This window comes from Natrix helvetica, assembly GCF_964273705.1.
Source record: "Natrix helvetica genome assembly, chromosome: 9".
Classification (NCBI taxonomy): domain Eukaryota; kingdom Metazoa; phylum Chordata; class Lepidosauria; order Squamata; family Natricidae; genus Natrix; species Natrix helvetica.
In genome coordinates this window covers 6,890,351-6,960,332 of record NC_138560.1, presented here as the reverse complement: position 1 = coordinate 6,960,332, position 69,982 = coordinate 6,890,351, and the positions used below count along the sequence as shown (strand labels likewise).

General features: G+C 44.6%; 4 protein-coding genes across 8 annotated transcripts in view; all 4 read left to right on the top strand.

The window, feature by feature from the left end:
* The window catches only part of LOC309396475 (uncharacterized protein), a gene marked incomplete at both ends in the record, with an annotated part of 10,058 nt that extends 1,589 nt beyond the window's left edge, over positions 1-8,469 (top strand). The window contains 4 exons of the mRNA XM_081961635.1: positions 450-596; positions 1,839-1,973; positions 5,415-5,551; positions 8,461-8,469. Of these exons, the coding sequence (XP_081817761.1) occupies positions 450-596; positions 1,839-1,973; positions 5,415-5,551; positions 8,461-8,469 (428 nt within the window). The remainder of the gene's footprint in view (positions 1-449; positions 597-1,838; positions 1,974-5,414; positions 5,552-8,460) is intronic.
* LOC309397122 (protein NKG7-like) lies at positions 5,322-13,440 on the top strand. The gene is made up of 5 exons (XM_081962873.1): positions 5,322-5,371; positions 8,461-8,712; positions 10,242-10,388; positions 11,933-12,067; positions 13,255-13,440. Exons 2-5 carry the CDS (start codon positions 8,523-8,525, stop codon positions 13,311-13,313), a joined length of 531 nt encoding a protein of 176 aa, XP_081818999.1. The 5' UTR covers positions 5,322-5,371; positions 8,461-8,522; the 3' UTR covers positions 13,314-13,440.
* Positions 13,441-21,222: 7,782 nt separating this feature from the next.
* Positions 21,223-38,620, top strand: ETFB (electron transfer flavoprotein subunit beta). 2 transcript variants are annotated; one of them, XM_081961810.1, is made up of 7 exons: positions 21,223-21,367; positions 23,814-23,972; positions 29,226-29,384; positions 31,042-31,104; positions 33,432-33,590; positions 34,705-34,884; positions 38,380-38,620. In XM_081961810.1, exons 1-6 carry the CDS (start codon positions 21,305-21,307, stop codon positions 34,873-34,875), a joined length of 774 nt encoding a protein of 257 aa, XP_081817936.1. In that variant the 5' UTR covers positions 21,223-21,304; the 3' UTR covers positions 34,876-34,884; positions 38,380-38,620. The 2 variants fall into 2 exon arrangements, with proteins under 2 accessions (XP_081817936.1, XP_081817935.1); XM_081961809.1 differs by having other exon boundaries at positions 21,247-21,367; positions 34,705-34,893.
* A 3,388-nt stretch (positions 38,621-42,008) lies between these two features.
* On the top strand, positions 42,009-69,661 carry VSIG10L (V-set and immunoglobulin domain containing 10 like). Of its 4 annotated transcripts, none has more exons than XM_081962247.1 (11): positions 42,009-42,249; positions 50,620-50,949; positions 51,789-52,052; positions 53,974-54,261; positions 56,852-57,109; positions 57,347-57,622; positions 59,219-59,506; positions 60,743-60,856; positions 61,373-61,431; positions 62,413-62,541; positions 66,128-69,661. In XM_081962247.1, the coding sequence occupies exons 1-11, from the start codon at positions 42,183-42,185 to the stop codon at positions 66,212-66,214; spliced, it is 2,160 nt and encodes a 719-aa protein (XP_081818373.1). In that variant the 5' UTR covers positions 42,009-42,182; the 3' UTR covers positions 66,215-69,661. The 4 variants fall into 4 exon arrangements, with proteins under 4 accessions (XP_081818373.1, XP_081818374.1, XP_081818372.1 ...); XM_081962248.1 differs by lacking the exon at positions 42,009-42,249 and adding an exon at positions 42,459-42,510; XM_081962246.1 differs by lacking the exon at positions 42,009-42,249 and adding an exon at positions 47,497-47,640 and having other exon boundaries at positions 66,131-69,661.
* The last annotated feature ends 321 nt before the right edge of the window (positions 69,662-69,982 follow it).

Below are 69,982 nucleotides of genomic sequence, written 5' to 3'. Positions count from 1 at the left end.
TCATGATGGCACTTTCCCCCCCTCAGCTGCCATATAGTACATTGAATTCTACAGGATTGTTTTGTGATTGTTCGCCACTCAGAGTCACATGATTTGAGGGTGGCTACAAGAATTGAATAAATAAATCTCCACTAGGTTTTCCAGAGCATTCTAGCAGTTTGGGTACCTCAAAATGCACATCTGCATGCATTCCTTGGTGAGTGCATAAAAGGGTGACTAATTTTGAAAGAGCCTGATATATGTCAATAGTTGCTCCTGATACTTTAGAGATGGGATCTCGGAAGGCTAGAGAAGGTTTCAGGTATGGACATAAAATGATCTGTTACAGTGTCCAGCCGATTTTGATTGATGTATAATTCGGATTTGGAAAGAGGTGTATAAACCTGTGGTGCACACACAGAACAGCTTCTAACAAGCAATCTTCTGTTTTGTTGTCATGACTATCACAGCCAATGTCAATGGTGCCAAGACTCTCCTGATTATGGCCCTTTTCTGTGGATTAGTTGGAGCATCATTTATGAGCATCACTTATCGCTATACCGCCACTTCTGCCACGTACCGGTATCTGGTGCCTGCGGTGGGATCTTTCATCGCAGGTAAAAACCTATGGAATTGGGGGGGGCATTCAATTACTAAAAATATATTTACTTACTTACTTACATCAGGGTTCCAAGTAATAACTCCATAGAAAGAATAACTCTGAGGCAGACAAGTTCTTCAAAGGACAGTTTTATTGGCAATATCATATTGGCACAAGCTGGTGAAAAACCGACTCTGAAAGTTCCTGTGGCTTTCACCTGATTGAAAGTTTTCCCAAACAGCCACATTATCCAATCTAAGTGCTGGCTGGTTGCCTGGATACGGTGCTCCTCCTCCTTCCAGCCACCTGTTGGAATGACCTTGGTTCTCACAGGAAACTATTTTGTTTTGGCTACAAACCTCCATCTAACTGTGTCCCTCCCTCCCTATCCCTTCTTCACACTGTGGCAACCCTGAAACCTCCAAAATGGCACCAGCCAGGTTCGCTTCAGAGTTGACTACTTACTTACTGACTTATGGACTTACTTAATCATAAACCCTATATTCATTTCACCTAGAGGCAATTCTGGGAGGCTTACAGCTCTAATGTTTTAAAGATAAAACATTAAAACAATGAACATTAGGACTAAAATTGTCTTAAAAGTGAGCAAAGATGACAAGAAAATGAGGAAACTGCCCACAGGGGAAGATGGGGTCTTACCTCAATTTGTTAACCTCCATCAGGAACCCAGGCCAACTGGCAGAGCCAGGTCTTCAGGGTCCTTCAGAAGGCCAAGAAGGTCAGGGTAGATATCACCCAGGAGGAGGTTCCAGAGGACAGGAGAAAAGATTCTAGAGGACAGGAGAGCCATGGCAGAAAATGCTATTCTCCTTGATTCCCCCAAATGGAATTCCTGGACCTATGTCCACAGTGTGCCCTTTCTGTTAGAACAATTAATCAGTGGAACAGCTTGCCTCCAGAAGTTGTGAATGCCCCAACACTGGAAGTCTTTAAGAAGATGTTGGATAGCCATTTGCCTGAAACGGTATAGGGTTTCCTGCCTAGGCAGGGGGTTGGACTAGAAGGCCTCCAAGGTCCCTTCCAACTCTACTATTGTATTGTATTGTATTGTATTGTATTGTATTGTATTGTATTGTATTGTATTGTATTGCCTGGGCGGGTGGGATGGGTCAATCCCATCAAGGTCAGACGGTTACTCAGCTAACCTTGTTTTAAAATATAAAAACAAGAAAGTCTTTAAAAGTCTTTAAAAGAGTCTCGAAGAAATCTAGTTGATCATCTTCCTGTGCTTCCACAGCTGCCTTGGTGTTTCTCGGCCTAAGCATTTACACCATCCGGATCTCCACACACGGCATCAGCAGAACATCTGTCACCACCTATCAGGGGACTTTCTATCTGGCCTGGACCACTTGTCCCTTCTTTATTTTAAGTGGTGAGACGGAAGAAGGTCATGGGTCGTTTGTGTGTTTCAAGAGGGTGTTTTTTTTTGGTGAGGTGGTGGTGCGATTTTAGGATCAATTTCCTAATTGGGGAATATAGGATTCCCTCAGAGGAAGGCGGGCAGCCATCTTTTGGGATGCTCCAAAACATCATGTTATGTTTTCCAATGAGCGAAGAGTGGATTAGGTAGCTTACAAACCTCATCTGACATTGAGAGTCTATAAAGATGGCTTCTATTAGTTTATTTGGGGGAGAGGGGATGGTTGTTAACAATGGCACCAGTCAGTGGTGGGTTTTAGGTGGTACACCATGGTACGGGAGTACCGGTTCCTGTCCGGAGCACTGGGTACTGTTCCATTCTGGTGCTCCGGAGGGCCCACCTGCCCGCCCATCGTCCTTACCTGTCTTTAAACTCTATGGCGCTACCGCACACAGTGCGTACAGCACCTGCGCTCCGCCCCACTGACCAGCTGGAGCATCACGGAGGCTTGCAAAAGCTTTGCTGGAACATAGGATGCGCTGTGCGCATTCATGTGGAGGACGCCGGACCCCGTTGCAACCGGTATCCGGAACCCACCACTGGCACTGGTCCATCGGTATCCTCAGATGAGAAAAGCAGAAGGGGGATGCTACTGAGATAATGAGATCAAAGCATGTGCATGAACCTAAATAAGTCGGGCCATTTATTTAGAGAATTGACTATTCTTACAGATCAGCCTAATCCGTAGGGACCTTGAGTGTCAAACAATTCCAAACTACAAAAAGTTACAACAATTAATAGAGATGATGATGATGATAAAAAAAAAAATACAAGGAGCCAACTGTAACATCCATGCAAACCCAGAAATCTGAAAGTACCCCTCTCCTTCCCACAACCAGGGAGAAGTCCTGAGTTGTTTTCTGAGACTTCTGAGACGTTGTTAAGTGAGTCACTGCAGCGGTTTTAAGTTAGTCACACGGTTGTTAAGTGAATCTGGTTTGCCCAATGACTTGGCTTGTCAGAAGGTCACTAAAAGGGGATCACCTGACCCCGGGGGACATTGCAATGGTCACAAATGTGAGTCGGTCGCCAAGGGTCTGAATTTTGATCACGTGACTAATGGGCAGATCACAACGGTCCTAGGTGCGAAAATCTGTGACTTTTTTTCAGAGCTGTTGTAACTTTGAATGGCCCCAGTGACCTGTTGTAAGTGAAGAACTACCTGTAAACATAACCCGTTGGGAAGGTCCAGAAAATGACTTAGTGGATGTTCGAATTGTTTAGCGTACTTTTTCTCACGGCCTTCTGCTCTGCCCTCTCTATCCGCCATGCAGGTTTTCTAGGGCTTGTGGCCCACCAACATATGCTGATGCATGGAGCTGTTTTGTCTGACAAGGAAAGCAAAGAGTCTACCAGCTCCTCCATGTGGAGTTCCTCTGCCTCCTCTTCTCTGTTTTGGGAGGCTGAAGAGAAGGAAAGCAAATTGTACATAGCAAGAGCGTGAGGTGGATTGCTTCGAAGAAATCCCGTGAGATTCTGAAATCACAAAATGGCCGACCTGAAATTTGTTGTCTCTCTCTCTCTCTCTCTTTCTCTCTTAAGGATTGCAAAGACTCTGGGGGAAAAAAACCCCTTAATTTTCCTGTTTATTAATGACCTATGTTGAATTGCTTGTAGTCAGTATTCTGTTTTCCCAATATAAAATATTTCTTTCCAAATGTTCTGTTTGTCTGTCTGCCTGATAGAACAACCTCTCTCTCTCTCTCTCTCTCTCTCTCTCTCTCTCTCTCTCTATATATATATATATATATATATATATATATGTGTGTGTGTGTGTGTGTGTGTGTGTGTGTGTGTGTGTGTGTGTGTGTGTGTGTATCCATCTCACCATCTTTCTATATCTATCTATCGTAGGAAGTTAGCACCCACCCCTCTCCTAGAAAAATGAAATATTTTAGGAAATATTAAAAGGGCAGAATATTTTCCCTAAAAGGGAGGCAAAAACTCAGCCCCCACCTTTGTTAATGGGCCATTAAGGGCTGGGCCAGTCTATTCCACATAACAAAGATCTACCTCCTTCAGGCAGAGCCATAGGTGGAATTGCCCAAAGCCCTTTCATTACAACATCACCCAGGAAGACTCAACCAAGTCTGGGACTCAGAACAGCCCTTGCATGGCTCCATGGGAGTCTGACAACCAATCAGAATACAAGCTCAAATTCAAAAGCCCAGAGAGGGCATAAAACCAGGGTACTCTCAGCCTCTCTTCCCTTTTTCCCCCCAGGACCTCAAACCATGTGATCCTGTCCACCATTAAACCATCTTTTCAAGCAGTCTCCATGATTCCAGTGTCTTTCTCCCCACTTGGAACTGAACCCAGATGGACATTTCTTCCAACTCTATCTATCTATCTATCTATCTATCTATCTATCTATCTATCATCTATCTATCCATCCATCCATCCATCCATCCATCCATCCATCCATCCATCTATCTATCCATCCATCCATCTATCTATCATCTATCTATCTATCTATCTATCTATCTATCTATCTATCTATCTATCTATCTATCTATCATCTATCTATCATCTATCTATCTATCTATCTATCTATCTATCTATCATCTATCTATCTATCTATCATCTATCTATCTATCATCTATCTATCATCTATCTATCATCTATCTATCTATCTATCATCTATCTATCTATCTATCTATCTATCTATCATCTATCATCTATCATCGTCTGTTTGTCTGTCTGTCTATCTATCTATCATCTATCTATCTATCTATCTATCTATCTATCTATCTATCTATCTATCATCTATCTATCATCTATCATCATCTGTCTGTCTGTCTGTCTGTCTGTCTGTCTATCTATCTATCTATCTATCTATCTATCTATCTATCTATCTATCTATCTATCTATCTATCTGGGGAATTCTGGGAATTGAAATCCAGTCATCTTCAAGTTGACAAAGCTGAGAAACGTTGGCCTTGAGGAAAAAACAATTAGCCAAGTTGCTCCTGACTTCAGAAGTTGGCCAGGGCCTCAAGAGGCAATTCTTGCAAAGATAGTTTCAGATTAAAAGAGAGATAGGAATGAAAATCTGCAGCCGCAAACATATAACTAATTCAGAAGCGAAGGGTGAAGAAGAGAAACAGACCCCAACAGAAGCGTGAACGAGGGAAAGGAAGTGGGTGGGTGAAGATCAAAAAAAGATAGAGGTGAGCTTTAATAGCGCCGAGACATCAAAGCATCCAGTCGGCTTTGCTGGCTCTTCAGTCTTTACACCTACAGCATTTGGAAGTCCTCTTTCTAAAGCTCCTTCCTTCAGCCTTTACTCTCCATTGGGTCCTTCAGATCACCTTTGTCTCAGGAAAGAACCATTCTACCAGAAGATTCAGGTAAGGATGACAATACCCCTGGTTTCCTCTCACTTTTTTTCAGAGGAGGCCCATAAAAAAAAGAAAACGTGGGCACAAGGGAATAATCTGAAGGTTAAGGGCAATGCCCCAAAGGGAAAGGGCCCCAGGAAGCCAACTCTAATGCCTTCATCTCAACTGCAGAGGGCAAGTAGCAGTCAGGTGAAAACCTCTCTTCCACAGTATTGCAAGCTCTAAGAAGATTTAATATTCTAGCTTTGCAGCACACATGGTTAAACCGTGAGATCTTTTTCAGCGGGTTTATATTTTTGGAGGGTGAGTTTCCCCTTGGAAACAGCAGCTTATTCTGGCCCCTAAGTGATGCTGCGGTGATCCCAGGAACAAGCCACACGAAAGCCAACTCCCGTTGAGTTTTCATTTAAATTCCTTACAAATGAGGAAATCAGCTTTTCTTTGGGGATTCTTCAAGTTAGCTTTTCTCACACTTTCAATCGTTCCTTAACTCTGCATCTCGGTCTTGCTGAGGGTTAACGAACTGCTGTTTGTGGGAGAAAAGACCTCAAAAAGCTGTTGCTACCATCTTTCCTGTTTCTTCTCTTTCCTCCCTGGGAGGATTTAAGATATAAATCGATTAATGCTACCCAAGAAGGCTCTTGAGACCCTCATGCCTGAGACCTCCTCCAGATTATTGCTCCACTTCCTTAGCTCACATTGCAGAGAAATAATAGGCTGAATTAATTAAAATCCATGGCAAGATGATTTCTCTCATTCCAAAGTTAATGAGAACATGAAGTTTGCTGTAGATCATCCTAAGTCTTGAAAAAAATAATAATGAAGGGTTTTGGAAGAAAGCCCCTCCCTCCCCTTCTTCTAAACCCACTCATTCAAATTCCGGGCTTTTGCTGAAGTCACCGAGACATTCAAGTGTGTAAAAAGGATGCAGGAAGTGGCTTGAAGTGAAGTCCATGGTTGACTCTGCAAAAGGCTTCAGGTAACCACTAAACCAACCCGCATCTCACCACCTTTCAGAGTGAGAATGTTAATGGTTGCATTTACGCTTCGCTCTGCTGCAGATCTTTTTAAACCCTCCCCTGGAAGGTGGCGCCTCTATAATATGCTCCCCAGGGAAGTGAATTCTCAAATCTATCATGTTATTGAGGTTTTAACCTTTTTCAGTTTTGTAATTATTTATTTATTTTTTATCTCCTCTGTATGACACTGTGTTGACTGTTGCTTGTGTACGTCGCCCCGAGTCCCTGTGGGGAGAGGGGGCGACTAATAAGTTTAAATAAATAAAATCATAAATCATAAATCATTGTTACAAACACTGCGCTGTGAAAGAAAAGAGGAATTATGATTAGGGTTGGACTAGAACAGGGGTCTACAACCTTGGCAACTTTAACACTTGTGAACTTCAACTCCCAGAATTCCTCAGCCAGCAGAATTCTGATCCACAAGTCTTAAAATTTGCCAAGGTTGGAGACCTTTCAACTCGAAGACTTCCAAAGGTCCCTTCCAACTCTCTGTTATTCTGGTTATAAATTAAGAGGGAAATGGTTGTTTCCAAGGATCTTTTTCATGTCCTATCTGGAAAAAACACAACGGGACATCCAAGGAAGGAAAAAAGAGATACTGTAGCATGGCACGGAAATGGAAGAAAGCTATCAACCGGCTTATTGCTCTCTGAATTTCCTCCTCATTCCCATTTCATGCAATCTTCAAATGCAGTGTGGTTATATGCTCTCACGTGCTACAGTTTTGCAGATCCCAAAACAGTATTGGCTCAAGCATTTGGATTTGCAAGCAAAATAGTGATTTTTCAGCAGTGCGACATCTCTCTCTCTCTCTCTCTCCCTCCTCCCTCCCTCCCTCCCTCCTTGCCCCCCTCCCCCAATAATGACTCAGCTTGCCCAACATTCCAGTGATGTGATCAGAAATGATGCCACCATAATCAGAATTTGAAAGGTTTCACCCACTCAAACCTTTTCTGCTACTTTTGGAGGAAGGCTGTCTTTTTTTTTTTTTTTTTGCTTTATAGGGATTTGTTCCTGTTTCTACCTTGCAGGGGGAAGGGGGCAATCAACTATAGACCCAACCAATCCTGGGGACTATCTGAGGGTTATAGCTAACCTCCTCTGGATCTTAGTAGAAGTTGTGTGAATTTGTCCTTAAAATCAAACAACAATTACAATAGCATTTTAGGTGTATGTATCACCCCATTAGTGCTTTAGAGCATATCCTGGGCAGTTTAGAATTGCATACTGCCCCCAACAATCTGGGTCCTCATTTTATCGACCTGAAAAGGATAGAACGCTGAGTCAACCTTGAGCCGGTCAGGATCAAACTCCAGCCTTTGGGCAGAGTTCGCCTGCTATACTGCATTTTAACCGTTGTGCCACCAGGGCATCTTTAAAGCGCTCCATGGCACAGGACCTAGTTACCTGCGGGATCGCATCCTGCCCCATACATCCCTACGACCAATTCGCTCTCACAGAAAGGGACTCCTCCAGGTGCCGTCCACTAAGCAATGCCAGCGGGCAGCGCCCAGGAGTAGGGCCTTCTCTGTGATGGGCCCAACCCTCTGGAATGACCTCCCCTCCAATATTAGAATCACCACTGACCTCCGCTCCTTCCGCAAGAAACTCAAGACCCACCTGTTCCAGTTAGCTGGCCTGGCCCAATCATAGTTTTAATCTTCAACCCTCCTGGCCGGCATTTTAAATTCCTGGGGTAGATTTTTAAGTTGTTTTAATTTTTATTACTATTATACAGATTTTTATTTAATTTGTTTTTACGGGGTTCTGATGTCTTTCTATGTATATGGTATTTTTAACCTTTGTCTGTACACCGCCCCGAGTCCCTTCGGGGAGAGGGAGCGGTTTATAAATTTAATAATAATAATAATAATAATAATAATAATAATAATAATAATAATCCCTCAAGAATTCTCTTGTTCCACTCCAGTGACTTCGCCACACTCTTCTGCACCAAAGAACAATAAATAGTGAAACACACACACAAATACACTCACATACAGTCCTTCTAATGCTGTTCCATGTTCGTTTCCTGGGGTTAAGTTGTCTCCATTTAATCTTTTTTTCCCCCTCTAGGATTTCTAAAAGTTAGATACCCAGCAAAGTGACTGTTGAAAGACCTTTGTCTTCGCATCAGGATGTTGTGTTGCCGTATCGTCAGCGTATTGATGGCATCCATGAGCATCAGCTTACTTTTGATGGCGCTCAGCACCGATTACTGGAAAGTAGCTTTTGGTCCTGGTGGGACATCCCACAGTGGGCTATGGCAGTACTGCATGAACCCTGGATTAATCCAAAGCCAATGCTTTGCTGTAAAGGATGCCTTTGGTAAGTTCTATGGAAGGAAGGCTTTCAATTTTTTCTCTTAAGAATTTCCAATAAGGAGCATCAGCATTTGTGTGTATTGTGTCTTTGTTAGGTGCCAGGGATATCAGGAGATATAGACAGTTCAAATAGCAATAGCAATAGCACTTAGACTTATATACCACTTCACAGTGCTCTTACAGCCCTCTCTAAGCGGTTTACAGAGTCAGCCTATTGCCCCCAACAATCTGGCTCTTCGTTTTATCCACCTCGGAAAGATGGAAGGCTGCGTCAACCTTGAGCCTGGTGAGATTTAATCTGCCAAATTGCAGGCAGCCAGCAGTCAGCAGAAGTAGCCTGCAGTACTGCACTCTAACCACTGCACCACCACAGCTCAAATGGATATAAAGATTTATTGCAAGCTTTATTACAAGAATCTGAACTACTAACAGCCAGAGGAAATTGGTGGTAGGTAAGGTAGAAGGAATTCAAGGTGGGCTGGACTTAGATCTCTTGTGGTGGTGGTGGGGGGGAAGATTCAAGACTGATGACACATTTGATCCCTCCCTCAGGCTCAGCCGGGTCATCTCCTACATTATTGTGTGCATAAATCTTATACAGTATTAATCTCCTAGTAACACAAAAAGATAAAGGTTTCCTTTGTCCAGTCGTATCTGACTATAGGACACGGCATTCATCTCTGTTTCATAGCTAAGCAAGCCATGTTGTCCAAAGACATTGCCATGGTCATGTGACAGCATGACTACACTGGGTTATCAAGTATACCTTGCAATCCAGGTAAGGCATAAAGCACAGGTGTAATGTCTCTCAGTGGGCAATAACCACCAGTACTGGGGCTACTACGTTTTGTAACAGCTGTTATGTCTGGGTAGTCTTCAAAGTCAGGCCCACCTAGAACGAATTGCAGTACTCTAGTGGCAAAATGATGAGGCCATGAGCCCCTCTTGGTGGCTCCCTTTCTGGAAGGTAGTTAGAATGTTTTCTGAACAAGCTATCTCAAATCAAATCAAATTTTATTTGATTAGCCGCACCCTCTCCAGAAGAACTCGGGGCGGCGTACAATTAAAACACATAAAAATATACAATTATAAACAATACATAAACATATACATATGCATGTCTATCTATTGAAGACGAGGATGCTCTGATATATTGAGAGCCAGTTTGGCACAGTAGTTAAGATGTTGGCCTAGAAACCAGGGGAACATGAGTTCTAGTCTCAGCTTCGGCAAGTAAGCCAGCTGGGTGACTTTGGGCCAATTGCTGGGAGATGGTGAGTTCTAGTCCCACTTTAGGCATAAAAGCTGGCAGGGTGACTTTGGGCCAATCATGCTCTGTGTCTCTCAGCCAAACCCACCTCATGGAGTAGTTGTTGCAGGGAAAGCGGGAGGGGGAAGTTATGTATGTTCACCACCCCGAGTTACTTATAAAATAATAAAGGCATAATCTAATAAATAAACAAAACAAACGAACATTACTTTTATTGAATTGAAAACAGACATAACCTTTTGCATCTATAACTTTGCTTGCAGGCTACATCATAGCTGCCCGTGTGTTTCTCATTATGGCTTCTTTGGTGGCGCTGGCATTACACTTCTTCCTGATTGCCACCTTCATGCCTTCCATGTGTGGCATCCTAGGCAAACCCTTGATTGCTTCCGTGGCTGCCTACGTGGCTGGTAGGTGTTACCAAAGGTGAAGAGGAGATGTCTCTAGTCACGGGGAGGGTGATCTCAAAGAGAATGCAAGATATTCTCTCCTGGAGGTGGATCTGGGGAGGGTCAAAGTTTTTTTCAATAAGGCTTCAACTGACTTCTCAAACAATCAACACTCAGTTGAAGCCTTTGGTAACTGAGCGGATATCATGGCCTCAAATACTAAAGAGCCAGAAGAAATTCTGTACAACTGAAGAGGAAACTTTCCAAAACAAGAGTATTACTAGGAAATTCCTAGAGGAGGTTAGTAAAAGACTTCACCTGATAAGGTTTTCCAGAGAATGAGCATTCTGGAAAATGTCTTGCATTAAGGGAAGACATCCCTTCCTTTAATCCATGAGACCAAACTGCTGCCCAAAGTGAGCAAACAAAGGGTATCTTTTGCAGAAGCCGCAAAGGGAAAGGGCCACAGGAACCCAAGAGCCTTTGCCACCAAAGCTAGTAATAAAGGCTGCTATACATAGCCCTTAACGTATTTAGCAATAGCACTTAGACTTATATACCGCTTCAGCCTCTTGCCTCCAACAATCTGTGTCCCCATTTAACCCACCTCGGAAGGATGGAAGGCTGAGTCAACCTTGAGCCTGGTGAGATTTGAACTGCCAAATCGCAGGCAGCTGGCAGGCAGCAGAAGTAGCCTGCAGTACTGCACTCTGACCACTGCGTCACCGCACACCACATTTGGGACTAACTGATATAGTGATTGAGTCACAGCATTTTTTGCCATGATTGTCAATCAAATCGCATGGTTGTTAAGTGGATTTGGCTTCCCCCATTGACTTTGCTTGTTGGACGCTGGCTGGGGAGGTCTCAGAGGGTGACCCCAGGATGTTGCAACCATTGTAAATAGATGCCCGTTGCCAAGGGCCTGAATCGTGATCATGTGACAATGGGGACACTGCAATAGTTGTACGTGTGAAGACGGAAGCCACTTTTTTCCTAAGCCGCTGTAACTTTGAACAGTCACTAAATGAATGGTCATAAATCAAGGCCTACTTGTATCTTCTTTGGGATATCTACCTGGTGAAGGTGAAACTGGTTTCACAAATATGATTTATCGCTTTCAAAAATCTTCTGAAAATGAAAGCAGACACACTAAAGAGCTTTCAGAGAATGGTGACCATAATCCCATGGCTACGTTGATATAATACATTGAGTCAGGGATCGGCTAGAAATGCATTTGCACAACCTTCTAGGCTTACTTAGTTGAAAATTCAGTTTTATGTGGCTTAGTACTTTGTGTAAACTCAGCAGCAGTTACATTCGCCGCCCTTTGGGTTAGTCCATGATTCAGTGGAGCATGCGAACTCAGGAAATGGGTTGAGTCAGGCTAAGGGGGACGTGCGAATGCAGCTAAGGTGTGAATTCAGAGTCATAAACACTTGGTGTCCACAAACATTTCTTGCACAGTGTATGTGCAAACCAAAGAGGGGAATAAAAACCTCAAGGGTGAATCAGCAGAGAGCCGTGTTAACCAGCACTGATCTTCTCTCTGCTTTTTTTGAAAGGACTCTTCACTCTAATTGCCCTAGCTGTGTATACAGCTGAAACATGGAAGGAGGAGACATCACCTCAACTTCAAGTCTCCTTTGCATGGTCTTTCTACGCTGGATGGATCACTTTCCCATTGTTTCTCTTGGCTGGTGAGTCTACAGCAGTGTTTTCCGAAACTCCACCATTTTAATCCATAGTCCAGTTCTTCTCAAATGTGGCCACGATGTGTGGGCTTCCATTCCCAGCAAGCTGGGTGGGTGGGGAATTCTGGTTGTTGAAGCCTGCACAACTTAAAAACAGCCACATTTGAGAAGCACTGGTCTGTTATTATACTGCCCAACCTCCTCCTCCTCCTCCTCCTCCTCCTCCTCCTCCTCCTCCTCCTCCTCCTCCTCCTCCTCCTCCTCCTCCTCCTCCTCCTCTTCTTTCTTCTTCTGCCATATCGTTCACCGGACATTGGCAATCATGTTGGCGATCCTATGGTTCACATATGAAAATATTCCGAGTCATAAAATAATCCAATTTTTTCTTTTTCACACTAGGGACCAGTTTCTGGAAGACAATTACTCAACCAACTTAGTGAGGGTGGAAAGGGATAGTTTCGTGTGCTACATCTTGTACATGTGAAGATGCAGCTTTCCTCACTTCTGTCAACCACTTCTGCGGACCAGTATCGGTCCGCAACCTGAGAGTTGGGAACCTCTGTGTTATAGGACAAACGGTTATAACCTTGGAAACAGAGGATATTTTTAAACATTTAGTTGGTTTGAGCTCCCATAAAAAATGTCCCTTTTCCACTAACCCAATGGATTCCCGCCTTAGAAAAGTACATTATCAAGAGACCAGAATATTTGCATAAAACAGAAACATTTCTCTTCAAAGGAATTGCATTTCCTGCCATTAAAAAAAAAACACAAAAAAAGGTGGCACAGTGGTTAGAATGCAGTACTGCAGCTAATTCTGCTGCCTGCTGGCTGCTGCCATTTGGCAGTTTGGATCTCATCAGGCTCAAGATTGACTCAGCCTCCATCCTTCCGAGATCGGTAAAATAAGGACCCAGATTGTTGGGGCAATATGCTGACTCTGTAAACTGCTTAGAGAGGGCTATATAAAGCGCTGTGAAGCAGTATATGTCTAAATGCTATTGCTATTTTGCATTCAGTGGAAAGAACAATATATTTATAAGATAGCAGGTTATTATGTTTACACACGCAACTCAACACAACCTTAAAACAGTTGTTCAAAAACAATATTGCCTGGGTGATCAAAGGTTGGTTTGAGCGTCTCAAGCTGGCCTTCTTGGTCCTTTATTTGCTCTTGTTTTCTCACTTTGCAGGCATTTTCAACCACGTTGCCTCCTTGAACGCTCCATCTACTTCCTATGAAAGAATATGAACCTCTTGGTCAACAAGAGACCAAGCCCAATTATACAGAAGCTTTCTCTCAACAAAGAGGTTGCCTCATCCCTGCTTCTCCTGTAACAATGCATCTTAGCATCTCCAGGGCATTGCTCAGTTATACTTATTTTTGCTCACTTTTCAAAACTATTGTCTTGTATTTTATAGAGATTTCGGTAACTAGGAGTAATTTTGATAATTAGCTTGCTTGCCAAGTAAGGCTTTGAGTATCACTTATGGCAGTGTTTCCCAACCTTAGTCACATTGAAATGTGTGGACTTCAACATGTAGATGCTGCCTGGGGAACCCTGGGATTTGAAGTCCACACATCTTGAAGTGATTAGGGTTGTGAAACACTGATCTATGGCCTATCAAGCATGTTTGGGGAAAGGTTCTGGAGCATGCCCTAGGGCAGGGGTGTCCAAACTTGGGAACTTTAAGACTTGTGGACTTCAACTCCCAGAATTCCCCAGCCTGGGGAATTCTGGGAGTTGAAGTCCACAAGTCTTAAAGTTCCCAAGTTTGGACACCCCTGCCCTAGGGCAACCTTTTAAAATCAGGCCCTATATTTACAGCTCCCAAAGCTCACTCTGTCCCTAAAACTATGCTACCAAAATATGTTGGCAAAATTTTGGTTTTAAGTGGCAAAATTACCAGTGGCTTTTAAGAGATCTGCTAGGCCTGAAAGGGTTTATTTCTCCAGATCTTCAGCTCGGAAGGGTGGTGAGATTCTACCTATCTTCTAGGGAATTAAGGGAGTTGAACTCTTAAAGTTGTTAAGATTGAAAACACTGCTCATATGAATCGTCTTTAGTGTTTCACAATCAGGATTGCTTCAATAGTTCTTTTCTTCTGGAATTACCATCCTCTGTTCACTCACTTTTCAAGAAGTGTCCAATCATTTCATTTGCAAATTATTCCATTCCAATGTATTCTGATTTATGATTTTTTAAAATATGAATGTTTACAATAGCCATGTTCAGGTTGCATAAGATTGACTTTGGATGTTGTTTGGGTATCTTAAATTAAATAATGCCTCTGTCCAAGTTCTGTGTTTTATTTTTTACCCATTGGACAACCCATAGCAAAAATTAGCGCACAATAAGATGGGAGAGTTTCCTTTAGAGGCTTAAAATTCTACTTTGGAATACATGGGAGTAAAATGAGCAACAATGAATTGTGTGACATTTCCTTCTAAACAAATATAGGAACACCAGAAGCTTTTCTTCTGGTTTAATAATTACCAGTCCAAAGGTCTATATATAGGTAATAAAGCAATCAGTCTGTAGGTAATAAAGCAATTACACAAAAATGCACTGTGCTGCAGAAGAAATGACTTTCTCTTCTACTAATCCGGAGCTGAAGAGTTTTCTGGTCACTTTAGTGGGCTTCCATAGTGCCTCCTGGGGGGTTCAAACAATTCCATCAGACAAGAGCAGCACTGCATATGGGGAAGACACAGAACCATGATGCTTCTTTACATTGCATGCACATCCCATAGGGGTAAGCTTGCTATGCCATAGAGCAGTGGGGATGTCATTGTGGCAAAGCAGCCAAAGCCATAGATGCCTACACTGGGCATACATCCAATGGAAGGAACATACCAAACCAAGCTTCTTCAGAACTTCCAGAACACTGGGGTTACTATGGAAACGTTGTCCTGCTCTGCTACAGTACATTTCTCAAGAAAGGTTCCGAGTGAAAACTTTGTAATCTAAAAGACATAGTCGTGTCCCTGTGAGGATGTGGGTTCTATACACTTCATCCACAAGGAAGTACCTCCCGAGGTTCAGAAGAGAGCGCATTCGGTCTTGATCCTTCCATTGATCCATCATTATGAACCGCTACAAGGAGTCCCTTTCCAAGTGGCCCGTCATTGTGTGGTTCAAGAATTTGAAGGCCTATGACTGGGTCCGCCTAGGTGGAATCTTCTTCTCTTGCACAGCTACTTGTCTACTCATGACAGCCATCTGCACAGAGTACTGGGTCAAAAGATTTGTCCGGGGCATCTTTGTCTTCCGGGGATTATGGACAGATTGCCAACTAGGGCAATGTTCCTTTCTGAAAGAAATACCATGTAAGGGCTATGGAATCTTCAGAACTTTGAAAGTGTTGCTGCTATAACAGTCCAGGTTGCGCCACTACTCCGTTTGACCAGGCCCTGTTCAGAGTCTTCCCTCGGCCCCTTTTCCTTTCTGGACTGCTCCCCCATCTGCCATTATTCTTTCACTCAGCAATGGAAAAGGCAGAGATGCCAGCTTGCCTCAGAGCTAGCATGCTCTACAAAAGGAATGTGTAGCCAGCCAAATGGTCATGACTCTATGTCAACCCAGCCACTCCGTGTTTAATAAATCACTTGAAATAACCTCTAGGTTTTCTAGGAGGGTTTTGCTGGTGATAAAATATTTTTTTAAGCCCCAGAGCAACAGATGGAACTAATCCAACTGATTATTGGTTTGGATTGAGTTGGTGGATACATCTCATAAATAAATGTACAGGTAATCCTCAATTGACAGAATTGGGATCAGAAGTTCTATTGCTCTAAGTGCTGCAGCTGTTAAGTGAGTTACACCTTATTTTAGGACCAATTTCCCATGGTTGTTAAGCAAATCATTCAGTTGTTAACCAGATCTGGCTTCCCCTCCCTTGATTTTGCTTGTTGGAAACCCCCAGGGAAAGGTCGTGAAAGGCAATTGCATGATCCTAAGACAGAGACAATCATAAATACACGTCAATTGCCAAGTGTCTGAATTTTGAACATGTGACCATGGGGATGCTATGACAATCATGTCACCTTTTTCAATGCTGTTTTCAGTTTGAATGGTTGTTAATTGAATGGTCGTAAGTCGAGGACTACTTGTAATAACAGTAAAAGCCTCGGGCTGGAGCACAGACTGGAGCCCAGGCGAATGTTCTCTGTGACGATGGAGTTTAGTGGGCAACATGGGTGAATCTTTTTCAATCCACTCTACCTTAGAGAATAGTTTCAGGGATATAATGAGAATTGTCCCCTCTGACACCCACCACTCTTTGCTTAGAGAAAATATGGCAAAGAATCACAATAAATTAAGTGTATCAGTAAAAATCAGGAATTAGAAGCAGTCAGAGATGGCTGGGGGGGGGGGGGGGCATGAGCAAAAGGTAGATGCTTGCTTTGTTCAATGATATCGGAAGTGGAATCCGATTATCCATGCTGCCTCCTCCTCAGAACAAGAACTTTTAAACAAAAAATTATGCAGTCACTGCTTTTCAACATGTTGCTAAACTCTGGTATAGAGGCACAGCTGCCACAACCTTCATCTCATGTTTATAATCTGCAGCTTTTGGTTCCTCTATCTTTACACACTGCATTGCAATATAAAGGCCCAAGACTGCCAGGTTCTGATAAGAAAGAAAACAGCCAGAATACTGAAAGAATATGGAAGGTGATCGGACCGAACACATCTCTTCTTGTTTTCTAAACAAGACATATTTCTTTCTTCCTTGGATGAGCTCTGAAGAAAGAACATCAGTGGGTACCATAAGTTTTCGAAGTAGACCTATTGAACAGTTATGCAGAAGGTTCCAACTATTGCCTACAGTGCCACTTACATGCCCATTTGGTAAATCTCTGGGCCAATCTTTCCATCGTTTTAAGAAATATGTAACCGTATAGCAATCAGTTCGTCTGACATTTTAAATAAGGAGCACAATAAGGGTCAGCTGGTGTTTAGTTTAGTGGGGGCATAAACTGGGGGGGGGGGGAATCCCGATATTTTTTCCCAGAAACCCAGTAAATTTGTTCTTAAAATCCTAAACTTGCTGATAATCAGTTTATACAATATTTATAGTCCTGCCTACTTCTCTATGCGTCTTTATCTCCATCTGCTGGTTAATTGTTAACATTCAAGTAAGGAAGCATTAGGAATTCATTCTGCAACTTTCGGTGGTGACTCTATTCTATAGGTCCCTATTGTTAAACCAGAGGTGTTAGCAACAAACTGATTACTTCAAAATGACACAGATTTGGGGACATCATGGCACAATCCCCATCCTTATGTCCTCCTGATCTCTGACATAAATACACAAATCACAGCTTCGGCATTATGACCTCCCAAGCTACGTTTCATCATCAGCATGCCCTCTGGGGACTTGAACCTGATCCTCCGTCGCAGCAACTCTTCACCATGCATATTCTCTTCTGGGAAGCTTTCAAAAGAGCAGCAAGAATCATCCAGTATTTCCAAAAAGCTTCCAAATAAGATTTCCATTTGGCCTAGAAATCCACAGCATTTCTGCAGGCAGGAGGAAGTAAATTGATGCTCAGGTGGCAAGATAAAGGAACAAAGGCTGTGGGTTCACTGGAGGTTTTTAATAAGAGACTGGACAGCCATTTGTCTGGAATAATATTGGGTCTCCTAACTGAGCAGGAGGTTGGACTAGAAGACCTCCAAGGTCCCCCCCAACGGTGTTATTCTGTTAATCAGATCGAAAGCTGCAGGCTGTGGTGATTCTAGAAGGCGATTCTAGCTTGATTTTTCACAATTTGCTGCTTCTTTCTTTTTCTCTTAGTCTATATTACCGTCTCCATCATTTTAATGCTGATCTCTGCTGTAGCTTGCTATGGAGCCGTGATCTATGGCACACGTTCGCTCGCTGCCACTGAGATAACACAGAAGCTCTCCCACTCTGACTTAGCCATCACTTTGAGTTTTTTTTCAGGTAAGAAAAACAAGGCACACACTCTGTTTCATTTCCCAAATGTTGTAACAAGATGGAACTGATGTTAAACTAGCTTCAATCTCAAAGGAGGAAAGACAGCACTGCCCAAACTCAGAACCCGAAGACTCAATTCCATCCTTTCAAATGAGGTACAAGTCATAGACAGATCCCGCTAAGCTGAATTCACATCCTCAATTGCATTGGTGGTGTTTGATTTGGGTTTAGCAAAACCAAACTATTAGAAATTGTGGGTATTTGTAGCTGTTCAAAAAAGCAGTAAACAAAAAATACGTGTGAAAGAAATGACATCCCCCACCCCTGCCCGAGAGTTAAGGGGAAACACTGTGAACAGAAGACACATAATTACGATGGAGTGTTGGTGGGAGACTCAAAACTGAAAATGGTATTAGATGGCCAAAAAGTTGAACCACAATCATCTTTTATCCCAAGTTACACTCCTGCGCTTTCCCCTTTCCATATCCAGTTTTGGTAAGCATGATTATTGTGGCCAATTGAAAAAGTCAAAATCCTGACTATCTAGGGATAAAACTAACCACTTTGGGATCCAACTTTTACAGACCTCATTTCTTGACCTACATCCCTTTTTTGTCTTTCAGGCTGCATAGGAGGACTCGGACTGTTCAACTTCATGAGATTCGCAACTGATGAGCCCAATACCTTCCTCTCCTGGTCAATGATCCCAGGATGGTTATCTATTGTGGTAGCTGCCATGGCAGGTATGGGAAGCAGAGTAACAGAATAACAAGAGTTGAAAGGGACCTTGGAGATCTTCCAGTCCAACTCCACTGCTCAAGTAAGAGACCCTATAACATTTCAGACAATGGTTGTCCAATCGCTTCTTTAAAACTCCAGTGTTAGAAAACCCATTACTTCTGGAGCCAAGCCATTCCACTGGTTGTTCTCACTGTCAGAAAATTTCTCCTTAGTTCTAAGTTGGATCTCTGCTTAGTTTCCATTTATTGTTTCTTGTCCTGCCTTCAGGTGCATTAGAGAATAGGTTGGCCTCCTTTGTGGCAGCTCCTTAGATATCGGAACACTGCTATCAGGTCACCTAGTCCTTCTTTTCATTAAACTAGCAGCAAAAATCAGAATAAAGGCCAAAGGTGAAAGGAGGGAAGAGGCCTGCACAAAGCCAAGCAGAGAATGGTTATAGGAGAACCTCTCTTTTTGGTAATTCTTACGTAACACTTAGCCCCTCTTCAGGTTTCAGTACTCTTTTGAGTTTGGCATAAGAAACAAAGCAGTGCAGCTCTTGAAGTGTAACAACCATTCAATTCCTTTTTGTTTATGTTTCCATGACATTAATCAGAGTATGAAGGCCTTCAGTTGATATCAGCACCCTAGCTGAGTTTGGCTGATCCCAAGGAAACAAGCTAAGCAAGGTTTTACTCTGTTACAGCTTGGTTGGGAGACCATCAAGAGCTCTCGGAACTTTACCTTAAACTGGGGAGTTGGAGAAAAAACTCTGAATTTAATGGCAAATCACTTTCATATGGAGCGAGTTTGGTAAAGTGGCTAAAGTGCTGACCTAGAAACCATGAGATGGTGAATTCTAGGCCTTCCTTAGGCATGAAAGTTAACTGGGTGACTTTGAGCTAATTATTCTCTCTTAGCCCAACTCACGTAACAGGGTTGTTCTTGTGAGGAAAATAGAAGCTGCAAATATCAGGCATGTGGCCATAACTTGATTGAATATAAAGATGTGTATGTTTACTAGCTTAAATTGATAAAATATAAAAGTAGGATAAAAAAAAATCTAATAATAATTTTCCAAGAAAACCACATGGAATCCCGAAGTATTGAGCTCAGTTCAAGGAGCAATCCTGCTTTTAGGTTGATAATATGAGACACAGCATTCTACTGGAAACTGAAGTTTGTTTTTTTTTTAAAAAAAAAACATTTTAGGGGTTTGCCATTTTATCGCAAAACGATGGGAAGAGGAGGAAACCGCCGAGGCTCTGACAACTACAGAAGTATTTACACCCTGGGCAGAGGACCCCTTAAAGAAGAAAATGCAGGACGCCGGTAGCCAGAAACGGAAGTAGGAATAAAAGCAGGAATAGCAAAAGTAAGACGTAAAAGCCAGGCACCAAGCAGGATGCGAATGGCAGACTATTAGAAGAGTCTGATCAGGCACAATGTTTGTTCGCAACAGAGAGTTTCATTCCTGCTGGGAGATGCTGTGATGCCCCTATGCAGGGTGACGTCCCGAGTTTACTATTCCTGATCCTCAGTGTCATCAGGGCGGATGACGGCATGAGGGTGCAAGCCAGACTGCTGCCACAACAGCAAAAGAGCAATGCAGTCTGTCCATCCAGGTTTAGCCATTTCTTTCTTTCTTTCTTTTTCTTTCTTTCTTTCTTTCTTTCTTTCTTTCTTTCTTTCTTCTTTTTCTTTCTTTCTTTTTCTTCCCCTCCTGTTTTCGTCATTTCTCATCCTTCTTTTCACTTATCGTACAATAAACTCATTTCATGAACTTGGCTGACATTCAGGTTTTTTTGCTCAAGAGGAAAAAAAGAAGAAGGATCCCCGTGGCTAAGGATGATGGGTGATGTAGTCCAGGCCCTTCATCTGAATGCGATCTCCAGTGCAGCTCTCCCAGAAACGGCATTTTCTAAAAAAAAACCTGGTTGTATTTTTATTTCCGCCTCGGGGGGTGGGGGTGGAAGAGAGTCGAAACTGGAGCAAAGCAGAAAGACGTTTCTTGCCCTCACGTAAAGATATCCGTGTAACGCGTTCAGACGTGCTTGGGCTGACGCGAGTTAAGGGGCTGGCATAGGTAGATGGTCCTAAAGAGTCACCAGAGGGTCAAGGAGACTGTACTACTTTACAAGGGAGGCTAAAAATACACGATTTGGAGCGGGTGCATCAGCAACCTGCCGCGCGGGACAATTCTGGGACAAAGTCTCCTTCGCCTCAAGAAGCCGCGGGGAGAGGCAGGAGAGGGAAGCCGCACTTCCTATTGGCTGCCCTCTACCGGAGCGCAGACTGATTGGCCAAGAGGATGATTACTGTCCTTTTCTCCCGCCTTCCGCCACGCGCAGAAGCCCGCTAGGATTGGCTCATCCTTAACGCCAATCATTCCCTTGGCGTGGTTCCGTTTCCCCCCTCCTATGAAGTTGTTTAGCCGCAGACCGACCCCCAACTGCGAGTGCTGGATATCGATCCGCTTCCTCGGATTGGCTGAGCCCATAGAGGGGGCGGAGAGAGAGAGAGAGAGATGCGTGCGCAAGTGTGGGTGGAGCCGCTGACTGCAAGGGCGGCAAGATGGCGGCGGCCGGGCTGAGGGCAATGGTGGGCGTGAAGCGGGTCATTGACTATGCTGTTAAGGTGCGCTCTTGCCGGGCTTTGCGTGTTCTCCTCCTCCCGGACCGTGAATTTCGAAACTGCACGTCCGAGTTTCGTGTCTGTGATCATTTAGGAACCCGTCTCATCCCTCACAAGCCGCTTTTCTTGAATTAGGCCTTCTCAGGCAGCATAAAAATCTCCCTCCTGCTTAGCCCTAGTTTCGTGTTGCTTCCTTAGCAACAATGAAGAAGCCGGTTTGATACGCTTTTCTATCCCGGGGTTGTCTATAGGCGTAGTGGACGGGAGGGGGGGGTTCTATCAACCACCGAGAATACGATGACGTCTTCTGTTAGGGACTCCCAGAATTCCTCTTGCCTCTGCTCGCTAGGAATCCTGGGATCCGTAGTTCTAACAGCCGGTTGGGGGGGGAAGGGTGACTTTGGAGCCTCAGAAAATAGGGTTCGGGAAGATTATATTATATTTTTATTATATTATATATATTTTAATATATTAAAGGGGCAGACCTGGTCTCTTCGTTGTTCGTTGCGAAGTTGTGTCCAACCCATCGCAATCCCATGGACAACCTTCTTCCAAGCCTTCCTGCCCTCTACTATTCTCCAGAGTCCATTCAAGCTCATGCCAACTGCTTCAGTGACTCCATCCAGCCACCTCCTCCTCTGTCGTCCCCTTCTTCTTCTGCCCTCCATCTTTCCCAGCATGAGGTTCTTCTCCAGTGAGTCCTTCCTTCTCATTAGGTGGCCAAAGTATTTGAGCTTCATCTTCAGGATCTGGCCTTCTAAAGAGCAGTCAGGGTTGACCTTCTCTAGGACTGACTGGTTTGCTTTTTTATTTTCTGCTGACCTGATGAAGAGTTAGAAGGGATTCTTTCCTGTTCTCCCTTTCCGACCTTTAGGCGTTGCTTTTACAGGTAGTCCTCAACTTAACGACCGAAATCGAGCCCCCAACTTACGTTGCTGAGTGAGATGGTTGTTAAGTGGGTCTTGCCCCGTTTTACCGCTTTTCTTGCCCGAGTTGTTAAGTGAATCATTGCTGCAGTTGTTAAGTTAGTAACTTGGCTGTTAAGTGAATCTGGCTTCCCTGTTGACTTTGCTTGTCGCAAAAGGAGATCAGTATGACCCTGGGACACAGCAACTGTCATAAACCTGAGCCAAGCAGGAATTTTAATCATGTGACCATGGGGATGTGGCAGTCGTGTGAAAAATCCTCAGAAGTCCCTTTTATTCAGTGCTGTTGTAACTTTGAACGGTCGCTAAATGAACTGTTGTAAATCGAGGGCTACCTGTGTACCTTGCTCTCCCTCTTGAAAATATGTGGTAATCCCTGCTCCTGTTTTTGACTCCGCCATAAAGAGCCCTGTGGAATACGTTGGGGTAACTAGCCTTGAATCACCAGGTGAGCTTCAGGACAGGACAGGTCTCAGTCCAGCAGTATAAGTACTACAGGATATACTCTGGCTTGCAAGTGCTGCCTGCCACAACATCCATTGTGGGGTAGGTTATTCTTAAATATAGCAATTGGCTCAAAGTTACCCAGGGGGAACCTCCATGGTGGCCAGAATGAATTTGAATTTAAGTATCTGGTCCTAGTCCTCTAATTATTACACCTTTGTGACTAATTTTGTTTTTTAATGTAGTTACCCATTGTGGCTCTTGCTTAGGGATGTTGTATCGCAGCACAGTAAATAATGAGAAGGAGAAGATGGGCTGTATTGACAGGCCTGGTGTTTCATGTGCATCTAAGTATAATTTACCGTAATTTTCATGCCTGCTCAAGGATAATCGTGGAAAAACAATAATCTGAAATAAGTGCATAATTTAAAGAATGATTGCAGATAAGTCTTGAATGTTAATTTTGATTTTACCCATCTACCATTTGTTGCTATTTTTAAAAAAGATACTTTTATTTTATTTCCATAACTTAAAATGTACCACTGTGTGTATCTATGGAAAATTGACAGCTTTGACCTGTAAACTAAAAATAATACAATGAAATGAATCAGCTCTGAGGTTACACGAGAACTGTGTGTTTCTAGCAAACTGACACATGACACAGATAGAAAAAGAGTCTTGCCTAAGAAATTTATTCTTTGTTAATTTAACTGAAATCTTGAAGGTGCTGTGCATTGTACATGCTTAGATGATCTGGTGAAATAGAAACGTCTGATTTTTCAGCTAGTAAAATGTGTGGTATGTCTTCTTTGGGCCAGACAAAGCTTGTGTTAAGTTACCAAATCTCATTTTCCTAAATTAGTGCTTCTCAACTTCAGCAGCTTTAAGATGTATGGAGCTCAACTCAACTCCCAGAATTCCCTAGTCAGCCTGGGGGATTCAGGAAGTCGAACTCCATACATCTTGCTGAGTTGCTGAGCTTGAGAGGCCCTGCCCTAAAGAACTGCAAATCTTTTCTAAACGTTCTCTATGTTTGTGTTTCCCAGAGATACTTCCTTAATAGATTGTCTCCTTTGCAGGTACGGGTAAAACCAGACAATTCGGGAGTGGTGACCGATGGGGTCAAGCACTCAATGAACCCCTTCTGTGAGATCGCTGTAGAGGAGGCTGTCCGACTCAAGGAGAAAAAGCTTGTCTCAGAGATCATTGCTGTAAGCTGTGGTCCACAGCAGTGCCAGGTAAGAATGCTTTTCTCTTGAGAAGAAGGAGGAAACAAGTACCAAGCTGAGGTTCTCAAAGAGTAATTGCTTGTAATTTGGTCTGTGTTGCCAATATGAAAAATATGAATGTTCTAGTTTGATACTAAGCTGGGGCTTAGCCCTCTAAAAACTAATTACCATGCTCTGGCGCTGCTGTAGTTCCTTTCAGTGTTGTCCATCAGTATTTATTGGCGTAGTATTAAGTACTAAATTAAAATTCTGATCATCCTGTATGTTAAAAGAACTTACCCTATGAATGTTGTGGTCAATAATTGGAGGTTTTGAAGCCATCTTTATCCAGAAGTTTATTGTTCCCTCATATGCATTTTCCAAAATAATTAGCTTATTTCTGGGATAGTATAAGTATAATCTTTATTGTCATTGTACGATAGTAGAAGAGGTGAGCAAAATATTTCCATGTCACGTCATTCGGATAAATGTTTTGGAGCTCCCGCTTCCTTTGGACAAAAAGGATTCTTTAGCAAGATGGGGCAGATCGAAGTCCATTTTCCACAAATCTCGTTAAGATATTTGTTTTCTCAGGGTCTCTTACACCGCCGTATTTCAGATCAAGAAGGAATTGGATAAAGTACTTGGCATGCTAATGATCAAGCATATATAAATAGTTTCGAGAAGTAGGCTAAAAACAGCAAGTTGAAATTAGGAACTTATATAAAGAAAATCAAAAGCATAGGAATCTGCTAGGGAAGGCATGACTCAGCAGTACTCTACATGACTTGGAATCATGACAAGCTGAACATGAATCAGCAATGTGATGTAAATGCAGAAAGGCAAACACGAGTTAGGATGCAGCAATAAAAATTCCCAAAGCACCGGAAATAATAGTTCCACTATATCAGACTGTCCTTCCTGCTCCATTCCTATTTTGGGGCATCTGGCTTTTTGAGAACTGTTCAGGCAAAGTGAAACAGGTTCAGAGAAGGACAAGGAGGTTGATCAGGTTGAGCATTGGGAACTAGGCCTCTGGGAGATCTCTGTGTTCTCCCAGAGGCCTAGAAGTGATGCATTATTCCTCAGTTACCTAAGAAAGCCCAAAACTATTATCTATTATTGTAGAGCTCAGGGTACAGAATAATGGTTCTAGAAAGCAGCAATGTGCAGCCAGCGCCAAAAAAGCTAAGGCAATCTTTGATTGTCTAAAGAGAGGCATAGAATCAAAATTGCATGAAGTACTAGTACCACTTTAGTAAGACTACCAGGAATACTGCATTCAGGTTTGATCACATTACAAAAAAGTTGAGACTTTGGAAAAAGTGCAAAGATGATTAAGCACCTAAGATGATTAAGGGCCTGGAGGTAAAAACATAGGAAGAACAGTTGCAGGAATTGGGTCTGGCCAGTCTAGAGAAAAGAAGGACTAGGGGTGACATGACAGGGGTGCCTTGAGGGACTGCCCCAAAGAATAACTTACTTTCCAAAGCACCAGAAGGCAGGCAAGACAAGAAACCATGAATGGAAACTAATCAAGGAGAGAAGCAACCTGGAATTAAGGAGAAACTTCCTAACAGTGAGGACAATTAACCAGTGGAACAGAAGTTGCCTCCAGACGTTGTGGGTGCTTCATCACTGGAGGGTTTTAAGAAGAGAATGGACAGCCATCTATCTGAAATGGCATAAGGTCTCCTGCTTGAGCAGGGGGCTGGACTAGAAGACCTCAAAGGTCTCTTCCAGATCTATTCTGATTGATTGATTCAGTTTTGCCAAACCAGCAAAGGAATCATCTACTTAGCAAGGGGGTAAAGTAACTTTTACTGGATGTATTCAAATAACCATCTTTTAATGATATTTGCAGTAGTTTGGAGTGCTGTACTAGCAGTAGTTTGGAATGCTGTATAATGTGACCTCCAACTTTCTAATGCTATAAAATAAAAATTATCTTAAAGGGTTGGACCTAGCTTACTTTTATCAAATCTTTCCGATATTGGATGTTATTATCACTTCTTTATTTCATTTACTACATTTGTACCCCTGTCTTATTACTTAATAAGTAAGTAACCTGCTATTTTCTCCACAATATCAAGCCTGTTTGGTAGTGAGTTAGGCCGAGATAAGAGTGACTGGCCCAAAGTCACCTAGCCATTTTCCCCCATACTTAAGGTGGGACTAGAACTCCCAGTCTCCTGATTTCTAGCCTGGTCCCTTCACCACATACACCAAACATTCTTCTTCTTTCCAATGCATTTCACCCTTTCTTGTCAGAAACGGGATTCCTTCCTCTCATGCAAAGTTCTTGAGTGGACGGAGTCAAGAGAATGTAGTGAATGAATGGCTGAGTACAAAGGGAGGAGGGATAGGGTTGCCTTAGCTTCTCAAAAGGGTCTGGTGGCCACCAGGCGGCACCAGCTGCACACAAGAGAACCTGGTGACGTACTTGTGTGCATTGTGTAGGAGGCATCAGTGACATAACTTCTTTCTCTTCAAATGCAAAAACAATGACCAAAGCAATGGGGAAATGTAGCTTGAAGCTTGTTCAAGGTAGGGTGGATAGAACAGTTGAGATTTGGACTAGGTTTGCATGTGCATTAATGGGGCTTTCTGGTCTGAAGCACTGAAGGCCGTAAAACAAGCTTTGGAAGGTAAAGGATTCCGATTGGAATATGTTTGCGCCTTACAAAGCAAGCAAACAGTTTTTATATATATATAATCATGATATCTAACAAGCCAAAACCAATCGTAAAATAGTTGCGTGGGGGTGAAGTTAATACCCGATGGTAGTTCAGAGGTTAGGAAATAACTCCAGGAGTGAATTATGCCTTAGGCAGACTTAACACATGCAAATTTAATACTGCATTTCAGTCCTAAAGAGCAAGAATGTTTATACGGAGAACATTCTTCTTGCTTCTTTGTAATAATTTGACAAAGGCTTATTTCTCTCTACTGAAATTCTTCCCCCGGTCACTAGAGCGAAGGAACATACGTTCTGCCCCCTTCTCTTCTAGGATGAAGCCAAATGCCAGTTTGATCTAGTGGTTAAAGCATCAAACTAGAAACTAGGAGATTGGGAGCTGTAGTTCCGCCTTAGCCATGAAAGCCTGCTAGGTGACTTTGGGCCAGTCACTCCCTCTCAGCCCAACTCACCCCACGGGGTTGTTTGGGGGGGGGGGAAGATAGGTGTGTATGTGGGTGTGTATGTTAAAAAGGGACAGGATAAAAACCTTACATTTAATAATGTGTAGCTCGGGACATAGACCGTCTGCAGTCAAAAATGCTGTGCCTGCCTCTGCCTTCCAGTACCATTCTTGGACTCGGTGTGATGCCAAAGTTGGATCGTTTCCTGCTCTTTTCCTGAGATCCCAATTTATTTATTTTTAAATACTGTCTCTTTGGTGTTTTCAGCTTCATCTTATTTCAGTACCTGATTCAGCCAGGCCTCCTTTCTCCCCTGCCCCTCCCCTCCCCTCCCCAGACCTGGATCTATTCTATTTTCTGTCAATGAGGCTTCCTGACAGCTCCACCGTCATCCGTTATTTTCTGCACTGCTGCTCCCACTTCCTCATGACCTTCACTTGCCGGGTTGCTCTTGTAGTCTTTTATTATTATTATTTATTTATTTATTTTTGGCTGCCCTGTCTTTCTTCAAGCGCCAGCCTGCTGCTGATAATCCCTTAGTCTCAGAGATTGCCGGGGTGGGGGGTGGGGGATGGGGATATCTCCAAAGCTGCCTTCCCCTTCTGTTACTGCTTATTTTCTCTGGTAGTATAAGGGTCTGCCTGGCACCGGGTTGCCTTTACATCTGCTAGCTCAGCAGCTTCTGTGCATCTGATAACGGATGTGTCTTTCACCTTGGCTGTGTTCCCAGTGGGGAAGCATCCTCTTCTCCCCCCCCCCACCCCCGCCCCTCCGACGTTCTAACGGTTGCTATCAACGGCAACGCTGGAAAAGCAATCTCCAGTTCATTCATGCTAGCCTCGTACATCATTAAAACATTACATCAATTGTCTTTCAGCTCAGCGTAAGATAAATATTCCATATGGACAACATTTCCACCAAACGACAAGATACGGGGAATAGGTGTGCTTGGCGGGAGACACATGCCCACATTAAATCTCAGCCTTGGCTTTCAAGCGTCTTTAGAATAGCATTGTTTCTTTTGTGTCAGCTATCTCTGTTGCTAGTGAAGGGAATAGATCTGATTTGTGAATGGGGACCAGTGCAGTGGCGGCTTATCTTATAAATGCTTTGCACCTTGGGCGAAACGACGGGGCTGTTCTCTGGCGTGAACATTCACAGGTTCCTGCTTTACGGTTTCTGACACTCTCTTCCCTCGTTTCGTTGATATGTTACCTACCACAGTGGAATTGCAGGTTCGGAGCGGAAGATGGGCATATGGATTTTTCAAAGGATGCTCTGAGTAAAAATGCAACAGAGTTGGTGTTGTAGCTCATCCTAATGAGGGAGTTTGAAAGTAAGCCCAATGTTAAATAGACACAAGAGAGACCTGAATTCCAGTTTAACCATGATATCCATTGGACAGTCATATTTCCAGCCTGGACTGCCTGCAAGGAGGGCTGTGAAGGTGAAATAAGGTAGTTCCACATAGGTTGCCTTGAATTCCAGTATTTCTGTTAGCAAGGATATGAGGCAGATCAACTCTGGAATCCCCTGGGTAGATATCTGGGTATTGCTTTACTTAGTTAGGTTTAAAGCAGTGTTTTTTCAAACTTGGTATTTTGAAGATGTGTGGACTTCAACTCCCAGAATTCCCCAACCGGAATGCTGGGGAAAACATGCTGGCTGGGGAATTCTGGGATTGAAATTTCACACATCTTAAAATTGTCAAGTTTCCCAAACCCTGGTTTATCACATTTTCCATCTTAAGGGCGCAATGCAGTTACAGTGTGATGGTTATCTGTCTTCTCTAGATAGCCAAAGTCTGCTGCAATAAAAGCATCCTATCCAGTTTTTGGATGAGGGCTGAATTATGAAAACTGTAACAGTAACAGAGTTGGGAGGGACCTTGGAGGTCATTTAGTCCAACCCCCTGTACTATTTCTGATAGATGGCTGTCCAGTCTCTTCTTAAAAGCCTCCTGTGTTGGGGCAACCACGATTTCCAAATGCTAAACTCTTATGTGGTTTCCCAGTTTTCATTAGGCGCTGGCTACCAAATGCTTCAAAACAGAGAGGCATCTAGGCTCTGGAACGAAACCAGAGTTTTAAAAACCCTGGGGAAACAGAGCCCTGTTTTTTCCAACATTTGTCGCATCTGCAGGAGACGATCCGTACAGCCCTTGCGATGGGAGCTGACCGGGGGGTCCATGTGGAGATTCCTGCAAAGGACTACGAGAGCCTCACCCCCTTCCAGGTTTCCAAGATCCTGGCAGCGCTTGCCAAGAAAGAAAGTGTCAATCTTCTGCTACTAGGGAAACAGGTGAGAGGAAAGGAAGGGAGGGGCTGCATTGGGCACATGTAAATATTCCATATAGGGACGTGGTGGCTCAGTGGCTAAGACGCTGAGCTTGCCAATCAGAAATACCAGCAGTTTGGCAGTTTGAATCCCTAGTGGCGTGTAATGGAGTGAGCTCCTGTTACTTGTCCCAGTTTCTGCCAATCTAGCAGTTCGAAAGCAAGTAAAAATGCAAGTAGAAAAAATAGGAACCACCTTTGGTGGGAAGGTAACAGAGTTCCGTGTGCTTTCAGCGTTTAGTCATGCCAGCCACATGACCACAGAGACATCTTCAGGCAGTGCTGGGAAACGGAGATGAGCACTGCCCCCTAGAGTCGGGAACGACTAGCACATATGTTCGACGGGAACTTTTACCTTTACCTAAATATTCCATGCAGAAATCAGTGGCATTCTGAATCTTGGGCAATCTCCACCCAAGTCGAAGTTTTCTAGGCCGTAACATTTTTGAGAAGGCAGAAGGCCAAAACACAGGTAGTCCTTGAGTAATGGAACCTGCCCATTACGGTCGTAATTCATGCTGGTAATTAAAACGAGTCATATGACAGATCCAATTTTACAATCTTTTTTACGGTGGTCATTAAACAACTCCACACACATTAAGCAAACCAGTCGCTCACTATGGGCACGGTTTGCTGAAAACCAGAAGTAAATCCTGATGTGGGACAAAACCGTTGCAAAACATGGTCACATGACTGCAGAAGGCTGCAAACGGCCGTAAACGCAGGGATGTTGTCATTTCAAATATGAATCATAAATACCCCCAAGAAGGCCTGATGGAACTTCAAACAGTCGCTAAGTGACTGTCATAAGTCGAGGATTACCTGTACCCAACCAGTTGGCCGTTCATATATCGTAAATGAGCAGAAGCTTACCCTGGGTAGCAACAGAGCAGGGAGTACATGCATTTCCAATCTGATAAAACAAGCATAGACAAGAAAACGGGGCTCCATTACTCAACTGGGACAGATGGCAAGCAAGATGGAAAGGCCGATGATGCCAAAAGGGCCAAGCCCACCAGGCCTGAGGCCAGAAGAGGCCGAGCTGAGCCTTGCAAAACCGATGGCTTTCCAAGAAAATGCAGGAGTGGATCTGATCTGGCAAGGCTTATGCCGTCCTCCCTGATAGCTGGAAAGCAGGGCTATAAAAGCCATTCAGAGGTTTGAGGAAGGAATGGCACAAATATGGCCTGATGTTTTGTCCCCGCCCCCCGTTAACTAGCTGAAGCTGCTTTTCTGGCCCCGAAAAATGGGGAACCTGGTTTTGCCATGGCCCATTACTGAGCCCAAGCATTTCTCAGTTGGTTTAATGTTGCGGCTGTTGACTTTTTTCAGAAGGAAAGGGCGTCATGAAAGTCAAATCAATCTTACCTTGACTTGGAAAGGTGTGTTTATTTGTGTACATACGCATTCTTGTGATCTTGAGTCAACATTGCCAAGCCAAGTTTTGCAGCGAAACCAATCATCCCACGTAACAGCGTCCTTTGTAGTGCATATTTCCTGGCCATTATTTGGGGGGGGGGGGGGAATTAACCTGTAAAACCAGCAATGCTTCCTTTGACCTTCCTTCCTTCTCTCTCTCTCTCTCGCCCTCTTCCCCCCCACACTCTATCTCTCCTCTTCAGGCCATTGATGATGACTGTAACCAGACAGGGCAGATGACGGCTGCATTTCTTGACTGGCCTCAGGTAAATTAGAAGCCATTTGTGCCCCAGGGCTTAAAGGTACATAATGGTTTCCTTTGCCTCAGTGAATGAAACAATCAGATGGAGAGTTGAATGGTAGTTTGTTGCTTTGATGTCCTAGAACAATTTGTCTTGTAGTAAAAGAAGATGGGGAGGCCTGCAGAGTGGGTAGAATAGCCTCTGTGTTGTGTACTTCTGTTTGATACCCAGCAGGGTGGATTTGATTTAAATTGTAGATTTAAATCACGATTTAAATTATGATTCAAATCACTCGTAAAAAGGCTTGATTTAAATCAACTCGATTTAAATCATAATTTTTAAAGAGCAACTGTCATCTCTGTCCCGCAGTGGCTCCTCCTCTGTCCAGCTGTTGACTCACCGACGGTCCCAATATTGCAAAACTCATACAGCCTCATACTACATCACTAAGCTCCATTTCATGCTGAATAAACTAAATTATTAATGTACCTTAAATAGAAAGCTATCTTTAGATAGATTTTTTACTCCAAAAGGATTTTATTAAAATAAATTTAAAACTCCCAAAAATCGTATTTACATTTTTTAAAAATCCATTTTTAATTTTAAAAAAAAAAAAACATTTGATTTTTATCCACCCTGATACCCAGCAGTGAAATACAACAGCTTGTTGGCCAAGGAATGGAATTCTGCTCTCTTTTTCAGCTCCCAGCTGACCATTGTAGTTCTAAGAAAGTTGAACGTGGAAAAGCAAGAATTGTTCTCGAAAATATTGGGCTTGCATAGAAAACACGGTCCTTCAAGACAGCCACTTTTGTTTGTGCATTCACTGCTGACTAGTTTTCACTGATAGATTTATACAAAAATAAATCGGTCCTTCCTGCTTCCCCACAACCCGAGAATATAAATCCTTTTCTTTCTTTTGTTTGTTTGTTTGGAATAGAAATCTCCGTGCCTTATTTTAAAGGCAGTTAGTCCTTTGGTCATGTTTTCTTCATCTTCCCAGAGGGATAATCCTTCAGGGTGGCTGTTTTTTTCCTATTATGTGGCTGGATTTGTGGTCTAATCAGCAAGCAGGCAAACCTTGTTAGTGTCCAGCTCAGATTTTACGCTTGCACTATGGACACATTTCCAGAGAGATGGTCACGGTGATCTCTGGCTGCTTCACAGTGGAAATGTGCAGGCCTTTATATGATTCACTGGGGTTTTTTTGGCCAAGTCCTGCTTTGCTTTGCAGGATGCATTTCACTCGGAGCCCTTGATGCTACATCACGAAGGCTGGCAGACTTGGTTTTAGGGATGCATTTTGGGATGTATTGTGTTATCAAGAACTTCTGGGGTGCATTGCGTTATCAAGAACTTACTTGCCTAATTCAGTGGTCCCCAACCTTTTGGGCACCAAAAACCAGTTCTGTGGAGAGAGGTTTTTCCCTGACTAGAGGGAGCGTGGTTTTGTGTGCTGCCTGCATCCAGCGGATGGGGCCTTGCGTGTTTGCATAGTCCAGTTGCTAGTATGCCGTGCTCTGGTGCCGGTCCATGGACTGGCGGGTTAGGCACCCCTGGCCTAGCTGGTTTTGTTTCCTGGAGTTCTCACCCAGATTCCCAAACACAACAAACCCTCTGAAGTTAAATCAAGGTTTCCTTCATTAGGAGCGCCAGCAGCCCCAGCAAAAAGTTTCGCTCTCACTGCAGACGAACAAGTCCATCCAGCCAGGAGATGAATAGTTGTCTGCCACATCTATTCATCTCCGCCCCCTGCAGAGCTAGGGTGGGGCTTCACTAGCAGCGGTGGCTCTTCCTTCCCAAGGACCAGCCCACGGATTTCCACTGCTCTCCTCTCCTCTGCCTTCTGCACAACTGCATGTCAGGCAGTGGACACAGCTATTCCTCCTCTTCCTCATCAGACCTGGGGGCTGTTGACTCTCCATCTGAGGGCTGCCGGATGGCCCATGCTCTGTCTCTCTCTGGCAGCTCCATTCCCTCTTCCCACTCGGACCTCTCAGGTTGCCTTGATGCTGCTTCCTCCTCCTCCTCTGATTCGGTTGCTGGAGGGACTGGCGGCCGACAAACCACAGCACTTTACCGCAATGCACTTGAAGACGGCATTGCAGTAAAGCCTCCTCAGTTGTGCGTAGATAGATGAGCATTGTCTCTTAATCCCCACTTGTGACCTAGAATCGTTTTCTTAAATAGGCTGTTTTGAAAAGACTGGTATGTAAGTTGAGGTGTGCGCAATGACACACCTCACATAGCTCCCCCCCCTCTTCCCCCTCCCGGCGTTTAAAGAGTTTCAATTTGGGGCAAACGGCACTTGCCCTGTTTTAATGGAAGCAGCTCTTCTTTTTCCTTGGCAGGGAACCTTTGCCTCCGAAGTGAGCCTGGACGGGGACTGGCTGAAGGTTGAGCGGGAAGTCGACGGGGGTCTCGAGACGGTGCGCCTGAAGCTGCCTGCTGTGGTGACTGCTGATTTACGACTGAATGAGCCTCGCTATGCAACTCTGCCCAACATCATGGTAGGATCCTGGCAGCTCTTTCTTACTCCTTACCTGCTCCAGCAAACCATCTCAGCCGTGGGTACAGCTTTAAGATTAAGAGACGGGCTTCTTTCCCTGGGCATCATTTTGGAGCTGCATGGCTTTGGAGAAGAGTGAGTCTCTGGGAAGCTCATAGAACATTTTGACAGTGACCTGAAAGTCCTCCCGATAGCTCTGGATGGAAACGTAGAACAGGGGCCCACAGGGGATCCGTATCCCCTGCAGCCAATAATGCTATTGTTACATTTAATAATTTAATTTTACCATTAAATAGGAGTAAAATAACCTTTGGATTTAATGCATCCCTCGCCTTGTCTTTTGCAATGCTTTCAACCCTGAACAAGAGCAAGCATTCAGTAGCTTGAGGCGACACAGGTAGTCCTCGACTTATGACCACAGTTGAGCCCAGAATTTCTGTGGTTAAGTGAAATGTTTCTTAAGTGAGTTTTGCCCCATCTTTCTTGCCACCGTGGTTAAGCAAAACACTGCGGTTTGTAAGTTAGTCACCCGGTTGTTAAGTGAATCCGGCTTCACCGTTGACTTAGTTTGTCAGAAGGTCGCAAAAAAGAGGGATAGCATGACCCCGGGACACCACAGCCGTCATAAATATGAACCAGTTGCCAAGCATCTGAATTTTCATCCCGTGAGACCACGGGGATGCTTGCAACCGTCGTAGGTTTTTCAGTGCTTTTGTAACTTTGAACGGTCCCTAAATGAACTGTTGTAAATCGAGGACTACCTCTATTGACATCTCTTAAGTCAGGGGTGTCCAAACTTGGCAACTTTAAGACTTGTGGACTTCAACTCCCAGAATTCCCCAGCCAGCTCTGCTGGAAGTTGAAGTCCACAAGTCTTAAAGTTGCCAAGTTTGGACACCCCTGTCTTAAGTGTTTAAAAGCAAAATGCTCAAGTAACAGAAGGGGGGGGGGCGCAGGTTTGCACGGAAGCGTTGACTCCCCACCCCCCTTCCATCCCTTTTGTCGGTACTCATCCCAGACACAGCCGCTCTTAAAACTCCAGAAGAAACAAAAATTCTCCAGCAAAATTAGACAGTGGTTGGTTAATTGTTCCCTGTCCCCATCTTCTTTCCCAGAAAGCCAAGAAGAAGAAAATGGAGATGGTGAAGCCCTCTGACCTTGGTGTGGATCTCACGCCTCGAGTGAAGATTCTGAGCGTGGAAGATCCACCTCAGCGCAAGGCCGGAGTCAAAGTGGAAACGGTGGAAGATCTAGTTGCTAAATTGAAGGAAATCGGGCGGATCTGAGCTCTTTCGGTAATTTTGGTAAGGGGGGGAAAAGGGGGGGGAGCGCGTGGAGTAGACCGGTGCTGCATAAACTCACTGCACCTATAGTCCTCAATTTCCAATCATTATGAAATCTGCCCACCACGGTAAGTTGTGACATTTGTAAATTGGGTCAATCACACGAACAACCCCAATTTTGTTACCTTTTTTTTTTTTTTTTTTTTTGCAGTCATTAAGTGAATTAATGGTTCACCATGGAGACAATTTTGCCAGAAACCGGAAGTAAATGTTGGTTTTCAGCAAAGCCATCATAAATGTGATCACCTGAATGCAGGATGCCGAAATGGCATAAATGCAAATAACTATATAATTTTGCAGACGTAAGAATTTGACTCTTAAGGCAAATTTTGATCTATAGGATGACAAATTTTGGTTGCTTTTAAGTCATCTTCTTCTTCCATTTATAGTGAATTTGTAAAATCCTGGATTTTGGCCGGGGTGGGAAATGCAGATGACTCAGTTTCCCACCCCAGGTATGTACCAAAAAGGACCCCTTATTTTCTTCCTCCTTATAAGGAGAAATCTTGGAGCAGTCTCCTCTTTCTTCATGGAAAAAAAAATATTAGTGAAGAAAGAAGAACTGTGAAGGATTAAAGTAGTGGCTGTTTGGGGCAGACTGCTATCAATATTCAATTAATTGTGTCCCCATAATTTAAAAGAATCTAACACATTGAATAGATTAATGGCTCAGCTGAGAGAACGGCCCTTGTTTCTGGCTTCTACTGATGAATATGGGGGTTTCACACTTGGTAACAGCTCCCTGGAGGAAAGAGAGTTCTCAATGGATCCTGGCTTTATTCTCCCTGACATTGTGTAGCTTACTTGTCTTTCCTATTCCTGCCTTTTTGCCCGATATTTGCCATCAGGTTTCAGAGTCTTCCGAAGGCCTGAATTTATTTTTCTGGAAAAAATAAAAGGAAATAGATGCAAATCTGTTTTGATTTATTGAACCCCTGAGCACTAAAATCATATTTTCTTGGCTCCGCGGAGAATCAAAACCACGATCTCATTGAGGTTTGTAGTGACTTAAAAAAAAAAAAAACACAGCTAAAATCTGCTCTGTTTAAACTGGAAGGGAACATACAGCAATATGTAAAGCATGTTTGAGCTCTCCTAAACATGTTACATCTGTTGTCATGTGTAGAAGGCATATAGGCCAGAACGTAGTTTAGCTTGTTTATTTACTACAGGTCTTCCTGATCTCAAGATACACATATTATATTCCCCAGACCACAACTCTGGGATGTCATTTGGGCTGCGAAGGAATGATTTCCCCAAATTTTGTCTCGATTTTGGGTCTCAATCCAAATCCAGCATTTTTGTTACGGCGGCTCATTCCTGTTTGCTTTCTCTCAAGCCTGGGCGAAGTGGGTTTGATTTGATTTGTCTGTTTGCTCCATTCAGTTCAAAAAGTGTCAAGTGGTGTCAATTCATTTTTCCAAATTAGATTTTGGCCGGGGTGGGTGGGGGTGGGGTGGGGCACTTTTTATGCCGATATAAAAGCTCTCTGCATTGCCTCACCAATTTGAAACGCATTCGATTTGACAATTAAATCAGAAGGCCAGCTCAGTTTTGAATCCCCTTCAAACCCAGCCCCCAGATCAAGGCTCCGCGCAGGCCTGCCTCGCCTTAAGATGTTATGCATGAGATTTCCAAGGGCCCAGAGGGAGAAACGAGGGCCATTGACTGATGAGTCATCTCTTGGATTCGTTTTTACCGTCGGGCCTTCATCTCATTAAAAATGGAAATAAAGAGAGCGCGAGAGCTGTGTGGCTGGAGAAGACTTAAGCACCCATCAAAGCCAGCCTTGTCTCCAGCTGTGGCCGGCCAGATGACCTTTGGAAACACTCAAATCATAGCAGCCTTCAGTTCCGTTTCATGCATGCTGGTTTTGGAGCTGCACTGCTCCATCGCATCCTGGGAGTTTCCCCTCGATGTCCGAGATCCTACCCTGAGCTAGGCCTCCCTTTCATGATATTTTCTCGCGCTGGCATTTTAGCCAGCGAAGTAAATGGTCAGCAGTATTTTAAGTGTTTAGGTTTTCGTTATTGATTAGATGAAGGCATTGCTTTTGAAAATTTTGCCAGTGAATGAATATATCCCTCCAACTCAGATGGATGGTATTTTGTAGTATCAACATTAAAAAAACCAACCTTCAGTCATTTATAATCGTCTTAAGCAGGATATGTCTCATCCATTGAGGCCTCTTCTCCCAGATCTGTCCTCATGGAGCCTATTGTTTTGTGAGTATCTTTGGGCTTTTTCACAGCACTTAGCAAGACATGAAAACATTTCTCCTAATGTACCTGAATCATAAATTTATATGAAGGTTGTAATTGCTCTTTTTTTGGGGGGGGGGGGGGAATAAAACATTCATTTTATAAATCCCAGTAGGCTACAAAGTATGTCATTTTCCACGATATGCAAGCTATTGAAAAAAGAAATCCATTGGCATCATCAAAGATGAAAGACCAGACATCTGTACATGAGAAAGATCCATTTTCTCCTGTTCAATCAGGGGTGTCCAAACTTGGCAACTTTAAGACTTGTGGACTTCAACTCCCAGAATTCCCCAGCCAGCATGGCTGGCTGGGGAATTCTGGGAGTTGAAGTCCACAAGTCTTAAAGTTGCTAAGTTTGGACACCCCTGTGTTAAGTCAACTTCCACAATGAGTTTTTCTTTATTTGAATAATAGGGCAGCTTTTCCCAGCCTGTTTAATTCCCACCATTTTGGTTTATTTCTTCCATCCTCCCCAGCTAACAGAGGCTTTCAAATAGGAATAGCACTCAGACTTACATATCGCTTTACCGTGCTTTACAGCCCTCTCTAAGCAGTTTACAGAGTCAGCCTATGGCCCCCAACAATCTGGCTCCTCATTTTACCCACCTTGGAAGGATGGAAGGCTGAGTCAACCTTGAGCCTGGTGAAATTTGAACTGCCAAGTTGCAGGCAGCCAACAGGCAGCAGAAATAGCATGCAGGACTGCACCCTAACCACTGTGCCACCGAGTTGTCCCATTTCATCATCATCATCATCATTTAACAACCCCATCATCCCTTGCGGGTGCAGTCTGAACAACTGAATGGAGATAACAGAACGTTTAATGGCCGGATGCTCTTCCTGTTGCCAGTGCGGAGCTTTTGTTCAGTAGATACATCGAGTTGTCACATTTGTTATCCAAAAAATATTTGACTTGGGTTAATAGCTGGTATATAACATGCCTGAATTGAACTGTTTTTCTTTTACACTCTGAACATCCTCTAATTGGTAAGAGCACTGGCTTTTTTTAAAAAAAACAAAAATTATAAAGTACCTCAATCTCTAGGAGCTATGCAAAAACGAAGAACTGACCCCAGAGGTCAATTTTAATGACTCATTTAGGATGGAATCCAGTTTCTGAGGTTCTGTTGCCGAGTATAGTTCTAGTAACAGGCCTACAGTATCCCTTTTGTCTCTCTTTCAGCCTTGCCTTGAGATGCTGCTACGGGTGTAGGAATGGGTGTGGCCTTCAGAGAGCCCGTCTTCCTGTCTCGGGAGAACCCATCCTGTCGGGACCCGGTCCCTCTGAAATCACAAACCATGCTGCCTTCCATGTCTGCTGGCCGCCGGAGGGAGCCAAATGAGAGTTTAATTCTATTTTCTGTACTAATGATGGGTTGGTTTGCAATAAATGCCATGTGATCTTTGAAGGTGCTCGGAGCAAATGTCATGTCTCTGTTGTTTTCTTTGCATTCCCAATTAATTGCTTCAATCCTCCTGCAGTAAATGATCTGCCCTAGGCATTCAGAAGACTTTCTTATGTGTGTGTGTGTTTTGTTTTTAATGGCCCATGGTTTGTAGATGTAGTGTCTGAACAGCTCACCTCTTTTTTCTTTTTTTTTTGCAAAGCATAGTTGGAGGCTAACTTTCCTTCATTAAACGGGTGCAGAGTTTGCTGGATTTCAGGACTAGCGCCGAGTTCTCGTTGGCTTGTAGGCAAAACAAAAACACAACAAAAAAGGCACAACCACAGTTCTTTTCTCTATACTCCGCGAGGAGCCTTATATTGGGAGATATTCCGTTTATAGCCTATTCCATCTCTTGTTGCCAACGACTCTGGCATCAGAAAAAGGTAGTTAGACATTGTGCAGGTTTCTGCTCTATTCAAATCAAGTCTCTAAGGTACAGCTCAGCCCTCAAATAATAATAACCTGAAACTGACACAGCTGTCGATGTCTAGAAGCCCCTTTCACTTGGGTTGCCCTTGGGTTGCCCTTCTATTTGTGTAGGCTGGCTGTTAAGCGAAGGCTGAGAAGGAAGACGCACTTTGATTATCTAACAGCCCTTTATAGATTTTTTTTCTTCCACTGGTTCCCTAAAATTAGCATAGCGGGGTTTTATGGCGCCGTCTTTCCAAGACAGACGTAAAATGCCCCTTTTCAGGGCTCATTGGATCAAAGGGGCCTTCAGAAGCTTTCTTTGAGGTCAGGCTGGGTCCAAAGCCTTCCTTGCATCTCATATTCATAAGGGACGGAACAGCAGGAGGTTTATTGACAATGCACTCCTGATATATGTCAGTTTGCTTCTAACTAGGACAGAGCGGAATGCATATGTATGGTTCATCCCTTAAAACAATCCAGTGCGGTTTTTCCCTTCACAAAAGAGCATTCTGTCTCCTCCCGAGAAATTTCCACTTGCACACCATCATAAACGGGGAAAGGATTAAAATTATTTTTTATTCATTCCCTTAAAGGAAAAGCAAACTTTCTTGAGTCTCTAAATTGGGAATGGACTAAGCTCTGTGTGATTAAACGAGTTGCCTTTTTTTTTTTTTTTAACCAGAATTTACCATACTGCAGTCAATAATGAAAATAAAGCAAGAATGGGTAGGATTATGGAAGCTAGTCTCTACAGACCTGGCTGGCTGGCTGGGGAATTCTGGGAGTTGAAGTCCACACACCTTAAAAATTGCCAAGGTTGAAGAACACCGTTTTAGATGAAGAAAAGGCTTTTCCAAAAGGTGTTGGGGTGTTGATGGCAGAGACTTAGTGAGGGGGGAGGTCTGTACTGTGTTTTTTATTATTTACTAGCTGATGACCTGGTGTTGTCCAGGTATTTATCTTTAGGGGGAAAATGTCCAGACCAAACGTAAATTTCTAATGTTGGATTCTACCTCTTACCAGAGGGAGCCCCCTTGTGGAGTACTGTGAAGCCGTTACCATGGCAACTCCACTGTTGTACAGTAGAAGCCATTTTATGGCAGTACAGTAGAAGCCATTTTAAGGCACAACAGGCTGTATCTTAACAGAACACACCACCGGGAGGGGTGTTCGGGGTATGTTACCTGCAAAGAATTTTTTTCCAAAGAGCAAGTTATCTGTGTACCAAGTTGGTTTGGTTGAAATTGCTCTCTATCTATCTTTATCTATATCTATATCTATCTATCATCTCTCTCTCTTGTCTATCATCTATATATCTATGTATTTATGTGTCTGTCTGTCTCTGTCTGATCTATCTATCATCTATCTATCTGTATCTATCTATCATCTATCTATCAATATATCTGTATATCTATATGTGATTATGTTTTGCCATCTTTTGTGAGCCCCCAGGAGCTTATTCTTAACTGCAGCAGGATCGAAATAGGATTAATTGATCGATCCAGGGGTTGTTCACAATGGAATATAAATTGTGCCCATAAATAAATAAAAATAAAATTGGTAGTTATGTGATCTGACCCGGTCATGCTGTTGCTGGTTTATCCGGCGCATGGCATGTTTTGTGAACGCAGCACTTGGCATTCAGCAACCCGAGGTTAACATCAAAGCACCTTCAACGGACTCAAAACTCTTTGTGCTGAATTTTGCAGCAGTAAATTGGCATTCCAGAAGATTCCCCCTTCGCACACACTTCCGTTCGGCAAGGTTTTTTACGGACCCGAGTCTGTTTTATAGACTTGCCAGCTGGTAGTACATAACCCTGTTTAAATCAGCCTCTTATCTATAGCTGTGTAGCGTCCTCCCCCCCCCTCTGCCCCCCCAAACCAGGACCAAAAGGGTCAACAAAGAATCCTGCTTTTATGCGGAGAAAAATAAATGAAGACCCAAGTTTGCAGAAACAATTGTTTGCAGCAACAGTGCACTTGGGTCTTTGCAAACTTGGTCAAGGGGGGAAAGGATTTTAAAATAGATCGCAAGCGGTGCAGGGAGAGTTCAAAAAAAAAAAAAACCCAAACAACGCTAAACCTCTTGTCTTGGATTGACATCCGTTGGAGCAGAAGCCTCAGCCTTGTGTCTTTGAACAAGTGATAAAAAAAAAACCTAATCTTTCTTTGCCACTGGGAATATTTTTTTCCTGCCATTTTCCTAGTGGTTGCTGGCCGAGCGCTAGGAAAGGGATAAGCGTGCCATAAGCGATTTAATATCTTTAAAGGCTCGGGTGATCCCAAAATACTTGCACATCATCCACATAAAGTTTGCCCAAAATTTAGCTGCCTCCACCCCCGCTCCGCTTAAATCCCTCCTTGGGCCTGTCAGTCCGCATCTGCTACAGGCAGATAACTCTATTGCCGGTTCTGCATCAGATACGGTTGGACCATTCGGCGGTTATGGAGGCCAGAAGGTAATCCTGATTTATAGACCGCACAAAGGGTGTCTTTGAAACAAAGGCAGGGTTCGCCCCACCCTACACCTTGCCGTCCCCCTCCCAATCGTGCAGATTTAGTTGAGGGAGGGGTGCTGGAGCGTGCATCCAATTTTCACTGGCCAAGAGCTGTGGTTTTGGATCGCCAAGGTATCCTTTGTGAAATCCTGTTGCAAAGCCATGAGGTCCACCTTGGCCAGGACTTCCCCTCCCCGCCTTGCCGTCCAGTGCCTTGCTCCAAATCCTCCGTCCTGGAGCTTGCAAAATAATTGACAGCTCCATAGCTGACTTTGGAATACACTCCTTCCTCCCCCCCCCCCCCTGCTCTTGTTGTGACTTTTCAACAGGTTTTGCTAGTGCATAACTTGAATAGCTGAACTGCTTTTATCCTGGCCCGCTGCCCCAAGGGGGAGGATTAGGTCTCTTCCTGGGCCTTTGGTTTGCTGTTGCTCTTTCTTCCTTCCTTCCGCTACCTGGTCACACACAGAGAGAGAGAGAGAGAGAGAGGCACCTGCCTTCCGGCATCTCCGACAGAGGCCTTGCCGTTCCCTTGGCACTCAGGGTTGCCAGCCCTTCTTCGATCTCCGTGCCCTTCTGTGCCTCGACCTCCTCCCTCCCCACCAACCCCTTTGGAGCCAAGCTGGCATGGCTTGCTGGCATCCGGGCGTCCGCTTTCCTTCCAGCCTGACCATCTGTCTGCTTTCCCTGCTGGGTGAGTTTAGGAAACTGGGCGCCTGGGGTTTGTTTTTTCCCTCCCCCACCAGCTGATCTGATCCGGCTGGCTTCTGGCAGAATCCGAGCTGCGTTTGGGGAAGAAGCGGAGCTCTTCTCAAATTCCTAAGGGGTACAAGGGTGGCGCCTCCTCTTTACGTGGGTTGGAACAGGGGTGAGGAGGGGCAGGGCTCGTCCTGCTACGAGAGCAACGTATTTGGGGCAATGAGGATGAATTCGATCAGAGGAGGCTTTGCTGAAGGTGAGCTGGCTTAAGACTCACCTGTGCAAAGCATCAAACACCCCCCCCCATCCCCATTGAAAAGAGTCCTGAGAAAGAAGGGGCTGTTAGGGACCCCCCCAATCCTTTTGATTTGCCACACCCTGCCTGGAAACACAGAAGTGGGCGTGTGGCACACCTCCAACTCCAGCAACATAAGACCCTCCAGGTTGCCATATTCTTCTCACAAGGGTATTTGTGCAGCACAATGGGCTTTTATCGTCAGGACTGCGCTGCGGAAGTCGCCTCGTCTAAAAATGGTCCATTGAGCCGGGGTGGGGGGGTGGGGGGGGAGGAGGAAAAAAAATACTTTGCTGACTTTTCAGCTTCGCCCATATGAGGTGTCATGGTATTTCCCCCCCCCCCTCTAAATTAGGTCTGTTAAAAAAAGACCCGAATGGTACTTGTTTGAAGTGGTGATTTGAAAGGTTTAGCTCAGGGGTGTCCAAACTTGGGAACTTTAAGACTTGTGGACTTCAACTCCCAGAATTCCCCAGCCAGCTCTGCTGGCTGGGGAATTCTGGGAGTTGAAGTCCACAAGTCTTAAAGTTCCCAAGTTTGGACACCCCTGGTTTAGCTACTGCCTGAAATGCTGTGTTGTAACTCTGTCCTCTTCGATCTGTTTTTTTTTAAAAATTTGAACTGATTGTGTATCTCTGTATGTATACAATTTCGGGCAATGAGCACTCTGGGTTTCTGTGGGTCGTTGTGAGCTTCTGGGCGTTGGCCAGAGGTTGCTGGCATTCTGCCTTTCTCTGTTCAGTAATCAGAAGCTCAGGGTGGGAAGCAAAGCTTCGCCCAACTTGCTTAACTTGGCCACTGAATGAGCCTAAATGCGAGCTGGAGATTGAGCTCACCCAATGAGCGAAAGCCACAAAATGAATTGGCCAAGGTTAACACTAACCAAGCTTGGAATATGCAGCCTGACCTGTTTCATATTTATTTTATTTATTTGGAAATTTAGATTGCCACCTATTCGCACAGAGCGACTCAAGGCGGCTTCCACAAATATAAAAATATGTGTAATTACATATACATTTTAAATATAAAAAGCAATATAAAAGCAATAAAACTAATAGAAAAGAGAATCAATAATCTATAATAATAAACTATATCTAAATCTGAACTCTGTCTGTCTATCATCTATCTATCAATCTATCTATCTATCTATCTATCTATCTATCTATCTATCTATCTATCTATCTATCTATCCCTCTGTCTATCACATCTATCTATCTATCTATCCATCCATCCATCCATCCATCCATCCATCCATCCATCTATCATCTATCTATCTATCTATCTATCTATCTATCTATCTATCTATCTATCATCTATCTATCTATCTATCTATCTATCTATCTATCTATCTATCTATCTATCTATCTATCTATCTATCATCTATCTATCTGGCTGTGTGTCTATGTTTCAACATAATTCTGGAATGCCTCGAGCAATTTCAACCAAACTCTGTAGCATCAAATGAACTAAGAGTGACACCATGGCTCAGTGGTTAGAGTGCAGTACTGCAGGCTACTTCTGCTGGCTGCTGGCTGCCTGCTATTTGGCAGTTCAAATCTCACCAGGCTCAAGGTTGACTCAGGCTTCCATCTTTCCGAGGTGGGTAAAATGAGGACCCAAATTGTTGGGGGGCAATAGGCTGACCCTGTAAACCTCTTAGAGGGGGCTGCAAAGCACGGTGAAGCGGTATGTACGTCTATTGCTAAAGGCGAAATTCTGGTTACATTTACTACAGATGAAAGTTAATTTAACTAGAGAAAAGATGTGCATGAAGTTCTATTGTATGGCAGAGTTTCTCAGCCTTGGCAACCCGACGATGTGTGTTCAACTCCCAGAATTCCATGCTAGCTGTGGAATTCTGGGAGTTGAAGTCCACATGTCTTCCAAGTTCCAAGGATGAGTAACTGCTGTAGGGGTATCAAACCCATGGGATCTCATGAGGAAAAAAACTAATGAATGTACTTTGGACAAAGAGAGCTGTTCACGCAACTGGTTTACTCATTATCCAAGCACCCAACCTTTGGCTTAGTGATGCTGTGTGAATGTAAGTCATTCAGTAAGTGAACCACGAGTTATCTCCTTACCTCTGGGAACAAGGCAACCAACCCTGATTTTAAAAAAAGATTGCCTGATGGAACCAAAGGTTTGAGAGCAACGTGAGGATAGTAATGGTGGCACAGGTGTGATTGTCTATGGAACGACGGTCCCTTTATGACTTGTGGGCTTCAACTGGCTGGCTCAGGAATTTTGGGAGTTGAAGTCCACAAGTCATAAAGGGCCCATCGTTCCCCACCCCCCACCCCTGGTCTAAGGATAGCATTTCTACCTGCTAATCTCTGCTCTTTCCTGTCTCCACTCTCCCATCTTTGGTTGTCACCTTATTTTGGTGATGGATAGAAGTGAGTTGGAGGCTGCCTTAACAGCCACAGGACAGACAGTGAGCCTTCTCCCATTCCTTCATACCGAGACCAAAGTATTCCCAGGCCGATTTCTTCCTGTTAACCTGAAATGAAGAAGTGGAAGGGAGAAACTTCCGCAATTAAAAGATAGCCACCTTTCAATCAATGCCTTCTTCAACCGGAGCCCTGCCCAGGAGAACCTGGATGTTCACCCCCACCGACCCCTTCCTGTTAGATTTATGGCCTTCTCCCATCCCTAGCCCTCTCTCTTTCCCCTTAGGGGGCTGGCCCATCCATTACAGTGCGTGGTGGCTGCTGGGCTCCCACTGAGCCAATTTTCATCCATCTTCTCCTGTCGTCTCTCTCTCTCTCCCTCCTCCTCCCCCCCTCTACCCTCCCCGCTGGCTCCTGGCTTTTCTCACTCAGCTCCTGCTAATGCAGCCCCTGGCGTGTGGCCGATGCTGTTGTGCAGCTTTTAATTTACAAGGGCTCAGACCCAGAGGCCCTGCTGGCTTCAGGGTTTGTTATATGGATGGCTCGAAGGAGCTTGGAGATCGAAAAAGGAAGGGTGGGGATTAGGCTGGGCCAATCAATCGGAGGACACTGCTTCTCCTTGGTGGGGCTGACAGGCAATAAACGGACTTGCAAGAGAAAATGGAAGGAGGATCGGGGGGGGGGGAGATTTGGCGATGGGTTTCGTGGCACGACATGCCACGTTTTCAGCCAAACAGGGAAGAGGGTGTGTGTGTGTGTGTGTGTGTGTGTGTGTGTGTCAATTTTCTCATTTTATGGCTCCCTAAGTTAAGGAGACTTAGGAAGTCTCAGTGGCTATGAGACGCTGAGCTTGTCGATCAGAAAGGTCGGCAGTTCGAATCCCTAGCACCTCGTAACAGAGTGAGCTCCCGTTACTTGTCCCAGCTTCTGCCAACCTAGACGTTCGAAAGCACGTAAAAAAATGCAAGTAGAAAAATAGGAATCACCTTTGGTGGGAAGGTAACAGCGTTCCATGCGCCTTTGGTGTTTAGTTATGCTGGCCACATGACCACGGACAGTGCTAGCTCTTCGGCTTTGAAACAGAGATGAGCAGCGCCCCCTAGAGTCAGGAATGACTAGCACATGTGCAAGGGGAGCCTTTACCTTCACCTAAGTTATGGAAACCATTAAAAAGCTTGACAAAATAGTGATTCAGTTCATTCTGAGGCAACTTCAGGTGTCAGATTTAATCCCTTTTTCTTCCTAGCATTCTCCTTGTACTAAGCCATGGTTAGTTGAATAAGCTACAAACATGTGGAGTTCACACAGCGTATTAAGTCCAAACCAAAGCAAGGGTTTTAGTTGTGCAAAAACATTTCAAAATCCCCTGAGTGTGGTAGTAACCTGAGCTCAAAATGAAGGCTTGGCTTTTATCATTTTGGACGGGGTTTTTAAGGTCAAAATGTCACTCTTAAACTAAAAACACTTCTAGGATGGCCAGCCAACCTGTTTCATTCTTAACATTCTTGTTTCCCAACCTAGCAAGGTGTGTTTTCAGCTTCCACTCTTACAGAACACAGGTTTTGGAATAATTGAACTAAGGACAATGAAGCTAAAAGTTTGCTTTGGTGGCATCTCTCACTCACCTTCTTCAAGGTGTGTAAAAAGGCCTCTGGTGTGCCTGGAGGCATCTCTTTGATCCAGATGGGTCCATCCATTCATTCTAAGTGGTCCTTCCAGGCTGTAAACTGAGTCACTCTGCCTTGATGCCTTTGAGTCTTCATTTGGCAGGCTGCTTTGTTTGGTTATTTTTTTCCCCAATTAATTACTAATTACATTTGTTTTCCACCCAACTCCTTGTAACGTGATTCTGGGCAACCTACAGTGTTAAAAAAGAAATGTAAGAGCACAAAAAATGCGTGCAATAAAAGTAAAGCACTCTAAAAAATACAAATTATCGGCTCTAAAGGAGCTGTGGTAGCGCCGTGGTTAGAATGCGGTATTGCAGGCTAACTCTGCCCACTGCCAGGAGTTCAATCCTGACCGGTTCAAGTCTTCCATCTTCCCGAGATTGGTAAAAGGGGGAGCCAGATTGTTGGGGGCGATAGGCTGATTTTGTAAACCACTTAGAGAGGGCTGTAAAGCACTAGCTATGAAGCGGTATGTAAATCTAAGCGCTATTGCTATAACTAAAAGATGGGATGACTTTATTTCTGCACCTGTCTTCTAACTTCAGAGAGGGCTCTTTCTAGCCCAGTGACGGCAAACGTATGACACGCATGCTAAAGGTGGCACGCCATGAAATTTTGTGTCACATTCACCAACACCTGACACCAACTATTCTCAAAAGCACGTCCCATTCTCATGTGATTTTTCAGAGGATGTAGAGACTGTGTGAGAATGGGGTGTGCCCTCACATGGCTTCTGGACCCACAAGGGCCATGCTCTTATGTGGCCTCTGGAGCCACCAAAAACCATATAGGACCTGGTTTAAGCACTGGTTTCAGTTGGGTTCTGGGGTGTCTGCAAAAGGAAGGGATTGTACTTAGCAAGAGTTGTTATTCCACGTTTAAGGTGGTCTGTGATGGCGATGATGTATCGGATGAAAGACTATGGATCTGTGAGATGTTCTCGGTCAAGATAGAAAGAGTGCAGAGAAGAGCAACAAAAATGATTAGGGGACTGGCTAAAACATATGAAGAACGGTTGCAGGAACTGGGTACGTCTAGTTTGATGAAAAGATGAATTTGATGAAAAGGGGTGATGTGATAGCAGGGTTCCAATATCTCAGGGGCTGCCCCAAAGAAGAGGGAGTCAAGCTATTCTCCAAAGCACATGAAGGCAGGACAAGAAGCAATGGATGGAAACTATTCAAGGAGAGAAGCAACCTAGAACTAAGGAGAAATTTCCTGAAAGTTAGAACAATTAATCAGTGGAATGATTTGCCTTCAGAAGTTGTGAATGCTCCAACACTGGAAGTTTTTAAGACGATAGTTGGATAACCATTTGTCTGAAGTGGCGTGGGGCTTCATGCCTGAGCAGAGGTTGGACTAGAAGACCTCCAAGGTCCCTTCCAACTCTGTTATTCTATTCTAAGATGGATGTAAGTTGTTTTCAAGAGAACTGTCTACAACAAGTTCTCCAGTTCTTAGTCCTCCGGTCTTATAATTCGTTACCCAGCAGAAGTCCTTCATGTCACCAAATGTGAAAAGTTCAGAAGATACCTAAAGCATCATCTAATGCAGTGGTTTTTCCCCCAAACTTAGTAACTTTAAACATGTAAACTTCAACTTCCGGAATTCCCCTGCCAGCATGATGGCTGGGGAATTCTGGGAACTGAAGTGCATATCTCTTAAAGTTGCCAAGTTTGAAAAAAACATAGATCTAGTGCCCAGGGTAGGATCTCATTATTATTATAACACCCATTTACATTTGCTATGTACTATGCAATATGCTATGTAAGCATATACGTCTGTTCTTCTGCATAAAAGAAACCAATCAAATGTTATCTTGATATATGAAGAGATGGGGGAGGGAAGTTCTTGGTGAGCTTATCTCTTAGGGGGGAAAAAAATCATAGAGGAATAGAACCGAAATGGCAATTCTTGATATTACTTATTAAGAGATTCCAGCTTCCTTTTTCTAGTAAAATGCCATGGTGATGGGGCCTGCCTTGTAAAAGTAAATTATTTAACGGAAGTTTAATTTATTTAAATGTATACAAATTTAAAACAGCTGTTGGCAAGCTTGGGGGATTGAGTTTTAATATCAGCGCTCATGACTATATAATGTTCATTACAACTAATTAGAAGAGAAAGCTGAGACTACAGAAATGCGGGTGGAAAGTGGTAGAAAAAGAAACCTTTTTTTGTGTTTTTATTTTATTTTATTTTTGTCTGATCACTTCAATTGGATTCCCATGTTATGCTCAGCCTTAAACCAGCCTCATTCAGCCTTGGATCTTACAGAAAGGCAGTGTTTATCTTCCTTCGCTAGTTCAACTGAAAGTGGTAGTAAGGATTCTTAACGTAATTCTTATTTCAGTATAGGGAAGGAAGGAAAGGAAAGAAAGAAAGGAGGGGAGGGGAAGAGAGGGTAGGAAAAGAAAGGAAAGAAAAGGAGAGGAGAAGAAAGGAGAGGGGAGGGGAAGGGAAAGGACTATTATCATAGTCTCTTAAATATGATAATTGGGCCCGGGGAATTAATAAATAGACGGAAAAAATTTGCATGCGCAAATCCTAAAATCCTATTCATTTTCAGATCAGCACAGCCTAGTATTGATAGCACATTACGCCCAGCTTTTCTCACAGCTCTGTGAAACTGGCCCTTTGGGGGGGAAACAAAAGGGCAAGTTGATTATACTTAAACAAGATCTAAGGCCAACGTTTTTTAGGCTTGGGACCACTGCTCCCTTCCAGGGAGCGCAACATCACGATACCAAATCCAGCCAGTTTTAAATGGGACCACACGGGCAGCAATATTTGAAGCTGCCTTCACAAGCTTAGTTCTTTTCGAGATAATGATGCCTGAATGTTGACGTTTGTACATGTTTTTTAAAAAACCTAGACGTTTGGCAAGAGCCAGCCAGGTCGTGTGGTTGATTATCCATTTTAAAAAATGTGTTATTCGTTGTGAACCCAGAACAGGGAAGTTATCTCGCTTCCAGAGTCTTTAAGCAATCTTTATGGTTCTTTGATGGCCCATGGAAGGACAAAGATAATGGGCTGAGTGTCAGGGTAGGGAGTTGATGGAGAAAGTGGAAGGAATGTAAGAAAATTTATGTGTTGATTTGGTTATTTACTTATTTATATTCACACGAACAGAACCTGTTGCTCCAGGATAGTCACTTATTTAAATTGGTGTTGCTTGGATTTACGGCTGGGACGCAGATGGGGGAAGATGTTTTGATGTCTGCTGCAAAAACTCCATGGCTGTTAGGAAGTTATTTAGAAAGTAAATAACTGATCATTTGCTTCAATGAGGGGTGAAGGCAGGAGTGGCTTTATATCATAATGGGGAGATGATTACTACAAGGGAGAACTGATCCAGTGTGGCTGGTCTGAGGGCTTTGTCTGGCTTCCTATCCACCCAAAATTCTCCACTTAATTTCCTTGTAATTGTAACGTTACCTTTTATAGGAGTCATTTCCCCTCTGCAAGGGCTACCATATCTGGGCAGGAAAAGCCAGAACGGCAATAAGACTTATATACCTGTGCTTTTACGGCCCTGTCGTAAGCGGTTTACACATGTCAGCATCTTGTTATACGGGTCCTCATTTTACCGACCTCGGAAGGATGGAAGGCTGAGTCAACTTTGAGCTGGTCAGGATTGAACTCCAGTCAGTGGGCAGAGTTAGTCTGCAATTTTGCATTCTAAGCACTGCGCCACACGGCTTTAAACGCTAGGGCAGGGGGTGTCCAAACTTGGGAACTTTAAGACTTGTGGACTTCAACTCCCAGAATTCCCCAGCTGGGGAATTCTGGGAGTTGAAGTCCACAAGTCTTAAAGTTCCCAAGTTTGGACACCCCTGCACTAGAGTCAATCCAGGGCTACCAAACACTCTTGGCTGCCCTCAAGTGGCCGTGCAGAGTTTTGCAGCCCAGACAAGGTCACCCCATCCCATTGCAATGATTGGTGTGTTTCCATTAATAGCAGAGAAAAGTATATTGACTGCTTGCTTGTTTTTTTCTGTTCCCAGCCCCATTATTCCCTGTTCTATCTTCATTCCCTCTGGCTGTGCTTCTTGGGAATTCTGTTTCTCTCCCCATTCCATTCTCTTTACCCTCTGCTCAGGTCCAAATTGCTATCATCTGGAGAAGGAATGCAACCATTTTGGCAATAGGAAACCTGCGTCCTAATTTTACAGTGACGGTAGATGCCAGCTTCCAGCCTCGGTTTAGTGTCGACCCCGTGAATGGCAACCTCAATATTTCTGACCTGAGGTTCACGGATTCCGGCATCTATTCAGTGGAGATCCTCCCCCTGGGGAGTGTTGCCCTCAAGGGAAACATCACTATTAGAGTTTACGGTGAGTTGGACCAAGTTTTAATGCCATTGCTGTGAAGCTGCTTTCTTTGGTGCCGCTAATATCTCAAGCTCCTGATATTCCTAGCCAATTCTTCTGGTTTATTTATCCTCTCTTTTTAATTTTTGCTCTGTCAAAAACTGGGAGCCAATAATTGTTAGTGTTGAACTTCAGTCCCCAACAGCTGTGGGTTGGCACACCAATGGTCAGCGATTCGGGGAGCTGAACGCCAGCTGTATTTTGAAGCCCATATTCTTCTCCCAGGCCCCGTGCCACAAACCTGGTTAACAAATCACATTTCTGTGTCCACGTAGTATCACATGCTACATCCAAACGAATGCCCTGATAAACATTAACCGAGTTGGAAGGGACCTTGTAGGTCATCTATTCCAGCCCTTCACCCAAGCAGGAGACCTGATACCATTTCTGACAGATGGCAGTCCAGTCTCTTCTTGAAAGCCTCCAGTGATGAAGCTCCCACAACTCCTGAAGGCAACTTCTGTTGATTGCTCTCACTGTCAGGAAATTCCTCCTTATTTCCAGGTGGAATCTCTCATTCGAGTGATATCCGAGGCTCACAAATATGCAAATCCCACAGCGATCACAAATGACCTTATCCCATCTTAACTTTAATCTCCTTTCCTGTGGGAACACTCTTCCTAGGTTCTGGCCATCATGGTTTGCCGCTTGCCTTAGTTGCATGAAGAAATGCAAGAAAATTCTTTCTTTCATATAAGCAGGTCACTTTATTAACTTGGGGGACATTTTTTGAGAGACCTTCCCTTGTTGGTTCCCCCCCCCCAAAAATGCAATGGATAGCTCATACCTGTGTGTTTCTTTAGAGAAGGTGGGCAACGTCTCCGTGCTCCCATCATCTGCCAAAGTGATAGAAGGAAGCGGTACAGTGACCTTCGACTGCATTCCCGTCCATGGTTTTGTCTCCTGGACCAAGGATGGTCACCGTCTGGAGGATAATCCCCGATATTTGCGTTCATCTGGCTCCCTGAAAATTAGAGACCCTCAACGGACGGATGCTGGTGTCTATACTTGTACCATCTCCAACCCTTTTGGCAATGCCACCAGTACTGCCAACCTTACTGTCTATTGTGAGTACACCCTTGCCATACCCAGTTTTACATGTTTTGTTTGATAAAGCTGTAGAATTGTAAAGTTAAACGGACCATTTAAGCCAGTGAATGTAATTCCTTGGCTGATGGCCCTGCTTGGACAGATCTCATGAATGGGAGCCGAACCTCACGGTTGCACAAATTTACCGTTAAAAACTTTTCCCTAATGTTACATTGGTACCCACCAGAGGTGGTATTCAGCCGGTTCAGACCGGTTTACCCAAACCAGTAGTGGAAATGGCAGGTGGGCCCCGCCCACCTGCCTCGGCTCTACTCCTTACTATTTAGGCATGTTTTCAAGCCGCGTGCATGCATGCATGCAAGCCACACGCGCGTATGCAAAGCGTATGCATGGACTGCTGTGCACATGCGCCGACGGGCTCCCATTTGTGAACCGGTAGAGAAAGTAAGTGAATACCCCCTCCATGGTACCCAGCATGCAAAGGATTGGCTGGAACAACTTTGTCTGTCTCTGAAGTTGGCATCTCCTTTCTCTGAATGTTTTGGAAAGAAGGAAGTTCCAACTAAAGCAGATATTCCAAGCCTGGCAATAAACTCTTTGTGTGTCACAGGGACAGAGGATATGGTTGCTTTTCTATAGATAAATAGTCCTCCATCAAATTAAGTAGCTCCATGCGTCAATAAGATCATGGCCTGGGCGTAATGGTATGTGACAATGACCTTGGGAGTGGAGGAGAAGAGATTGTTGCCTAGGGAGCGGTCAGATAAGAAGCAGTACAATCCAAGGCTACGTAGTAGGTGGGGCATTGGCTCAAAAGGGATTCTCCCTAGTTTCTCTGGGGCAAAGGAGATGGGAGGAAAATTGTACTTTCAGACTTGCAAAGTTCCATTAGTGTAACCTTACCATGGAAGTGAAGAAGCTTCTCGGATAAGAAGTGAAATGTATTCCAGCAAAAACAAAGAAAGTGTCAGGCCTGTAGTTATGTTCTTTTTAGGATCTTTGGCCTGCCACACTTTTTATTAATTTCCTATGCTGTTTCATTAGTGTAGTAGTTGGGAGGGGGGAATAGAAAGGAGTAGGATTGTGGAATGTATTGTTGTCATTCTTTTATAGAAGCTCAAGGTCATCTTTTGTCTCCGCACCTCGACACCTGACCGGAAGCAGAGTGGTGTAGATGCCAGCGTGGAAGATGATGATTGGAACATGTGATGGATTTGTGGGTGTGGGGATAAGATCATGAACTTTCAACTGGGTGGAATTCCAAGAAGAACATCAGAGTTGGAATTCCATAGACGTGCTAACTTGCCTGTATGAATAAATGGGAACTTTAAGGATGATTCTGCCTTGGACAATGATTTATTTCATACATGGTATTTAGAACGCTAACAGAAAGTCTAATTGCCTTTTGAAAAAAAAAGCACCTTCTGGGAGGCTTAAAATAGAATTCATAAAGTAAAATTCGGTCATTTGGTTGTTTTTTTCTGTCTGATCAACACTGGGATGACCAATGCCAGAAAGATAAACCAAGGCCAGAGGTGGTATTCAGCCGGTTCTGACCGGTTCTGGCGAAATGGTAGCGGAAATTTTGAGTAGTTTGGAGAACCGGCAAATGTCACCTCTGGCTGGCCCTGCCCCCATCTATTCTCTGCCTCCCAAGTCCCAGCTGATCGGCTGGGACTTCTTCTGTTGCCCTGCACAGGAGAATGGAGCTGGAAAGCAGGTTAGTGGGGTGGGAGGGACTGGGGATTTTGCAGTATCCTTCTGCTGCCACGCCCACCAAGCCACACCACACCTACCAAGCCACGCCCACAGAAGCGGTAGTAAATAAATTTGAATCCCACCACAGTCCAGGGCCCTGCAGATGAGCCCCGATAGGTTGTATCTAAACAAACACATATTGCATGAATTAACAGTTAACGTTCTTTTGTTCTCACCCAGATGGTCCCGAGACCCCAACAATTACTGTCTCGTCCTCTGAGCAAGATTCAAGCGCAGGGAGTTTTGTGCTGGTGAACAGCACTGTCAATCTCACATGTTTGGCCCCCTCCAATCCCCCGGCAAAGATCTACTGGAATGTGGCTGACAATACGGACCTCGACGTCCCTTCTTCACCTGTTCTGCAGCTCCAGAGGGTGCAGCTGAATCAGGGCGGGCTGTATTCCTGCCTGGCTATCAATCAGGAGACGAAGCTACAAATTCGTAATACCCGTCTTATCAACGTTGTCCGTTAGTTGACTTTGTCTTTATCTTTCTTCCCTGCTGTGGTTGGGGGAGGGGGGGTGTCCAGAAGACATGAGCACCTGGGGGGCCTGAAACATATTTCTGGAAAGGTCTGCAGATAGTCCTCTATGTACGACCAAAATTGAGCCCTGAATTTCCATTGCTAAGCGAGACAGTTGTCAAGTGAGCTTTGCCTCATTTCACGACCTTTCTTGCTACAGCTCTTAAGTGAATCACTGCAGATGTTAGGTTAGTAACACAGCTGTTAAGTCAATCTGGCTTCCCCCTTGACTTTGCTTGTCACGAGGTCGCACATTCACTTTTGTGAACCGATAGCAAAGGTAAGCGAGTCCCCGCTAATGTTGGAAGCTGTATATCGAAAAACCTATTGAAGGATGCCATCCTCTTTCCTTAGTCATCATCTAGTTAGGATGACAAAGGAGGAAGTTTGCCTGGAGTCAAAGAAACAAGAGACAAAAATTGTTTACTTTCCTCTCTCTGCCACCTTTATGCCGCTTATAAACTTATCTCATATACCACTTACAGCCCTTTCTAAGCAGTTTACAGAGTCAGTTTTATTGCCCCCAACAATCCGGCTCCTCATTTGACCCACCTCGGAAGAATGGAAGGCTGAGTCAACCTTGAGCCTGGTGAGATTCGAACTGCCAAATTGCAGGCAGCAGAAGTAGCCTGCACCACTGCGCCACCATGGCAAATACCTACGGAAATGAAGTCCAGCATTGCGAGCTGGGTAGATCCCTATTCATGGCGACTGTTTCCATGGATTTTTCTCCTTCTTCTGACCCAGCTGAGCTGCATTATACTGCTGCCATTGGAACAGGAAAATGGCCCAGAACTCAGAATGACACTCCTATAAATCACCACCCTGAAATGGGTCCTGAGTTGGGGTTATTGCATATGAGCTTTGGGAACATAAACGCGGTACATTGTTAAGAATAGTGTCCCTGCGCTTTTCTGAGAGACGTTGAGTTGGTTGGACTGGTAGGAAAGATTGGAAATGCTGACTGTGAGTAACAGTGAGTTCTGGGAAGAGGAAAGTTAAGCGGCGATTAAGTTACGGGAAAGAAAGTGCGAGTTTCAAGAAATGAACCAGCTCAGCTGTTCATCTCAATCTGCACCTGAGATTGTGAAGAATTCCAGATCCGTAGTCCTTCTTGGTTAACTTGGCTTTTGTGTCTCACTCCGTCTTCTGTCTTGCTACACCACAACCTTCACTCCAACCCGTGGAATCCAACATAGGTTGTATGACGCGCAGAGTCCTAATAAAACCTGCCCCTCTAATCAATTGTTGGAACTGGTTTTTTTAAAAGTAAGGCACGTGGTGGCCCATGGAAAGGAAGAGAGATGGAGAACCTCAAGAGAAAAATAGCTCATAGGGCAGGTTGTTTGCCCTAGATGCATGTATCTGCCCATGTATACATGTCATGAGACAGGATATGTTGTGGTCATGTTTTTAGTTGTTTTAAGGGGAAGTGGAAATTCCCCACCTTCTTCTCTCCCCCCCAGCCCCCCCAAAAAAGAAAATTCTGACTGAAGTAAGGAGGTGCAGAGGGAACTATTCATTGGCTTCTTTAGTCGCTAAAACATTTTTCCCACTTCTGGAAGATTAAAGAAAATGTAGGGTCATTCTGCTATTTTTCCCCTTGGGGTATCGTAGATAGAGAAGATTCTCAAAATGCAGCGAGGAGAAGCTACCTGGAAAGCATCCACCGCTCAATAATCTAAGATTATTCCCACGATCATCTGCAAATCAAATGTGTTTTTTTTCCCCATTACTAAATACACAGTGATTTTAAAAACCCTCCCCAACCCTCTTTGCCTGTCTTCCTCAATCCAACAAACAGAAGGCTGCTTTGTAGGGGAAGATTAGAGCAGGTTAGGCAGCAGCCCCCAAATATTTTATAGCGAGAGTTCATCCTGCCGGCATTTTGGAAAAAATTAAGTGGTCTTCCTAAGAATTGCTCAGCTCAAGGGGTGGGCTGCTGGGAGTTCGCAGGGGTTCAGGAGAACCTCTAGCTAAAGTTTCTGTGCAGTTTGGAGAACCCCCAAATCCTGCTCCTGGATGGCCCCGCCCACCTTCCCCTCCCAGGAGTCCCCATGCAGCCTGTTTAGGATGCAGCGAAGTGCAGGTCACACGGGGAGGCTCGGGTAAGGCAAAAAATAGACCTACCGGAAGTTTAGGAAGGCCGGAAATAGGTCTGTCTCCAGCCTCCGGAGCTTGGGAAGCCATTTTCGAACTTCGCCCCCCTTCCCCTGCAAAAACGCCCCCCTTCCCCTGCCGTGGTGCAGGAGGTTGACTAGTCCATGCCCACCATGGCCACACCCACCCAGCAACTGGGCAGAGAGCCCCTTGCTAAAAAAGTTGAAGCCCACCCCTGCGCCAGCCCCTTTTCGCTCATTCATGCCACATCTGGTGCTTAACATGACAGAAATGGTTCAAACAAATCTATCAAGCTCTAGCATTTTGCCTACGTGGTTTGCCTCTTTGTTTCCCAATGCTAAAATATTCTGAGTCCAAAAAAGTGCACGAATGAATACTTGTCCCCTTCTCTCTTTTTTTGTTACTCCTCTCTAGAAGCTCCTTGGGGATCTCCTCGCTGTTCCGTGACATCGGTGCAAAATGGTTCCGCCTTACTTTTTGCCTGCTCCTGGACTGGAGGGTCTCCTGCTCCTAATCTCACTTTCCAGGGACTCCCTGTGAGCAAGACGGAAATCGGTGCCTCTAAATTGCAGAGCTTGCTGGTCCCCCCATTCCCCGCTGGGATCAGTGGCACCAAAGTTACTTGTTTGGGTCACCATTTAACTGGGCAAGCCAACTGCACCTTGCTTCCAGGTGAGCTGGAGAAAACAGCTGAGCTGATGTGTCCTGTCTAAAATGGCAGGTGGTGGGTTAGCAAAGCCTTTAAAGGTGCTTAATGGATGATTATTTCACCCAATTGAATCTCACCAATGTGAGGTTGGATACCAACCCTTCAATCCTTTCATAAGGGCCTAAAGACCAGATTCTGCCAGCATTCAAACTTTGTGACACTGTCTTTTTCATCCGTGTCTTCCTCTTCCCCTTCTCCAGAAGCCCCCTCAGGGGTTACATTGTCATTCCAGGCATCCAGTGACCCCAAAGGACCCGTGACTATGCGGCTGCGTTGCCAAGGCACCTTCAATCCTGTGGAAATTGAATGGTTTAGAGATAAGCAGTCCCTGATTCCTGCCGGAAGCCATTACCAGCTCAGTCCTGATAAAATGCATCTCACCATCTGGAATTTCACTGCTCCCCAGGATCTGGGAGATTACAGCACCATCTGCTCCAATCCACTGGGGTCACGGAGATCTAACCTCACCATTATTGGTGAGCTATCCCCACGCGAGGAGAGACAATGCTAGACAGGTTATATTAGAACAGGTTGTGTTTGACCTATGAGCACCATTGGGTCCTGAATTTCTGTTTCTAAGCGAAGGCAGTTGTTAAACGAATCGCACCAGATTTTGCAACCATTGGGTTGTGTTGTTTTTTTTTTGCCTCGGTTGTTAAGCAAATCACTTCCGTTGTTAAGGGACTCATTCAGTCATTTCCCCCTATGACTGTGCTTGTCAGAAGATGGCTGGGAAAGTTAGAAACGGCGATTGCACGACCCTGGGGAATGCTGCAACTGTCATAAGTACACGCCAGTTGCCGAGCGTCTGAATTTTGATCACGTGACCAGGGGGATGCTACGATAGTCATAAGGGTGAGGACTGGTCATCACTTTTTTTCCAGCGGTGGTGTAACTTTGAACGGTTGCTAAACTAAGTTTACTTGTACTTATGCGGAAGATCAGTTTAGTTGATGTCAAACTATAGGTCCTCTCTTTCTCATCAAATATATGTTTTTTGAATAAGGCCGCAGTATTAAGCTCTCTGTGCTCTACTGTAAACCAGATTAATCCTGTAAACAGGATTACGGGGTAGGAAGGGGTACTTGGAAAAAAAAGAACAATAATGTTTAATTCTTGAGACGCGTCTAAAATTAGAAGGTGTATATGGGTGTAATGAGAGAGAGTATGAATTAAGAAGTAAGGTTGCCAATTAGGAGTCTTCTTCAGTCTTCTCATTGTCGGGAAGCTCAGCATGGAGCACAAGGTGATGTCCTCACAATTCACTTGCAAAGTGAGCAGAGCTGAGAACTAGAGATAGGTGTAAACTTACCTAATGAGAACTTGAGCTTGGATCTCTCTGATTCCAACACATTCACTAGTATGTTATTAATTAATATATTTATAAACTGTCGGACTGGATGTCAGCCCTTCCCAGGTAAACCAGACAGGAGATGTAAGTTAATTCTACTTTACTATAAAGCTGCATTAACAGAATCTTGCAACTCGGAAAGTACAGTACTCCCAACATCACCCTTGCAGTCCAGTAATTAAGGGGGGTATGGTGTGTGTCCTTCCTAAGTTCTTGCTCCTTCCACTATGCAGCTGAGGGCTGTGCTGCCTCTTATCCAACTGTTCCAAGTATCACCAACTGTGGCTCTGGAGCCGCTTGTGGCTCTTTCATCCCTCTGCTGCAGCTCCCTGTCGCCGGTCGGTTCCACAATTGATAGGGCTTTCGGTTAGGACAGGTAGAGGGAAAAGGTAGAGGGAAAAGGACGCCGTGCTAGGAGGAGAGACTCTATGGTGGGGGAACCAGACTTTCGGTCAGCTTCAGAATTGAACCGGGGGGCTTCCGGTTAGGTCCTTTGTGGCTCTTTGAGTGTTTAAGGTTGCCAACCCCAAGACAGTTCCCTTGGCAAAATTTCTCCATCCTTCTCCCACGGTCATTCCCACGTGCCATTACATCATGCTCTCGTCATGCGTTTGTAAGCCAACACACCATAGGTTTTAACTATGGGGAGGGTCTAATTGCTTGCATTTCATATCTATGTAAAAAAAAAAAAAAAAAACAGGGAGTTTGCTTTTCTTGGCAGGGCCCTTGATCTCTGACTGGACTTTGTCAAGTGGACCCCATCCAGGCACTGCCTTTCTGACTTGGACAGTCCCGAATGGGTCAGTGGTGACCAGTTTTGCGATTCAGATGCGAGATCCAAAACAACACCGTTCCGCTGAGGAATGGAGTACAGTGGAAGTACTAGGAGCTGCCAACCGATCCACAACTGTCACAGGACTGCAGCCCCAAACAGCTTATGCTTTCCGGATAGTGCCTCATCTGGGATCCCAACCTGGGAACGCCACTCAAATTCATACCCTCCACCCAGGTAGGTGCTTGGATTTAGTAGCCACAAGGTTTGTAGGTGGTTTCGGGAATATATTACCAAACCACAATATGAAGATACTATCCTATCTTTACACACGTAAACCAACACTAATGACTTGGTTTAACAAAAACAAAAGAATCTGTTGGAAGCTCTTATGCGTTAAACTTCAAAAGCTGATAATATTTAAGAACAGCAACTTGGCCTTTTGGGAGAGACTGTCAGGGTTCCAAGGATGATCCCAGGTGTGTGTCTGTCTGTCTGTCTGTCTGTCTGTCTGTCTGTCTCTCTGTGTCTCTGTCTCTCTGTGTCTCTGTCTCTCTGTTTCTCTCTGTCTGTCTCTGTCTCTGTCTCTCTCTCTCTCTCTCTCTCTCGATATATATTTCTCAATGTGATGACATCACTGAGAGCAACGGCAATTTCAGTTTTGTGGTCACATTAGTAAACTCAGCAAACTCTGATAAGTATTGAACAAATCCGCAGGTTTGATTCATTATGATGTTGCTAAAATCCAATAAAGCCAATTCAGTATAAGGACAATGCTTGCTGTTGTACTTTAAACTCTTTTACAGTAATCATCAAAGTATGATTGAAGGAGCTCGGTATTTCTCCATGCTGCCAAAAAAATCTTTAGGAAAAAATAACTTACCGGGATTCTGACCTCTTATAAAACTAGCTATAGATTTAAAAGCTCAGAATCTAACTTCACTTTTAGCATGAAATTTGGGGATAGAACAATGTCCCAAGTCATGTGATAAAAAGAAGTTCTTAGTGGGACAAACCTCCTGTCTTAAACCACTGCCCCAAATCTGGCTATTTCTGCTTTTAACAGATTGCAGAGTGGGAAATCTAGCCCAGTGTTTCTTTAATCTGCATAATTTTAAGATATGTGCACTTCAACTCCTAGAATTCCCCAGCCAACATGCTGAGCAGGGAATTCTGGGTGTTGAAGACCAGACAGCTTAAAATTGCTGAGATTGAGAAACACTGATTTAGGATTTCGAGGAAGCAATACATGGACGGATCGCTCGATCTGAAATATTTCTGAGTCGACCGATTCTTGGAAAGGTGGCTCTAACTAGTTCCATACCGGGGCCCAAAATTAAGAAAGGAAGCACGAATTAGGGTGGATTCAACCTTGCACGATGACTATGAAATTTAGAAGCTTTTACCAAATAACAAGGCTTAAAACTCCGTGTGAGTTCAAATCTGGGTCCTCTCGCTTCCTCTACTTTTCAGATTCATATCTGAGTGGCGGGGCCATTGCTGGGATTGTGATTGGCTGCATTTTTGGGATGCTCCTGATCGTTGCGCTCCTGTTCTTGGTGATCTGGCTGGTCTGCCTTCGAAGGGGTGAGTAGGGCAGGAGGCCAGTCAGAAATAAAGCTGAATTTAACTGATAATCTGAGCTCAAATCAGTCAGGAAACCATTGGCCGTTATCACCTCTTCTATGTCAGGGGTGTCAAACTCGATTTCATTGAGAGCCACATCACGGTTGTGTTTGATCTTGGGGGTGGGAGTAGCAAGGGGGCATGGCTGGGGTGGGTGTGCTGGGCGGGTGGAATAGCAAAGGGGCATGGCCGGGGTGGGTGTGGCCAGGGTGGGCGTGGCCATCTTGACATCACTCTGTGCTGCTGTGTTGCAATATTTTCAGGGGAGGGCTTATTTTCGAGGAACGACTTATTTTAGTGCATATGCTCAAAAGCCCGATTGGGCTTATTATCCGGGGAGGTCTTATTTTCAGGGAAACAGGATAAGTCAAGAGTTCTAATTCCCAGTGCCAAAAATACTGAGAACGTTGAATGAGGAAACAACTTGTTCTCCCTGCCAAATCAAAGTGATGTTTTGTCTGCCTTTACTCCTTGCAGCGAAGAAGAAAGCTCCACCCACGCCACCGGAGAACCAGCACCACTATCTGTCACGCCAGGTGAGACCAAAAAGCGATGGGAGCATAATGAGAGACGGGGGGCAATCTGAAAAGAAAAAATGGCAGATTGTAGCTCCATGAAGCTCACTGGGAAATGCCCATTTATAACTGCTCAGTCTTCTTGGCAGAAACAGGCTGTTGATCAAAGCAGTCAAGTGGAATTGACTCTCTGAGCACAGAGATTGTAGGGAATGTTCGCCCAGGAAAGAAAGGGAAAAGAACGTCTTGTACAGGTAGTCCTCGAATTACGTCTGTAGTTGAGCCCCAGTTTCAGTTGTTGTGACAGTCATGAACTGGCTCATCCTGGGACAAACTCAATCATATTACCCCCTTTTTTTGGCCGTGGTTATTAAGGAATAGGATAGAATAACAGAGTTGAAAGCCCAACCCCCTGCTTAGGCAGGAAACCTTTTACCATTTTACAATACAATACAATACAACAATACAATACAATACAATAAAACACAACACAACACCAGAATTGGAAGGGACCTTGGAGGCCTTCTAGTCCAACCCCCAGCCTAGGCAGGAAACCCTATACCGTTTCAGACAAATGGCTATCCAACATCTTCTTAAAGACTTCCAGTGTTGGGGCATTCACAACTTCTGGAGGCAACGTCTATTCCACTGATTAATTGTTCTAACTGTCAGGAAATTCCTCCTCAGTTCTCAGTTGCTGCTCTCCTTGATTAGTTTCCACCCATTGCTTCTTGTTCTACCCTTTTAGACAAATGGTTGCCCAATCTCTTCTTAAAAACCTCCCGTGTTGAAGCACCCACAACCTCTGGGTGGCAAGGTGTTCCACTGGTAATCATTTTCACTCTCAGGACATTTCTCCTTAGTTCTAGGTTGCTTCTCTCCTTCGTTAGTTTCCACCCATTGCAAGTCAATCCAACCTTCTAGGTGCAGAGTGACGTGGATACATTGATATTAAAAGTCTCTTGATGCCTGTCCCCATGTTTTCTTTCAACGTGGTTTTAGTTCCCAAATGGGAGGAAAGTTGAGCCAAGGGATTCTTGGGATAACCCTCGATGGTCATCAGGAGACTCAGACATCTACGCCATCACCTATGAGGAACATCTACACAGATATCTCCGCACAACCACCTTGGTAGGTCAGGTAATAAACATCTGGCTATGGATAATAGCTACTGCATTTCCCCGAAAATACAATCTACTCAGAAAGTAAGTCCTAGCTTGATTTTTACCCAGGCACCCAATATAAGCCCTACACTCCCCCCCAAAAGCCCTAATTAAGACCCCACCCACTTCAGGGCAGTGGTGAAATCTAAATTTTTGACCGCCGGTTCTGTGGGTGTGGCTTGGTGGTGGTGGGGTCATGTGATTGGGTGTGGGCATGGCCAACTTTTTTTCACTTTTTAAAGTATTTTTTCCCTGCCAGTTCAAGTGAATAGGCAGGCAAAAAATGCTTTAAAAAGTGGAAGAAAAGCTTCCGTTGATCGCGTGGATCAGCTGTGATCCACACGATCCTCGGAAGCTTTTTTTACTACCGGTTCGCAGAACTAGGGACAATCGTCCCTACCGGTTCCGCCGAACCAGGCCGAACCGGGAGGATTTCACCTCTGCTCCAGGGTGCACGGGTAAAAATTAAGCTAGGGTGTGGATGAGGAGTATGGAGCCACCTTACTACTTACCTTTGGATAGTTGCAGCCAGGCCCTGCACACCTTGGCCCATTTCTTCTGCAGCCGGCAAGGCCTCTGTAGCCAATAAGAGCTCTCCGGATCAATCCAGAGCTCTGTTATCGGATGCAGAAGACTTCGGGAAAGCCTTGCCGGCTGCAGAAGAAATGGGCCAAGGTGTGCGAGGACCGGCTGCAACTATCCAAAGCCGAAGAAGTTCCTGAAAGCCTCTTATAGTGAAAAGGAAGCCGGGAGAGACACACGCAAGTGAGGTGAGTCAGTGGACAACATCATCCCCCCTCGAAAATAAGACCTGGTGCCTTTTTTGGTGGCAGAAAAAAAGAGAGGGTCTTATTTTCGGGGAAACACAGTAGATGTGGTTGCAAGAAGAGCATTTCCTATTCAGATTCTCTGGTGTCCTGCCAGGCTCTCTGACCAACGGAGACTTTAATGGGGAATTTGCCTTCCGTTTCATTCTCCAAATACTATTCCCCTATTTTTCATTTATTCTGTATGCAAATTAATTTCAAACACTCTCTTAAATGGAGAAACCAAGCGCTGCATACCAAGTGTTGGTATAACAATATCTTCTAATATTTTTTTTCTAGGAGACAGATTTTGATATCGTGCCTGGTAAAGAGCACGGGGTTTTGCACAGTGGTGAAATTCATTTATTTATTTTTTTGCTACTTGTTCTGTGGGCCTGGCTTCGTGGGCATGGCAGGAGAAGGATACTGCAAAATCCCCATTCCCACACCACTCCAGGGGAAGGATACTGCAAAATCCCCATTCCCTCCCCACTCCAGGGGAAAGATACTGTAAAATCCACATTCCCTACCCACTCCAAGGGAAGGCTACTGCAAAAGCCCCCTTCCCTCCCCACTCCAGGGGAAAGATACTGCAAAATTCCCATTCCCACACCACTCCAGGGGAAGGATACTGCAAAATCCCCATTCCCTCCCCACTCCAGGGGAAGGATACTGCAAAATCCCCATTCCCTCCCCACTCCAGGGGAAAGATACTGCAAAATCCCCATTCCCTCCCCACTCCAAGGGAAGGCTACTGCAAAAGCCCCATTCCCTCCCCACTCCAGGGGAAAGATACTGCAAAATCCCCATTCCCACACCACTCCAGGGGAAGGATACTGCAAAATCCCCATTCCCTCCCCACTCCAGGGGAAGGATACTGCAAAATCCCCATTCCCTCCCCACTCCAAGGGAAGGCTACTGCAAAAGCCCCCTTCCCTCCCCACTCCAGGGGAAAGATACTGCAAAATACCCATTCCCACACCACTCCAGGGGAAGGATACTGCAAAATCCCCATTCCCTCCCCACTCCAGGGGAAGGATACTGCAAAATCCCCATTCCCTCCCCACTCCAGGGGAAAGATACTGCAAAATCCCCATTCCCTCCCCACTCCAAGGGAAGGCTACTGCAAAAGCCCCATTCCCTCCCCACTCCAGGGGAAAGATACTGCAAAATCCCCATTCCCTCCCCACTCCAGGGGAAGGATACTGCAAAATCCCCATTCCCTCCCCACTCCAGGGGAAAGATACTACAAAATCCCCATTCCCTCCCCACTCCAGGGGAAAGATACTACAAAATCCCCATTCCCTCCCCACTCCAAGGGAAGGCTACTGCAAAATCCCCATTCCCTCCCCACTCCAAGGGAAGGATACTGTAAAATCCCCATTCCCTCCCCACTCCAGGGGAAGGATACTGCAAAATCCCCATTCCCTCCCCACTCCAGGGGAAGGATACTGTAAAATCCACATTCCCTCCCCACTCCAGGGGAAGGATACTGCAAAATCCCCATTCCCTCCCCACTCCAGGGGAAGGATACTGCAAAATCCCCATTCCCTCCCCACTCCAGGGGAAAGATACTGCAAAATCCCCATTCCCTCCCCACTCCAGGGGAAGGATACTGCAAAATCCACATTCCCTCCCCACTCCAAGGGAAGGCTACTGCAAAATCCCCATTCCCTCCCCACTCCAGGGGAAAGATACTGCAAAATCCCCATTCCCACACCACTCCAGGGGAAGGATACTGCAAAATCCCCATTCCCTCCCCACTCCAGGGGAAAGATACTGCAAAATCCCCATTCCCTCCCCACTCCAAGGGAAGGCTACTGCAAAATCCCCATTCCCACCCCACTCCAAGGGAAGGCTACTGCAAAAGCCCCATTCCCTCCCCACTCCAGGGGAAAGATACTGTAAAATCCACATTCCCTCCCCACTCCAAGGGAAGGCTACTGCAAAAGCCCCAGTCCCTCCCCACTCCAGGGGAAGGCTACTGCAAAATCCACAGTCCCTCCCCACTCCAAGGGAAGGCTACTGCAAAATCCCCATTCCCTCCCCACTCCAAGGGAAGGCTACTGCAAAATCCCCAGTCCCTCCCCACTCTGGGGCCAGCCAGAGGTGATATTTGCTGGTTCTCTGAACTACTCAAATTTTCCGCTACTGATTCTCCAGAACTGGTCAGAACCTTCTGAATTTCACCCCTGGTTTTGCAGTGCCCCACTATTGCCTTAAATAGATTGCTGTTGGAGCTGATGTTGTTTCAAATACGATGGGTCCTTTGTGCTGCTTTACCCTTCCATCGTTACGCTACCTCTTTTCCTTTCTTTCTTTTCTGTTCTCTCTTTCCCCCGTGCCACCTCTGAACGACAAGCCTGCCTTTTAACTTCAACTGGTTTTGCCTTGGTTCACTGAGCCAATTACAGAATCTGAGGGCTGGCATGACTCCGCTAGGGATTTTTAAAAACCTTGCTGAGAAATATTGCAACTTTTACAAAAACCATTTCAGCTCCCCATAAAATTACTCTTTTTTTTTTCTGAGTCAAACGGACCTTGCCTCTAAGCTTGTATCAATACTTGGGTGCTCTTGGGGTTTGGTTGGTAATCACACAGTGGTCACCTCTCCGCAGAGATAGCCTTCCTCCACCACTTTTCCTGAATGAAGTCCAAATTATTGAGAGAAGAACGAAGTCTGGTTTCTGTCTCCATTCCAAACAGTTTTCTAATGACACTCTTGTTTCTCTTTTTCCCGGTTCTAAGCAGCCTATCGGTATCAGGGAAGGCGCTTCCTCTACCCCAACTGGCCGACCTGGCGTCAGGACTGTGCGGAATGCTACCCAGGTCTGAAATGGTGAAGAACACACCTGTTCTGACCGAGGCTTCCCAAGAGCATGAAGCAAACTCCTTGTCCCCACAAAGAAACCTTGTATTCTGCTCATTCACACCCAGCAGAGTCTTTCAAGGGAGGATTTACAGCCACAGACCTTATCTGGCTTGGAGAACTGCCAGGCTGATATCTGCAAAACTTGGCAAGGAGTCTCTGAGAGTCACGAACCAAATAAGCGAACTAATTGTCTCCTGCAAACTCCACTCCACTTTCTCTCCTCTTTTATTTCCTCTGGGAGGGGCCATTCATCGTCCACCTGTGGCCTTACTCCCAAGTCGACCCCTGTTTTTTAGCTGTTCCCTTCGTCTGGCAACTCTGTGCATGCACACACTGGGAACAGGCTCCAGCTGTTCGTCTGCCACACTGATGTCTGACTCTGAAGGCAGCTGATAACTGGCATACAGCTCTGGCCCCCTCTCTGCCTCCGACACAGAGCCCTCATCCGAGCCTTCCCCAGACTCCAGGACTGGCCCATGTCCCTCCCCAACCTCTTCACTGTCCGAATCTGCTGTTAGCTCTGCTGGCTGCTGGAGAGCCACAACAACACCCAGACTTAATCGTTAAAATGGGACTTGTGAAGATGACACTCAGTTAGTTATGGTCACTGAAATGGAACTTGTGAAAATCACACCCAGCCGTTTATAGCCATTAAAATGAAACTTGTGAAGATCACACCCAGGCGGTTATGGTCACTAAAATGGAATTTGTGAAGATGACACCCAACTGGTTATAGTCACTAAAATGGAACTTGTGAAGACGATACCCAGGCAGTTAGATAGTCATTGAAATGGGATGCTGAGATCCTGAAATGGATTTTGTGCCTTCTTCTCTTAGCTTCCTTAGAAACCGACAGATGGATCTCCTCAGTATGAGATGTGAACTTCCAACATTCTTGGCTGGAAATCTCACGCGTCTAGGTAAGAACCAGCAACCTTAGTCCTCTAAGAAGCATCTATATTGCCTCCTCAAAATTTAGACAATTATGTTTTGGATACTGAGATTTCCGATTGCAGTTTTTGGAACAGAGCACAGTGCAAGGCAACCTGATTGGCTGGCCTCCGGTAAGACTTCTAGAGAGCTGCTGAATGGAGGGTATGTTAGAATCCCTAAAGTTTGCTTTGCGGCCAAGGACAATGGACAATGCAAAGGACACCGTAGATCTTACAGCCAGGGAAGTGCTTGGATACAGTGGCAGGTAGAGAAGGATACGGCTGCAGTTGGATTGAGATGTGCCTTTCTTTTCCAAAAACCAGTTTATCACATGAAGCTGCTTATATTCTGAGGCCACACACACCTGCCAAAGCGTTCCGCTATCAAAAGACACGGGCCTGGAGCCTGGCCCAGTTTCTGTCTTGTAACCCAGTCAGGATCCCCTTCGTGGATACCAGGGAAAAACGTCGGTGCTTTTAGAGCACGAAAAGATGTATCTTCCTGGCTTTTTAAAAAATGTGAAGATGGAGCCTGTTCTTCAATTCTAAGATCAGTGGTTTTTCAAACTTGGTCACTTTAAGTGGTATGGACTTCAACTCCCAGAAGTTGAAGTCCACTCCGCTTAAAATGAGCAGGATTGAGAAATACTGTTAAGATTACCAAATGGTCTGAGCGGAAGGCTTTCCCTGAATTCTTACAGCCCCACTCGGCCTCTCCCCCCACTGGCACTAAAGCTAGCCCCCCACCCAATCTTCAATATAAGGAGAAAACATTCTGGGAGGGAGAGGTGGTGGTTGGAGTACGAAAGGGACAGACGGTGCAGTTGATTAACTCTTTCCAACCTAACACATTCTTTGCCCCAACCAGCCAGGAACTGGGGAAAAATGCATAGTAGGGTTGGCCTACAGATTTCACAGATTTTCTGAACAGGTGAAGAGAGGGCGGTGCTTCCTGGTTTCGGCTGAGTTGGAGAAGGCAACACTGCCTCCTAGAGAGAGTAAGAAAAAATTGCAACTCCCTCATCTGGGATAGGTTTCAACCACCTGGAATGGTTGAAAACAGACAAGCTGGTCTTGATGTAAGGTGGGCTACTTGAACCTCTTGGAAAGGATTCTGGAATTCTTAGTCTTTGTGATTCAAGGAAGGACTCATTGAAGAAGAGCCGAATGCTGGGAACGATGGAGGGCAAAAGAAGAAGGAGATGACAGAGAATGAGGTGGCTTGATTGAGTCACTGAAGCTGTCAGCGTGAGCTTCAATGGACTCCAGAGGTTGGTAGAGGACAGGAAGGCTTGGAGGAACGTTGTCCATGGGGTCGCGATGGATGGGACAAAACTTCGCAACTAACAACAAAATATCTCTGAGGGCTTTAGAATCTAGGACCACAAAATATGTTTTGTGCAGTATGTGATAGTGTGCGTAGAAATGAGAGTGCTCCATTTAATCCACTTGCAAGGCTCTTCTTTTTGTCTAATAACATTTTCCGTTGCAATGATAGATCCAGAGGAAGAAATTCTCAGGGTTGAGAAGAAGACAGAGAGGGATCCCATGGCCATTCACGTTGGTTTTTCTCAATGAGGATGCAGGCGCCCCGGTCTCCTTTTCATCATTATCTTCAGCTTTTTCTTTGTCAGCTAGAGGTAGTCCTTGACTTACGACCACAACAGAGCCCGAAATCTATGCTGTCAAGTGAAACATTGGTTAAGTGAATTTTACGACAATTTCTTGCTGCGGTTGTTATGTGAATCACTGCAGTTGATCAGTTAGATCACTTTTTTCAGGGCTGTTGTAACTTTGGTCGCTGAACAAACTTGTAAGTCGAGGACTTATCTGTAATCAGAAATTTCCAAAAATGCACGCAAATAAGAACCTCAATAGTTCTTTGAAGAAGGGGAAAAGACCCTCAATGACGTATCGAATAAACTGTCTGAGAACGTGTTGGGTTACTGTTCTGTAAAACTGACTCAAAATCCCCTTATAGCTGGCACAAAGGAGGCTGCAGTTGCAAGAAAATTAAAACTGTGTTAATATATAACGCAGTTTTAATTTTCTTAGCAATACTACAGTTCCCTGGCGCCGGCATTAACGAGTGTACTTATTTGCTTCTGAAGAGCAATATGGAACACCTTTATTGAATTTCCTCCACAGTGGTGTAATTAAGGCGGAAGGAAGAGGACCCAACCTGGATAAAAGCAAAAAAAAAAAAAAAAGCCAAAACATGGGTACCAAAACTTTGTAAAGGTAAAGGTTCCCCTCGCACAAGTCACTCCCAACTCTAGGGGGCGGTGCTCATCTCCGTTTCAAAGCCAAAGTGCCAGCTCTGTCCAAAGACGTCTCCGTGGTCATGTGGGCGGTATGACTAAACGCCGAAGGCGCATGGAGCACTGTTATCTTCCCCCCAAGGTGGCTCCTTCTTTTCTACTTGCATTTTTATATGCTTTCGAACTGCTAGATTGGCAGAAGCTGGGACGAGTAACGGGAGCTCACTCCGTTACGCGGCGCTAGGGATTCGAACCGCCGAACTGCCAACCTTTCTGATCGACAAGCTCAGCGTCTTAGCCACTGAGCCACCGCGTCCCTTTCTAGTATGAGAGTTTTTAGGTAACACATTCAATGGAAATCCCCAGGCAAGTAGCTAAGGAGGAAAATCAGCTGGGGAGTGGGAGCAGAGTCAGGATTGTGCCGGATGAGAAGCAAGAATCAAACGGATCTAATATGATCAAGATACTTGATTGGCAAGGTGGGATGTGAAAGTTTCAGCTGCTGCAGATTTCAAAATGGAAATGGTCTTGGGTCTTT

Excerpts from the sequence above, each read along its gene's own strand:
- VSIG10L (XM_081962245.1), top strand. The coding sequence starts at position 47,547 with ATGTTCTCGGTCAAGATAGAAAGAGTGCAGAGAAGAGCAACAAAAATG. Across the intron at positions 47,641-50,619 it reads AGAACGGTTGCAGGAACTGG|CCCCATTATTCCCTGTTCTA; the intron begins GTACGTCTAGTT and ends TTCTGTTCCCAG. Across the intron at positions 50,950-51,788 it reads CATCACTATTAGAGTTTACG|AGAAGGTGGGCAACGTCTCC; the intron begins GTGAGTTGGACC and ends GTGTTTCTTTAG.
- ETFB (XM_081961810.1), top strand. The coding sequence starts at position 21,305 with ATGGCGGCGGCCGGGCTGAGGGCAATGGTGGGCGTGAAGCGGGTCATT. Across the intron at positions 21,368-23,813 it reads TCATTGACTATGCTGTTAAG|GTACGGGTAAAACCAGACAA; the intron begins GTGCGCTCTTGC and ends TCTCCTTTGCAG. Across the intron at positions 29,385-31,041 it reads TTCTGCTACTAGGGAAACAG|GCCATTGATGATGACTGTAA; the intron begins GTGAGAGGAAAG and ends TCTCCTCTTCAG.
- LOC309397122 (XM_081962873.1), top strand. The coding sequence starts at position 8,523 with ATGTTGTGTTGCCGTATCGTCAGCGTATTGATGGCATCCATGAGCATC. Across the intron at positions 10,389-11,932 it reads CGTGGCTGCCTACGTGGCTG|GACTCTTCACTCTAATTGCC; the intron begins GTAGGTGTTACC and ends TTTTTTTGAAAG. Across the intron at positions 12,068-13,254 it reads CCCATTGTTTCTCTTGGCTG|GCATTTTCAACCACGTTGCC; the intron begins GTGAGTCTACAG and ends CTCACTTTGCAG.